At 36.3% G+C, this 72,089-nt stretch overlaps 1 non-coding gene and 1 pseudogene across 1 annotated transcript; both read right to left on the minus strand.

Annotated features, from left to right (window-relative positions):
- Positions 1 to 24,900: 24,900 nt before the first annotated feature.
- Positions 24,901 to 24,972, minus strand: TRNAQ-UUG (transfer RNA glutamine (anticodon UUG)). Its single transcript has one exon. It is a non-coding gene; the product is annotated as a tRNA-Gln (tRNA).
- Positions 24,973 to 28,596: 3,624 nt separating this feature from the next.
- LOC150109462 (serine-threonine kinase receptor-associated protein pseudogene) lies at positions 28,597 to 52,631 on the minus strand (annotated as a pseudogene).
- Positions 52,632 to 72,089: the final 19,458 nt, after the last annotated feature.

Raw genomic sequence — 72,089 nt, forward strand, 5'->3', positions numbered from 1 at the left:
GTAGTTTGATTATGAAAAGCAGGAGTAAAAGTCTCGGAGGTTTTCTCACTCGATGGAGTTCCAAAGGATATAAGGTTGGGAATGGCTAAGGAAAAGGGATTACACTAGGGACGAAACTTGAATGAGATTATGATCTCAATCGCTAAGAGGAGAGGTCACACCTCAGCTGTGTACTTGAAAGGGGAACCAGTTAGTTATAGTTCCAGAATATTGAGTTAATGGGGAGAATTTTTGGATATTCTGGCAAGTAGACGAACAATTTGCTTTACGTTATTACTTAATAATCAATAGTTTAGCATCTCTCTCTGAGCGTGGTTAGTGGAATTAGAAAAAGGAGAATCAATGGAATTAGATTTCACTGCTAGGGTAGTTGGAGTGCATGGAATCAAATTTAAAGGATAAGAATTCAAAGAAATCAGAATGGATTTCAGAATTTGGAGAAGCGTAGAGAAAAGAGATGAATCAATGATATTTAATGAAGCAAAGCACTCTTATATCAAAGAAGGTCAAAAGATATTGAAGGTTAGCTAACAGCGGCTGATTTGACAATAATTTAAGGTTTGGTCAAAAATGGGTGATCAGGTCTGGATGTCTGCAGGTGATGGGGCTCATCACCAAGTTGGAGTTTATGACTCGAATGTTGGTGAATTGAAGAGAAGAGATTTCTTTGTCTTTTTTGAATATGTTTTTTTGTTTGTTTATGTTTTTTTTTACTTTATTCTTTTATTTTTAGAGGATTTTGTAATTTTTATGTTAACTGTAATGACATATGCGTATTTGAGTTTGTTTTCACGAAGGTGTTTAAGAGGTGAAGAAGAGGGTATGCCATGCGAGGAAATAAACATATCCATCCAGAGAGCATCCGAATATTATTTAAATTTACGATGATAAATTTTTTTTTTATTATTTATTAATGAAGATATTTATAATTTTAGTACAAACTCAAAATTTAAACCAATTTTATGAGATTTGAGTGATTTTTTGTGAAGCACACCCACAAAAAGATGTAAACCTATAGAACATTAGGATAAAAGTTTTTTTAAATATTTTTACACAAGCCGGAAACCTTTCTATAGACACCAAACATGAAACTTTTCAATCCACTTCAGGCCTCCAATAAGCAGGGCGATGAAATCCATCCCCATTGAAGGATGGGGGAAATTTTCACAGTCAGTTTGTTGAATAGAGAATTAACTATTCTGTTAAGCAGGAAGGTATGGTAATTATTGTTATTTAAAATGTTACATTTAAATGCTTTTCAACAGTAGATTTCCATTTTATTAAGAGGATGAAAACGCACATTGAGTTATGACTAGTTGAAATTAGTAGGTGAGTTTTCAACATACAGTTGAACCATTCAAGACCAAAAACATCTGAAATATGCAATTCTAAACACTTTCTTTAACTGACCAAAAATTGTTTTAAAACTGTTAAGTACTAACAGCTCATAATTAGTTTTAAAAGTTTCGACATCAGATTCAGTCGGAAGCGAAATTTCCGAAAGAAGAAAATGTAACCTAAATAAAAACAAACTAAAGTTTGTTGATGCTCTTATTACTTCTTCATGTATTCACCATCGTAAGAGTAAACTTTGTTATGTTTCTTCAATTATCTGTCGAAATGAGTTACCTAAAGGCTTCCACTTCATAAATATAAATTGTGCTATTTAGGTCAACATGACTGAGGAGCTCCGATCGCTTTTTTTTTTTAAGTCCTGCGGTTGCCACTAGGTGTCCGAAAGAAATCTGTGTGAAGGAATGGAAAACGAAAATAGCCTCCACCATTCCCGTTATTTCCTTAGGTTACTCCCACTGGAGGGTTCGATGGATAAGTTAATTGCAAAATGGCTTCAGAGACTCGAAGAATTTCAGAGAGTTTGCAACTTTGAACTTTAAAAAAGACAAAAAAACAATTTCCTGTTCACCTCGGTTTCACCTTTGCGCTTACCTTTTCCTCTCGAGGATTCCTTCGTGTCCAGGCTGTGCAATCCCATCATTCCCCAGAAAAAGAGAGTTTCCGCCCATACGTGCTAAGTTAGCCTGTAATGTTGCTCGAGTTTCTCTCTCTCTCTCTCTTTCTTCAATCCATACAGTCAAATGGTAGGGTGTAATGGGTTCTAGCTAGCTGCAAGAGGGGGACACCAAAACACCGGAGGGGGAAGAGAGCCCGAGGAGTGGGGGGGAAGGAAATAGAAGTGAGCCAAATGTACCGTAGATGACGAAAAAGCAGGCAATCTGCCTCCAGGAGTGTATGGAAGAGCGCCCAGGAGAACTCACGATCGATTCTGATTGCCTGCTAGCGAGTCATTTGCTTCTTTTTGCTCGTTTCTTTCCCTGTTTCTTGCCCAACAGTGTCGACTGTGCGAGAGAGAGCCCCGAGAAAGGTCAGAATCTTATTTCCGGCCCCACACCAACAGTGAGATGAAAGGAAGATGGAATGTGTATGTGTAGCAAAGGCAGTAGCCTCTCAGACCGTAGCGACGATGCGAAAAATGGAGCCGGAGAGAGAGAGAGTGAGAGAGTGTGTGTGTATTGAGGGGGGGGGGGTGAGGATACATTTAGGGACGCTGCGTAAACCCTAGCGATGATATGAGAACACCGGTTGGCGGCAGGAAATACCATCAGGGGCAGAATGCCAGTTCAATCTTCGACGAGTCCTGCAAGTCTGAATATTTGCATCGGAAATTGCCTCTTGACAGCACTTGGATCAGAAGGCGTGACGTCACTGAGCACAACATCCTAAGGTTAAGAGAGTAGTGAGGCTTGCCTGAAGTTATCGTGTGTGATATCCTAGGAAACGTGGCATACACGTGCGAAACAATGAACCCGTCACTGATATTTTAATTCTGTGCAGTCGAATTATTAGTTTACCTTTTTTAAAAAATGCTTCCTTGTTTAATTTTTTTTACATTTTATTTTTTAAAGGTCACTTTATTTCTATCATAAATTTAAAAGTTGAAGTTTTAAAATGTTTAAATTTATTTTTTTCAAATAAAAATAAAATCTTACTTTTTTTCCTTGAATTTGTAAAAACTTGAAAGATGCTCATTAAAAAATGAGAATTTGGGTAAATGCCTCTGTGGCTCACATGGCGCAGTATGAGAGAGGAATATTTCTGAGTTTTCTTCAACTAAAGGTGAGTTGGTTGGTCTCATGTGAAAGATAGCCGAGATTTTCAACCAGCAAGACAGACAAACCAGCCAAAGAACACACAGAATTTGAAACATAGTACACTGTCTTCCTTATCACCCCAGCGGAAGCCTCATTATTGGTAATGAAGCATCCCGCGCAACTTAGGAAACAAATCGCAGTCTAGAGGGTTCACGTCGCAATCAGGGAAGGTTAAGGAAGCACCCGCCATCCGTAGTTCTCCATGAGATCAGATAACTGACGTGAAACATCGTGGCCTCTCGAGCACACGAAGTTTTTCAGTGTTGCTTGCAACCGATGTGAGGAAGTCAATTATTACGTCATCCCAATTACCACGCATGTGCGTATGTGCACACAGATTTCGTAATTACCTTCGTATAAACTTAAAAAGTTGTCTGCACCCTCAATACCATGCAACTTTAATGTCAGAAATGTCTAAGAGCAGTATAATAATGGCAGGATGTTTTACACTGTGAAACTTAAAAAAAAAAAAAAAATTGTAGCTAGGAATTTACTTCGGACGTCAAAGAACTAAACTACGCTACTCAATGAAAATACTTCTGGTTACGGTTCAAAACTACTGGATAACAAAAACTCACCTTAAAAATATGGAAATTTGAATTTAGAAGCAACTGTGTGGTGTATTTAAAATTTCCTAACTATAAAAATATTTTTTAAATGTTTTAAATCTTCCTGAAAAAAAAAATAAATAAATAAAACTATTAATAGAATTATTGTTTCATAATTCCGAAATCTGATGTGCAAATTAAAAAGAATAAAATAATTTCAGATTGAAATTTATTGAAAACATGCTAAAAGGAATCCATCGTTTATACAACTGTTTAAAGACAGCTTAAGTCGTTTCAAAGAATGCGAGTAATTAAATCCCAATTGGGAATGGAGCCCACTCATCATAACCTTGAAGTGTTATTCATTCAACTGCGCTCAGACATTTACACAAGAGATCCTCCTTCTACAAGATTCCGATAATTACTACAAAAGACGAAATAATTTGCATTACGTGTCATTAGGGTACAAATTCTCTAGTAATACATTCCTGCATCGCATCGTTTTGATTCCTCATTATATCCGAGGAATATTTCTAATACATCATTGTATTGATTTATTTTAATTAAAATTTGAATCCCTCTCTTGGTTTAATAACTTACACCATCTTCCCAACTACAATGTTTAAGTCTATCTGTAGCGGATACCCTTAAAGCAGTGTGTCGAATGCGAACTTTTCGAGGTTGACTGGCTAAAGAAAAACTAAATAAATCCAATTCCCTGGATACGTATCAAAAGGACACAAATTTACGTAGTGGAGTGTATCTCGCAAACCCACCTCCACTCTTCGCCAAGATGGGACACAATAGTCGAGAACAGAGAAATTTATTGCCCTTCCTTGTACTCATGAAACGGCCCACTACAGCTGTCTTTGTAAGATGTTATGATGTACAAAAACGTGACTCTATGAGACCCCTCAGTCCATTGCATCAACGAGAATCTGTGCTCTCTTCACCCCCAGTGACAAATGCGCCCCATTTCTTTCCCTATCTGGGAACATATTTCTACTTTAAGATGGCCTTTTTCTTATTTTCGCGACAGGTCAAGAGAATACCGTCCATTGATCTGGGATCTATAAAAGAAAACGAACCAAATCCCTCTTTGGAACAAATATATCATACGATTGTTGTAGAACACATAAAAAAAAAAATGTCTGTCTATCCTTGGAAACTTTATCTTTAAAAGCAAACCCAAGTTTTGAAAGAGCCGTAGAATTCATATCTGTAAAAATTCCGGATAAAATGTACGGTCGCTCCTTGGAGACCAACCTCTTTTTTTTTTTTCTTCTTCTTTTTCTTTCGTGTGTGTGTGTGTGTGTTTTATACCGTAAAGGGTGTGCTATTTCTATTCCACTTGCGCGTTACTGTCGACCAACATCAATGTGATCCACAAGCTGTCGTTCGTTGGTTAAATTCCTTTTCCAATCGGACTGTTGGGGGAGAGGACATCTATCTTTCTTAGGGCCGTTTCCTATTTGTTTGTTGTTCTCTTTTTTGCTAGCAGAATCGTTTTATTTAAAAAGAAACACTTACCTCCGGAAATGTTTTTTTCATGTCTCCATGAGAATCGGATACAAAACTTGAGCTTTAGATTTTTTTTTCTCTTTTTTTTTTTTTTTTGGTTATTTTGCGATCGAAATATTTTGTTGTATTTGAAACTGAAGGAAGAAAAAGAAAAGACAAAAAAAAAAAAAAGCGAATAGGATAATGGTTTATCAATTGTAGGCAAAAAGTCTGCCAGACGATTAGTACACTTTGATTAACTTCGAACTGTAAGTAAATATAAAATGTTTTATTTATTGCTCATAATTTATTCTCTTTCATTTAAAAAAACGGATATTAAATTATGTACGCTATTTCTTTGACGCATTACCTGTTGGTTGTAAAGTACGGGATTCGGAGTGGATTAGCCAACATTCGGATGACGATAAGCAAAGATGAATTTCTTCTAATGAAGGAATATTAAATGAATGCTTCGTAAGAACATTTTTTTTCTCTCGAAAATAACAATAATACGAGATAATCTAATCATGATGGCAATTATTTCTGTCATTCTTTTCGATATTCTATTTTTTTTTTCCTTCCAAGGACCGTTTTTAGTGCAGCATTCTTATAAATACACAAAAATTCTGTGGAAAATAAATGAAATTACATTTTTTAGCAAAAAAATAATAATAAAAACTTTTTTTGTACTTACAATTCAATCTCTATTAATACAATGAAGTTTCTACCAAAGACTTTGCTGCCACTAGAGAACGCCACTTAACATAGTCGCGCCCTCTAGCGACAAAAAATAATTTAATCAAATAACCTTTGAGTAGCGTATTGTTGTAAATTTTTTATTAGTTTTTTTTTTTTTTTTTAATTATATTGATTCAGGGTAATTTTAAAACACTGGTTTACGAGCTGTTTTTTCAGTATTTCGAGTTCAAACGTTTGCGAGTTCTGTTAGAACTACTACTACTAACCAATAATAGGGTAGGCAATTAAATAATGGTCAGCGTTTCCTAAAGTACGCTTACCACACTTATATATATATATACTAGGGGGGATTCGCCCCCCCCCCTGACGCCTACGGCGTCCAACTCCCCGAGTTCCGGACTGGTAAGCTGGTTCTCTTTGAATTCTGATGATTCGAATTTTGAAGACTCGAAAGGGGTCCCCCCCCGCCCTGGAGCCTACGGCGCCCAACCAACCGAGTTCCGGACTAGTAAGTCGGTTCTCCTTGAATTCTGATGACTCGTAAGCTGGACTCTGACCCCACTGGCGCCTACGGCGACCAACCCTCCGAGTTCCGGACTGGTAGACCGGTTCTCCTTCAATTCTGATGACTCGAATTTTGAAGACTCGACACTCAGGGTAGCCCCTGTGTTTCAAAACTTTCAAATAGCTTCACAAAAAACGTGACACAAAAACGTTACAAAAAAGGGCTTATCCTTTTATATTATAGAGTAGATATAGTCACCGATAAGTGCATTGAAATAAATTTCATGAATTTTGTTTCTACTGTATGTACACGGTAAATATAATTACAGTTCACATTCCCAAAGGCTGTAACTGGGTAACTACTCAGCGGAGTTACGATTCATTATTTAAAACGATGTGTGGTGTGCAGCAATGGAATTTTATTCTGCGCAAAAATCAACGTTAGTTCTAAAAGTTGCCACCAGAGTGATAAGTGGCGCTGAAATACATGGAAATCACGTATGATATTCCTGGTATGCATTGAAACGCTGCGACCGTGCCGTTTATACAAATAGAAATGCGCCCAATGACGAATTCTTCTAAAGAAGCGTCTATAAAAGTAGGGTGGCTGCAGACTAAGTCAGTTCATTGCCTGTGAAGAGATGTGTTCAATCACCTCAACATTACTGAAGGATCGCGCACTTCTCATGAAGTTGTTTTACCAAAATAACAGCATTCAGAAAGTTCAGAACATTAAAAGGTATTAAAAATGGGTCGTCCTATGACTGCAAATGGTTTACGCAAAATGATCCATAAAATTTGAAGGGAAAAAGGTTCCTTAGATGCCCAACCTGGCAGCAGAGGACGGAAGTCCATCGAACAGCATACAGTGGAGGAAGTAGCCACAGCGATAGAGGAAGAAAGGATAGCAATGTCACGGACAGCATACAACACACGCCGTATTGATACACCCGTAAGCAAAGTTCACAAAGTCGTAATGCAAATTCTGCTCTGTTATCCTTACAAGATTTCCCGCGTTCAGCAATTGCTTAATCCTGACCGAAGTGCACGAGAAACATTTGCCCTGCAGTTTCTTGCTCGGACTGAACTGGATAATGACTGGCCGTGGAACATTTTCTGGACTGAAGAAGCCCACTTTCACCTGGATAGTACATGATTGAATACGCACAACTGCAGACAACCGCAAACCCACACGTCGTGCGACAGATTCCGCTTCAAATCTCGAAGGTCACCGTTTGGTGTGGCTTGACAGCGGAATTCATTATCGGACCTTTCTCTTTCGATAAGCTCAGTCCTGCTGGTCTCGTTCCCTGCACTGTTAATGGCCAGCGACATGCATCTCTCTCTCTCTCTCTCTCTCTTAGCCAATCAGGTGATTCAACACTTCAACAGCGTCAATGCCTGGATTCAACAGTTTTATGCAGGATGGTGCTCCTCCTCGCATCATTCCTGTCAAGGGGTTGCTTCGGAACACATTTTACCAAGGACAGAATTGTCAGCCGTCATTTTCGTAGAACGTGGCCAGCGAGCTCGTCGGATCTGAAACCCCCTGCGACTTATGGCTCCGGGGACATTTCCAAGACATTGTCTATCGTGGACACATAGCCAACTTAGTGGACCTCAACACAGCATTACATGCCATATCCATAACATCTCGAGTGAAACTCGATGTTCTGTAGTTGAGCATACGATTTCGTGATTTCAGCCGATGCCGACAATGGAGGACAGCATATCGAACATGTGTACCCACACCACACGCCGTGTGTACCCTACGTGTGACGTTTTGAATTTTTGAATTTTAAATCGTCCCACTGAATAGTTAAAGTGAACTTTAATGATAATCACCCTCAATATTGATTGGATTCGTATAACTAAAAAAAAATGATTTAATAAATCATAAAAAGCTTCGCTTGTTTGTCATTTATTGTAATCCAAATATTAAGAAAATAAATCATTCACTTGTTTGGAATATTATTATAACTTATCCTAAATTGCCTTTGCCTGAGAGGGTGACGGGGGGGGGTAGGCTGGTGTTACTAAAAAATTGGAAAGCACTGATTGCGGTATCCATTTGTGGCATGATTATTTCTTCTAAAGACCTTTAAGGGTTTATATTTGAAAACTGGGAAATGGCTAGTGTTTAAAGAAAATGCACCTCCTATTAGGTTGCTGAAAACTTTTATGTGAAGTTTAGGTTTTGGTTATTGCTGAAGATGTTTATAGCAGAGAGCAGCCTTGTTTTTAAAAGTAGCTCGTGGCATCCAAGCCAGGCTGGTGCATCTGTCATCTATCATCATGGCTGGCTGCAGTTTTCAGTGGGTTGTCTAATTTGTTAGATCGCATGTCGTTAAGCCAAAGTAAGTGATAAGACGATGTCCAGATCGCCATTACGAATTTATGTTACTTCTCATTACTAGCCTGTTAGATCTTAATCTCCCTGGAGTAGGCCCACTTCTATTTGGTAATAGCGCACGGAGAACAGCCACGCCTGCTTCTTGGGTTTGTTGTGAGTCTTAATAGCGAATGTATGTCAAGAAGCAAATTAAAAGCATCAATGGCGGCCTGCACTTCCTCATTAGTGGGTGGTGAAACCAGGTGTTAAAAGGAGAAGGTTAACCCCCCCACCCCACCCCTCCTCTACAGCTCATCACATTGAGAACTTGTTCAGAAGATTGCAAGCGAAATCATTATATCTCTTTATACATCAGTTCTTCTCTCTCTCTCTCTCTCTCTGTCTGCCTGTCTGTCTATCTTGCACACTCATACCCTCTTTCTCACTTTTTTTTCCTGTCTTTCCTTTGATGTATTTCACTTTCTTTCTTTCTTCATGTTTTTGTCTCTCTCTCTCTCTCTCTCATTTTAATGCTCGTTATGTTTTGTGTATTAAACAGTAAATACTAAAACAACGAGAAATAACCAGCAATCTGGTTGTCACATTTTATTGGAAGTTGAAGCTAAATCGGATTATTTCACGAAAGAAAGAAAGAAGAACGTGCAATACGATATTGTTATTTCTACTGAAGCCATTCAACTCTGTGCTTGCTTATTTTACCGAATTAATGTTCTCTACATGTGCACACGGGTAGAAATAAAATCTTCATTTGTCTCTATTCGGTATGTTTTATCCTTCATTAATTAAGCCAGCCAGATTATATTTCTAATCTGGAGTAACATGTTAGAGAAAATGCGCAACTAATCATAATTCATTTGGTGTATCGTATATGCAAGGGAATGCAGGTGTCCTTCAAAAACAGACTGCAACAGAAAATGTCAACTTTTTACTGAATTAGATGCAAGGATTATATATATTTATATATATTCTAGAACCCCGCTCTCATCAAAGGCATATTCTGAGGATCAGGAAGCAACAAACCCTTTTTCATTCCCTAAAGAGCAACAAAAGCAATTATTTTTTTTTTAAGTAGGAAACAACAACAATAAATAAAAAAGGTAGGTAAGTATCGAGTCTTCCTTCCCTAGTATATATATATATATATATATATATATATATATAAAATAGATTAGCCCGGTTCTCCAACTAACATAGTGCGGGTCCGAATCTTGCTTGTGACATGAATATTTGTGTTGGCCTTTAGGCGAGAGATCACTGCCCACTATTGGAAGATCGAAGTGGCTTGAAAAAATCCTATATTTGTTTTCTAGAGCAACATTTCCGAGTATGTCAAGTTATAAATAAATAAAAACAATAAAATGAGGAAATCCCTTAGCCTACTCACGGTACTGATGTTCTGTAGCATCGGTTCCCAACCGGTGGTACGCATACCCCCAGGGGTACGTGCTGGGCCGTTCAGGGATACTCGAAAAATAATCAGTAATGGCGGACAAACAAGTAAAGTAAATTATTTTACATTAAGATGGGAACTGAACAAAAGTGTCAGTATTTAAAAACAGCTATTTTAAAAACAAGGGGTACAATTTATAGAAATGGATTTAAAAGGGGTACACAAGTGGAAAAACGTTGGGAACCACTGGTCTATACGTTTATAGTTTCTTTTGGGTGGAGTCACATAACAAAATAAATAAAACTGCTTCAACCTCCCCTTAAAACAAATCAGTACAAACCACTATCTCGTAATAAGTTTTTTCAGTATTAAATAATGTACTTTATATTCCATTTATTACAGACACCCTTCTGATATATTTTACTTGAATTGCAGCGCTAGTAGAGCATCCTATCTTAATGTAAAGATATGAATAGAAATAAAATTGCAGTTTGGTATTGGCTCCTGCTGGACTAAACAAGGTGAATGATTGGCGATGAATCACCACATTTCGTTACTTTTCTCTTGCAAGCGTCTCTCTCTCTCTCTCTCTCTCTCTCTCTCTCTCTCTCTCTCTCTTTCTCTCTCCCTCCCTCCCCTTACACTCCTGTTTCTAGACGTCTGTACTGCTAATTTCATCGCCCACATGATTCACAGATTTCCGGAAACTAAAGACACTTTCCGATTTGAGAGGTCGCGTCGATATTGGCGTATCTCGTTGTCGTAATAAAGATCAAAGTTGGGAGGAGGAGGAGGAGTGGGGACTTGTTCACAGGAAATTCATAATGATTTTCATTAAGGATAATGAATGCTTCGTTATATAGCAGATGTTATTCGGAGGGAGAGAAATGGAATTATTCCATTAGTTGACTTCCTATTTTTGATTCTTATTAAGACTTTAATCTTTGTTTATCCGGTCTTTGTTCAGTGTGGACTTTTTTTGAAGTTGCCTAATTGGCATTCATAAATAACAGGTAAAAGTAAAAAATAACTGTAGAAATTACAATTTACTTAATAATAGCTTGCACTTTAAAAGCAATCTGCAAGAGTAAAAAACCAAGAAACGAAAAATGCAGTTTAAGTGCTGTATATATTCAATTTAATTTGTAATCTAATGTTTGTTTGTTTTTAGAATGAAATGCAATTGACTTTTCTTTTTTCTTTTTTTTTTCTTTGAAATCAATTCTCGCACAGTGCGCCACTTGAAGAACTGTACATGTATATTTCATTTTATAAGCATTGTGGCTAAAAACCAACTGAAAAATTGTACATTTCATTTTATAAGCGTTGTTGCTAGAACCAACTGCAAAATGTACATTTCATTTTATAAGCATTGTTGCTAGAACCAACTGAAAAATGTACATTTCATTTTATAAGTATTGTTGCTAGAACCAACTGCAAAATGTACATTTCATTTTATAAGCATTGTTGCTAGAACCAACTGCAAAATGTACATTTCATGTTATAAGCATTGTTGCTAGAACCAACTGAAAAATGTACATTTCATTTTATAAGCATTGTTGCTAGAACCAACTGAAAAATGTACATTTCATTTTATAAGCATTGTTGCATGAAGTATAAACTGCGTCACAATATAAAAAATACTCATTATGACGTATACAATAGTAATGCTTAGTTCTACAGCATATATCGTTAATGTACTCAGAAATAAAGTTTGCTACAGAAGACGCTCCACAAAGTAAGGTGCTATAGGATCAAGTTTAGTGTAGCTTTACTTCTTTCTTCAGTTCAATACCGAAATGGTCATTAACGATCTGAAGACTTCCAGGCTTCCCCACAAATGAGGTTCAAATTATCCGTTAAGCCCTTAGAGTTGATGGTGGGGTAATTTGGGACGGGATCAAATGAGAAATTACCAACAATAGCCATTACTCACCGATAAAACGTAACAATTCCTTGACCCAATAAGCTATAAAAAATGGTCATTAATAATAATTAAATTTAATCGATATAACTATGAAAAAGAACTCTTTAAAAACATTTTAATGTATCGTTGTTTTCTTATAATAACAATACGATTGATTGCATTCTGTGTGTGTGTGTGCTAAGGCGTGTTTATCTCAAGAACTTTTCATAAACAAACCAAATTATCTATCTGTTTAAAAATAAAAATCCAATTTGAACGATTCTTTCTGCTCATTCTAAAAACGTCTGCCGCCTATCATTCATTCTTTCCTACTTCGTTCTGGATTTGTATTCAATATAAATGTAGTGCATTATAAAAGGCACAAATTTGCATAGGAAACCAAGCAAAGGATCTTAGAAGTCCGTTTTTAAACTCGCTACGCATCTATTACATGTGAACAGACACAGTCGGGAAGGTGCACTTATTAAATATTTTATGCCGGCACGAGCATTGCTAAAAAATACATCTATACGGTGAGAAAGGTTCGCTCGTATATTATTGAAAGAGAAAGCGGCCATGTGCCATTTATTATTTACTGATCTTATCCAGCGTCTTGGCATTAGATGTCGCTTAGCCAGTAAGCTTTTAAAGCTATATTCGTGATAAGGTTTTGGTGTACTTCAATAGGGATGGAAGAAGGTAAGTGGCCAATGGATTATTTTTATTTTTTATTTTTTTCTATCTTTGGGTGGTTTAATTTAAGATGAAATCTTTGGGTGGATAGTCGACAGTTTTATACAACACTCAGATGACAGGATGGCTAGGAAAATGTAATTTAACTAAGGAGACCCAGCCTCCTACTCATTGGCTATTACGTCTTTATTATTTTTTTTTTTTTCACTTTACAATTGTGTAGAGAAAATGCATGATAATTCGATAGTTGACTCCGTAATGTCATTCTTATTTCTCGTCCAGAGAGATTTATATTTTTTATACATTATGACAGTTTGCTGTTTGATACATAAATGGAGCTGAGATTTTTCGGAGGGAGTTTATTCTTTATCACAGAGAGATGGGTGTTAGTTCGTTACTTGACCAACACATGACATTCTTATTTCGGTTCAAATATATGAAAAAGCCAACTGATCGGTAGATAGGGCTAGGATTTTGTTCAGGGCGATTTTCTTTTTTTTTTTAGAGAGACATATTCGTGTCTCCGTATTGTTCTATCAATACTAAAATGATTATGGCGATATCAACGTTGTTCGAAATTCACTATGGTCAGGCCCCTTCCTTTCATATTTTCCACTAAACGCACAAATCCGCAAGTGCTCAGAAGACTTTTAGACACCATCTTTGCACGAAGAAAATCAATTTTAATGCGGACTCAGTATGTAAAATATTTCAAACAATTTTATCGTTCGCGTGTGTGCTTGCTATTCAACATGCAGGTAGGGATAAGGCGACGCTACACATTTGCTTAATTATAGCCAGCATTTACTAAGTAAGCGCCTTAGAATAATCCACCGTACTCGGCCTAAATAGTTCACGCTGCCAACTATTTTAGGCCGTGGAGTTGTGAGAAATTGTTGATGGCATTAACGACTGCACTGGAGCAAACTTTTAACCTCTACATCCCTAGCATTCCAGAGAAGGAGAGTTTTACAATGATTTAGCATCTAAAGGTAACAGATTAAAGGTTTGGTATGAGGGCGGGGATAGCGCATGCGCAGTTCTGATTCGCTTTCTATCTTCGCATCCTTTTGCTAGATTAGAAACACCATCAAATAGATTTATTTTCGCAAATAAATCCTTCATTTGAAAGATAATAGTCATGTCTAATAGGGAAATTTTACTAACTTACGGATAGATAATATTAACTGTCTCCTTTCAATTGTATCTTAATGATGGAATATTATTGAAGGCATTTAGAATGTCTTTCCACTTTTGGATATTCTAAATGATTTTTCTTTTGTATTTATTGTTAAGTAAGTCATTAGTCGTAAAACATAAATCAATGTTATATTTTATGTAAATCATTTTTTGATTTACAGCGGTTTAAAGCGTTTGTGGAGGCAGTATTTCAATTCAAAGAATTCCCATTTGTCATAACATCACTCTTGCCAGTACAAATAATGCCGATTTCTTTTGTTGTGATGAAATATTATGATTTGTTCAGTGTTCACATTTTTATCACTACGTGTCGCTACTCTCTACTTATATTGTTCATTTCTTCTCACTCGACTATCCAGTTTGTAATAATAATATTTTTCACCACTACATGTCGCTGCTTACAGTTCCGATTCTCCATTTTCTTTTCAACTTCATTGTTGGAAATATACTTACGTAGCAAAAAAAAAAAAAAAAAAAAGTAATGTATACACTACCTGAAAAAAAGTAAAGGACATTTGAAATTTCTGTAATAGTCTGTAAATGCACTATTTTACAACATTATTCAGTCGTTTTTATTTTCTCATGAATAAACGTGTCATTAGCAGTACAGATTGCAGAAGATTTAATGGCGATCATTCAAGAAATGAAGAAACCTCTTCTGGTGTGACAAAGGCAGCCTTTAAATTGTGTAAATGGCTTGCATCGACCTCCCGAAGCACATTTACTGATATATGTGCGGTAGATTCGGTGTCACTCGTGCTGTGGCTACTCCATCCTACCGACCATACTAAATGTACGGAAGCGAGAAAGGTCACTTAATGACATTCCTCATCGCTGCTCTCCAGGGACATAGACAGGCGAGAGATATTAGACTGATTGATCCAAAACTCTCCACAGTAGCCTTTGGAACTGCAGTTTGTTAGGCTACTAGGAAACTGGGGATGGAGGGGGGGGCACTCAATTTGATCGTTAGATCCTTTACGATTTGAACAGTCCCCCCCCCCTTTTACTTTCAGCAACTGTCTCTTGGGGATGATGGAGGGAATGTCTAAAATTAAAGGAAGTAGCTGGAAATTACAGCGCTATTGAGAATTTGGATGGATTGACAGCAGAGATAATTATGAACAAGGACAGATTTAGCTGTATGTGTGTGTTAAAACGATCATGTCTGTTGAATAAAACACATCATGCAAACTAATATTATCGTAATATTTCAGTCAAGTACACCAAGGGAGACAAGAGAGGGGAAACTAAAAAAAGTAAACAAAAAAAAGAGATAAAAACAGGTGTTCTCATGTTTTATGGATTTTAAAAGCATCGGCGAGTGAGAAAGAGAACGTTACAGCCATCTTGTGATCCTAAACCCTAAACCTTGTTTGGCTTTCTAAAAGTGTATGAGTTTTACTGATTTTTCTTGTTAGTTACCGAATTAAAAACTCGAGTTTTCGGGAAAGGGGAGTTTTTTTGCCTGTGCCAAAGATCGACTAATTAGGGAACGCTGAAAAAATACGCAGCAATGGTTGTTCAAATCTGTGATTAAAATCAAATCTACAATGGTCTTTAGTCGACTGATCTAGCATCTGAAATAATTTTTCCAGTATATATACTTAATTGTATTTATATTTATATATATTTAATAAGTAAGAATGATGTTTCATACTTCTGATGAACTGTTTTTTCATTTTATGATTAAACCCTTCTCTGAAAAGTAGAATAGAAAGCGATATTCAAATACAAAAGTTCTTAAAAGAACTGGGCGATGGACTGAGTCCTTGACTCTTTATCCCGTCATCTGAATGAAGAAAATCTGTGTGAATGGAGAGTGTTATTGAGCTAAAAAGCTCTAGTCATGGCTGGGTAACGGCAATAGCCGGGCCTCAGTTAAAACTTCATTGGCTACAGCATTGCCATTTGTTACCCTGGAACTCTCAAATACAAAACATTTCATTCGTTAGAGAAAGATCAAACCCATATTAATAAATAAAAGGTGTTTTCTTTATATCTTATTACGTAATTTATAAATTCATTAATAAAATAATTATTTTTAAAATTAAATAAAACATATAAGTTCCCTTCATATTATATATAAAATTATAAATATTTTATGTTACATGCTTTGTTTCCTTTTTCTAAATGTGCAGAAATGCATAAAGTAACTGCATCAAAAATATACTAAAAAGACTAAAATAAACTATTGCTAATTCGGATTCTTGCCACTGCTAGAGCCACTGTCGCTTGTAATTGTGTTTATTTTTTTAAAAGCAAGCCTACATCTCACAAAGAAGTAATTTTACAATGAAAAGTTTGCAGTATCAGTTATTGGAGAAAGTTAAGGAAGTTTATTATCAATAAGTTAAGAAATATTTTGATTAAATTAAAAAAAAAATCAGCAACGCAGTCATTCCCTCTCCATAAAGTTAAAAATGCCAGTTTTTTTAATATATCGTCTTCCTGTCACCGACAATAGGCATGTTTTAATTGACAGCCACCTTCATATCTGACATTGCGATGAATTAATTGAGACAGCTTTTTGAAAGGCGAGATTTCATCTGCATATCAAGTCATGTTTTATATCGAAGCCTTCATCTTCCTGACCAAAGGAAGCCACATCCAATGGGACTTTTTATCATCAATATGGAAATTTCTTGGTGTGAAGATAATACTCAGTTTTTGACGTTCTCTGCAATAAGGACTTTGATTATCATATGAAGAGACTTTTTAAAGCTCTGGGTAAAAAGAGAATGCAAAGAATTTCCCTTTTTTCTTCTTCTTTTTATTATTTTTTTTTTAACTCAAGGGAGGTATTATTGGTTTGCCTCTGACAAAGTGAATAGATGGGGGAACGTACAGTCTGGATGACTTTAAATAATGGGGATAGGATATCTGTAATTAATGATCAGCGAATTTCATTTGTCATGGTTAAGGGCGATGGGAGCCAATTTTAGAGGAGGGAAAAGTTGGGTCTAACTTTTCTCTGAGTTTTATCATATTAATAGCATTGGCATCTGTTCTCGTTTTTCAAATAATCATTTGTTTCCAGGGTTATGATGAGTCAAACCAACTTCGTTAAACCAGAAGAAACCTAACCACCTGTTGACTTGGTCCCTTGCGACTCCTCTACCCCCCCCCACCCCCCCACACACGCATTTTCCTAGTGCCACGCACTCAATCTTGACCCGTGAACGAAACAGGAGACCTGCGAGAAGGGGAAAGGGATGTTGACAGTTGAATATGACGGATGGAGTTACCTCTACTAGCTTTCAAGCTGTGTAGGGCATACACGCACGCAAAGGGGTAACTTAGCACTGCTGGGAAAGCAAACAAGAATAGCTGATTCGTATTTCTGTTAGTAAGGGTGGATGTTGGTAGTGGGAGGGGGCCCCGGGGGAAATTGAAAATGATTTGCTAACAAGGGAAGTATACGAAAGGCCCCCTTTGCTTACATTCTAACAATAAATTGTTATTCTGCATCTTCTAAAATTTTCATGCAATCGCCAAAGAGAAAAAGAACGAATATACTGCCGTTGTCATAGTAACGTCTGTTCTTAAAGCAGGTGATCTTAATATAGAAGCAACTGCTTGTATCTATCAATTCATGTATGAAATACACCGGAAAAAAGATCGTTGTGTGACGTCATTAACAATGAATACACGTCACTATCAATTGTTACACGCTATGATAAATTATACATAGCTCTAGTAAATGGAGATAAACATACATCTACAAGCAAGGAACCTAGATATACATTGTAATTAGACAAATCCCTATTTCTGCATGCAACCATCACGCATCGGGGGGGGGATGGAAAGAGGGGAAACAAAGTGAGGAATGGTGATAAAGTTACGCGAACTTCCCCTAATGGCTGCTGAGTAAACATGAACAGGGGACATACGGAGGGATAAGGTTCCTACGGGGTTCTGATGTTGTAAAAGCATTGATCCTGACATTTCCGCTATGGATCAATGAGGTCGTACCACAGGGCGGTCACGGTGAGGAAAATTGTCCCTTCGCGCACGCCGAGGTGTTAGAATAGGCCCGACGCTCGTGGGAGGTGTGGTAGGTATGTAACAGATGTTGCTGAGGTGGAGGCTATGAGCTGTCAATGGGACCAACGCCATTATTAGAATCCTTGCGTAATACGGGGCACGCTTTGCTAGCCAATATCTGCTCGTTAGGGGCAACACAGTTGCACGCTCCAAGAATTTGTATACACATTCTTCCGACAAATAATGACACTGGCTAGAAAGTAAGTTTGAACTCGTGCGACTGAATCGAGTTGGATATTTATGGATGTTTAGGTGGTGCGATGTCACCGTAGGGGGGGAGGGGAGAGAAAGTAATTTGGTTCGTTTTCTTTCTACAGTTTCGCACACTGCGAACATTTCACAATGCGAAACGAGCGTAATTTGCTAAATACGGAAAGTTAGTCGCTTAAAATCAAATAAACATCGAAGGCCATCTCGAAAGACAAACGGAAGTAAATAAATTGGAACGCCGTATTAATAAACGTTATAGCGAAAGTCAAACCCTGACTTATAAGAGTAAATATTGAATCTCGCTTGGACCGCTGAAAATTCAAACATTGGATCGACGCCAGATAAACACAGCTGCAAAGGTCAAACACCGATCTCATCAAAGGTCAAATATAAGAGAAGGTTGTTCGCAACTACAGAAAAGAGCCACTAAGAATAAAAGGAGTATTATAGCACTTCGGATAAGAAATATATTGGGGGATTCTGAAGAAATCGAAAAATATTTAACAAAAATATTCTCAAGTAATATAGCAATGTTGGTGTTTTGGTTCGACTTTTCTATTGGGAGAGTATAAAATAATCTGATTTTGAACTTTCGACGATTTAAGGCGATGTTATGGCACGTTAAAATACCACAGTAAAGGCGCACGTGCAGGTCAGTTGACAACGGCTGCCTTCCCCTTTGGTTGAAAAGACCAGGATTCAATTCGTGATTGAGTAGGCCGGTCTCGTGCTGAGGTGGTAGATTTTCTTAGGAATCCCTTGTTTTTCATCCCGCTAAGCATGCAAACCAACCAGCGAACACACCTGTTTTCAAACATAAAACATGAACTTGTTAGTCTCGTTTGTTTTCGAGTGAACTAAGCAAATCAGGACTAATTTTTCGTTTGAATGAAAATAAAGGTTCTAGACGAGAGTCGAACCTATGATCAAGGCAGACTATTTGGCTTACTAATCTGGTGTCTCTAAGGCCAAAACTGCATCTACCACTGTTTAATGAGGATATGAAAAATACAATAATTAGTACACTAATATAATTTAGTGTATAATTATAATTATATATATATATATATATATATATATATATATATATATATATATATATATATATATATATATATTTGCCTTTAGTTGTCCTTTTTAGTTATTTTAGCTATCATCAAAACATGTAGCAACTTTAAAAATGAATGGAAGTGCCGTCTGGACATGTTGGAACACGTCCGAACTTGTCTTAAAATCAAGGAATATTTTAACACAAAAATTCAGTTATGTTAAAGTCTTTCCTTGCGTTCTTTGAATCATTTGGTCCTTTTATTTAAAAATGACATTAAAAGAGTCGAGACTATAAGACAAGCAAGGATTCCTTTTGTTATGTGTTTGCTTTATTTACACTTCATGGGAAGAGACGCAACATCATTTGCATAATAAGCTCTGATTACTTTCATTACCTTGGGCGAGAAATATGGAACAACGTCAATAAATAAAGTCTACTCGTCATTGTGGAACTGTTTGTCAAGTTAATTCAAAGAAAAGAAAAAAAAAAAAAAGTCCAGTCTATGACGTCTTCCGATGCTAATGATTTGAAGACAGAGAGAGAGAGAGAGAGAGAGAGAAAACACAAGAACTGAAATATTTATTAGTCGAATTTTCATAATACATAGCTCACTACCACGCCATATAGTTATAGTCTTTGCGCGCGCATATCGTGCTAAAATATCCTTCAGCGCCCCCCCCCCACACACACACTCTTAATTTCCGTTGAAAAGATTGTCATTTATCGACACCATCTTTTGGAGAATAGCCAAAACAATAACTGCAAATTACGGATCGCGAGCAATCTACTGTTGCCACAGAAACATGACGTCACACTTATCTAAGCAATAACAAAGAAAAATTAATTTGGCTTATAAAAATAACCTTTAAACGTACTCGCGAAATTATGAAAAAAAAAAAAATCTTATAAATGACCAACAGCAATCTGAACATTGAATAACCGCATCTGTAGCCAAAAGTAATTGAAATTCAACTGTTTACAATCAGAGAACGAATCAAATTGAGTTGCAAATACCAATGCAAAAAGCCATAATGTTGATATTACACGAAAAACATCGTTAGTGTGGATGAGTCATTGAACATGTTGATTACATATGACAGTGAAAGTGAAGAGCTCAATTGGGACCAGATAAATATTACCGTGGATGTCAATCACAGGGTGCACATGATCAAATATAGAAGTTAAACATTGGCGTTAACTAACTAAATAAATAAAACAAGGCGGCACATGGAAGTGGAGCGGCCAGTTGTGTGGCTGATATTCCTTTTTTTTTTTTAATACTTCGGGTATCTCGTTACCCAAACCCCCTGTGGTTATCACCCCTCTCTCTCACACACACGTATCCTTCTTGGTAGCAGCTGACAGGACCAGTTATTTTTAACCGATTCAGGGCGAAACGTCAAACTAAAAGTGACAATAAACATGCCGCTGGCCTCTTTTACCATCATTAGCAAATTCGGAGACGTCAGATATCCGTATCTGAAACACACATTCCTCAAACGCTGAGCAACATTCCTTTACTGCTATCGCTGACCTTCAACTTCCAATCCTCGATTTGCGATGGAGAACTAGAAAAAGAAGTAAAAAACAGTGGTGGTGGTGGGAGATAAAGAAGAAAAAAAAACGTAAATTATTAGAGTGAATCTCTAGCCCGATCCCAGAGAAGGATGGGAGAACTTCCAATGCAAAGAATTAATGAGAGAGAGAGAAGGAGAAAAAAAATTGGGAAGCAAATAATGGTTTCAGAGACTGAAGAAAAGGCTTTGCTGGAAGATGTTGTGGTCCGATGTTTTCTGGGACCACGTGGTTTGGTTCCCAGCGAGGATGTCCTTGAGGTGTCACCGAAATCGCATCCTTTCGTTGAGCCTCTGCCGGACTCTTTCTCAATGTCTGCTGACACTTAAGATGACAGCTTTTTGGGGGGGGGGGGGGAGAAAGAACACACCCCTGGTCTTTAGTTCACTTCTTTACACCTCGAGAGGGAGTCGGGGCGGGGGACTGAATTGTGATCGAGACGACAGCGGGTGAAACGAAATGCCAAACTCCCCATCAGCCATGAAAGGTCCATCGGAGAGACAGAAAGAGAGAGAGAAGCGGAGTTGGGTACGACAAACGGTTTTGTCACCTCCAGCACACGTCATCGTCTTTGAAGACGTGGAGCACTCTTATGAAGATAGGGAGGGAGGGAAGGCAAACGAACGCGAGTCCGATAACTTGCACACTCACGGCAGCCCAGATTAAACAACCCTCCGTCAGCGAGGCAGTGAAAGAAAAGAAAAAAAAAAAAAAGAAAAGAAAAAGTGTTTCCACACAAACCCAACCTCTTTGTTGGGATGGTCATGCGAGCGCGCGACAAGATTAAACGTTCCTTTCTGCTGTTCGCCTTTTTCTTAAACTTATTTCCCACAAGCCTTCCTGTAACTGCGATGTTCGGAAGCGTCCTCTATTCTACCAGCTGGTCTGAAGCGATGTGTGTGTGTGTGTGCGCGTGCTTGGAATTCTTTGCCTTTCATTGTTCTCACAGTCACAGTTTTAGGATTGTGAAAATATTCAAGAAATGAGAGTATTTATTGTTCGTCGGAATAGGACACATTTTAAGTCATCCCCCATTTTTTCATTAGATTTTACTGTTAGCACTGCTTAGGATATTAAAATATTATGAGAATATTTTTAAAAAAAATTACAAATAAAATATTTAAAAAAGCTTAAAATATTTTATTTATTTAAAATGATTTTATAATTCTTTTACACCATCTGGTAAATTGTATAATTCTTTTATATTTAGATACATACAAAGCATCGTGTTGTTTTGGTGTGAAAATTGCAATATCCTTGGAGGGTAACGGATGGCAATGCTGTAGCTAATGAAGTTCTCACTGAGGCTCGGCTATTGCTGTTACCCTCCTGCCATGATCAGAGCTTTAATTGCTCAATAACACCTTATATCTCTACAGATAACGGGGAAGATGAAAAGCATTATTGCTTCGCCCCTTTAAGCCAGTCCTTATAAGGATAAGTCGTGTTGTTTTGAACGAAGAGGGATGTGAATTAAGTCCTTTATAGGACTTCCAGGGTAACAATTAGCAATGCTGAACCGAGGAAGTAAACTGATGTTCGGCTGTTGCTGTTATCCTGGGTGTGAGTTTTTGAGTTCGCTCCCTTAGGGTTTTTGCCTTAAGGGAGCACCTTGAGTCTCCGGGGAAGGTGTTCTCCGGCACGGCCCGCTGAGGGGTTCTTGTCTGTGAATTATTTTCCTCGGAATTTGAGCGGTTCTGCTCAGTAGTCGGGGTGCTAGGACGGGGCGGCCGACACTGAGTGGAACCAACGCTGAGCGGTTCTGCTTAAACGGGGAGCCCGTCGGGGTGCTAGGACGGGGCGGCCGTCAATGAGTGGAACCAACGCTGATATATGGACGGTCTTTCGCCCACTATGGAGTGGCCTAGAGATCGTCCGATTTTTTGAGATTTTACCCTTTACTTACTAATCAGGACTTCCAGGGTAACAATTAGCAATGCTGAACCAAGGAAGTAAACTGATGTTCGGCTGTTGCTGTTATCCTGGGTGATGAGTTTTTGAGTTCGCTCCCTTAGGGTTTTTGCCTTAAGGGAGCACTTTGAGTCTCCGGGGAAGGTGTTCTCCGGCATGACCCGCTGAGGGGCTTTGTAGGTGAATTATTTTCCTCGGAATTTGGGCGGTTCTGCTCAGTCGGGGAGCCCGTCACTGAGTGGAACCAACGCTGAGATATGGACGGTCTTTCGCCCACTATGGAGTGGCCTAGAGATCGTCCGATTTTTTGAGATTTTACCCTTTACTTACTAATCAGGGTCACGAATGACAATGCTGTAGCCAATGAAGTTTTAACTGAGGCTCGGCTATTGCCGTTACCCAGCCATGACTAGAGCTTTTTAGCTCAATAACACCCCATCCACACAGATTTACTTCATTCAGATGACGGGATTAAGAGTCAAGGACTCAGTCCTTCGCCCAGTTCTTTTAAGAACTCGTGCTGTTTTCAGCAGTTTAAAAATTTCAGATGTTTGATGGATTAAAACCCTTGGAGGGTAATGGATGGCAATGCTGTAGCCAATGAAGTTCTAACTGAGGCTCGGCTATCGCTGTTACCCTCCTGCCATGATCAGAACTTTAATAGCTCAATAACACCTTATCCATACACTATCCTCTACAGATACGGGGAAGATGAAAATCATTCTTGCTTCGCCCCTTTAAGCCATTCCTTATAAGGACTATAAGTCGTGCTGTTTTCAGTGTTTTTCGAAAGCTCTGACTTTTTTTTTTTCATTATTCTGTTCTGGATTTTTCGATCCTGTGGAGCCAGTGTGTTGTGATATCTTTCCCAGGCTTTATTCTTTTCTCTGATTAACTGCATGGTATTATCCGTGAGTCTGATTGGGTTGTAGCCATGGCAGCTGCCAGGACGGTGTTGATTTCGTTTTTTAAGGTTGGTTATGACTTCAGCGATGCCTTCTTTTTTTCTCTATGGTAGGTACAGGACCAATATGTTTGGTGGATAACACTGGAGAAATTTCCCCATGGTATGAAGGATTGGAGTATGGTGGATTGATCCTGAGTGCCTAATTTGAGTAGGATTGAGTTATAGTCTGAGGAAAGTTCTAAAAATTATTCGCATCAACCACAGATCTCTTCCTCCAATGCAAAGCGAGCAGGGAATCGTATCTACATGCAGACAAAGCAGAAGTCCTTGTCAGCAACCTAGAAAGATAGTGTACGAATACATAAGCTCAACTTTGTTTACAAAATTCACCAGTATGTTCGACGCACGTTAAGCCGGTCCACAAAACGGGAAGTGATTTCCTACTAGGACATACGGTATAATATAAAGAATTTTCCGCACTCTGCAATAAGAGACAAGCCAATAAATCCATCCCGAAGATCCGGTAAGGTCTTTGATGTGACATCCGATTATACAATAGTGCCAAAAGAAAGTACCAAAGCACTAATCTGTTATCATAACATCCTCGCGGTAAAGGCTTTAACTGGCAGCTATGGAATAAAATATTTCATTTGTTGTTATTCCACATTGTTTGCTGTTTTTGGGATTTATGTGCGTTACATGTAAAGTGAAGACCGCTGTGTGTGTGAGAGAGACATCAGTGATTGTTGAATTCTTGCAAAACTTTTTACAATGGCCGAAAAGAGTTGATTAATAATGAGGATTATGAAAATATAACTGGCCTAAATCTTTTATTTACTTACATATTATAATTTAACATTTTAAATCATTTCAAATATTTTTAAAATCGCAAAAATGTACTATATATCTTTAAATGTTCTATAATAATGTTGCATTCAGCCTGTGAAACTGAGTAATCAGAACAGACTCAAGTATAAGATGCAACCTGAAGGATTTAGTCATAAAATATCTAACGAATAATAATATAAACAATAATATTATCCCCAGTATAAATCAAAAACAGTATCGCCATCTACTGGTCAGGGAGAAAACTATTGCTTTTTTTTTTCTTTATTTGGGAGGAAAAACAAAATTAAAAAAAAAGGAAATACGCTCCAGGGAATGCAGATAAGTAGGGGTGGAATTATTTCTTTTAAAAGAAAAGAAAAAAAAAACTGTCTGATACGAGAGACGCCTAGGTCCCACCGAGATTTGAACTCGGATCGCTGGATTCAAAGTCCAGTGTGCTAACCATTACACCATGGGACCACCCCAGACACTTCCCTATAAAACTTACTTCTGGTGGATTGTAAGAAAACGGATTTTTGCTTGCTTTGTTTTGTTACTACACTGTGCTTTGTTATTAATGCTAATTGAGAAATAACGTTTATGTACACTATACGCCGTAGTATATGTATGTACATTATACAGCATATATTTATATAATACACATGTATATATATATATATATATATATATATATGTGTGTACATTATACGCAGCAGTATCAAAAACATCTGCACAAGTGACAGTCACCTATGTATTGATAACATCCCTATAGAACTAGTTGACTCCTACAATTACTTAGGACAAACAATAAAAATGAATAATGATTTATCTGAAGAACCAGCAAAAAAGAAAGAAAGCTGCATGGCTATCATTCAATAGACTAAAAGAAACACTCACTGATCCAAATTTTGACATCTCTGCCAAGGCAAAACTATTTAATAGTGACATTCTTCCATCACTCACATGTGGATCAGAAACATGGAACACGACAAGAAAAGAAGAAGGGACTCTCAGAATAACTCAGCGTGCAATAGAACGCAAGCTTTGTAACATCAGCAAAATGGAACATGTTAGAAACACGGAACTAAGAAAGAGATCAGGCATAGAAGATGTGGTGACTGCAGTATATGGAAGCAAGATGAGATGGGCAGGTCACATAGCCAGACTCAGGGATAACAGATGGACATATAGAATACTCAACTGGCAACCAACAATAAAGATAAAACCAGGAAGACCACCTACAAGATGGGATGATCCATTAGTGAAATCTATGGGTACAACGTGGAAGAGAGAGAGGCTCACGATCGAGATTGTTGGAGGCATCTTTGTGACCTGCACTCATGGAGAAATCCTAAGTGAAACACAGGTCCATCAAGGTAAGACGCAGCACTTACATTATGTAGACTATTCTTATATTTCTATTTTATTTTGCTGTTGTTGTTGTTGTACTTGAGTGGTTGCATCTTCGAACGGAATCTCTGATGCACAAAGATAAACTTCAGCAAGTGGTTTTCGATTTTTGAATCCGTATTCGAAATAAAGTGCATCAGGCAGTGCTATCCTACTTCTCTCATATTGTTATTACATGTGGGAAAGCTTCCATCTGCATGTAACTTGGGATTTTCTTTTGTTTCTAAAAGGAGAAGGAAGAAACTTGAATATTCCTGCATCTTAGCAAGCGAGCATCTTTATATGTCTATAATTTTTAGACCTGTTTAGTGTTCTTGAAAAAATAAAAAAATGCGTTTGTTTGTTGATTTCACAGTCGTTTGACATGAAGATTTTTTCTCCTTAATTTCTAAACCTTATTTAGTCATTTGTATCAAGACAGAATTCAAACCATAAATGAATGGAAAATTTTAAATTTAAAATATAATTGAATTGAATTAGCAATTAATGGAGGTATATGAATAAAAAGATAGGCGATGTGGAAATTCGATCCTATAAATTCAATTCTATACTGCACACAGCTTTAAAAATTAAACAACCACAGAGCTCTATTCAATAGTTTATACAACAAATTATTTTTATTTTTAATGATTTTATTGTATTCGTTTATTTGTTTTATTGAGTTCTTTGTCCGTGCGGTTAACCTAGTGGCTGTGCGCTTCGCAACCATATGCGTGGGTAGGCGTGTCCTAGGTTCGATTCCCGTCGGTGACGTAAGGAGCTAAAGGATCTTCCTCAGCCATAGCCAAGTTAGCCGGACGTGGACAGCGGGGTTTTTTCAGCCAGTTTATCCTGGGATTTTTCATCCCGCAAGCAGGCAAACCAACCCCGTGAACGCACGCTGCTACAGTCATAAATACTTGGGGCCAGTTGATTCCCCCCCCCCTCCTGGGGGGGAGCTCAACTCCCCCGTCCCTATTGGGGGCTCTCCTCCAATAGGAACGGGGGAGAAAAGGGAGGAAACTCCATAAGAATAAATAAATTGAGTTCTTTATTCATTAGTTGTCTATTTGTCATCATCATTATTGTTGTTGTTGTTTATTTATTGTTTGTGTTTTAATTTTTGCGACGATACTGGCTGCTTCTCGTTTGATGCGATCTTTGGCCCATGGACTAACACTAAAAATTTGCTGTCGAGATATGATTCTTTACATTTTTCAAATTTCATCCAAATCTACTAAGCGGTTGCTCACTAAGACATTCTACAACTGTTAGCTCTGCTAGTAAAGAACGTCTAGAAAATCCAAAATTGGGCGATGAAGTAAGAACTTTTCAAGAAAGAAAAAGAAAAACTTATTTGTGGACATTGACACCGCTTGGAATTTCATGGCAACGAATGGTAGTGTGATTCGGCTCTTCCGTTTGACACCTTGCATCTTGAGGGACCTCAGCGTGGCACTGTTGAGGTACGATAAGCCCATAAGTGTCCTTTCTCCCTTATCAAAAGCGACCAGACAAAACTGCATCGTTTGGATGTGGTAAATGGCAAACTGTAATGCCCTGCATTTCCAAGTAGTTTACAGAGTGTGAAGAGAACTTCAGTTTTAGAAGTGAATTTTCTTTGCTTGGTGCAAGTAGTTTGGTTGTCATACGGAACTACAGAATTCAAATATATACTCGTAGAACCGCAGAAGTTTTAGATAGCAAAGAACGATGCATTATATAATATATTGTGATGTGAAGTTATATACAATAACTTATATCACGCTTCAAATGTAGTTTTAAATTAAAAAATAATAAAAGATGGCTATTACTTCTAAACAGCAACATTGAAATGAGAAAAAAACTAAAAAATATTGTAGTTCCTTTTTGATAAAAAAAAATAGTGGAATTTTTTATAATAATTTTTCTATTATTAGATGGATAAGAAGAATTAAATCAATTGTAAAAAAACTTTCAGAAATCGATAGGTCCTACCGAGATTTGAATTCAGATCGATTCAAAGTCCGGTATGCTAACCATTTTTCCCCCCACAAAACTTAGTTTATTTATAACTTTTCTACACAAATATAAAATACAGATAATAAAATTCTATTTTTTTTTTAAATTAACACAAAGCAAAATGTACCATATATTTTTACTATAAAGAGCGTTTACAAATTGGTCATCTGATAAAAAGTTCTTATTTACTCTCTTTATTACAGAAAAGTCTGCGCGGTTAGCCTAGTGGCTTTGCGCTTCGCAACCATATGCCTGGGGAAGGAGTGTCCTAGGTTCGATTCCCGTCGACAACATGAGGAGCTGAAGGATCTTCCTCAGCCATAGCCAAGTTAGCCGGGCGTGGGCAGCAGGGTTTTTTCCGCCAGTTTATCTGGGGTTTTTCATCCCGCAAGCAGGCAAACCGGCCCCGTGAACCCACAGGTTACAGTCATAAATACTTACGGCAAGGAAGGCAACGGGAAACCACCTTGCTCATAATCATCTCTCCCTAGAATGGTAGCATATAGCTACCCTCCCGCGGCCGTATGGCAGATGGGAACCAGAAGATTACAGAAAAATATTTCTCACTCTTTAACTTGCATTAATTATCAAGAAGGAACTTCAAATAAATCGACTACAATCAATCTCACTTAATGAATCTTCAGTCAACCCAACAAGAATGATCAAGTTTCAGCATTTATTGTAGGACCGTCCCCTCCTGCTCCATCAGGAGTCTCATTTCCAACAACCAGGCATAATGCACTTCCAAAGTCCATAAGTTTTGCCTACTGTAGTTTGCCATAAACGGAGGGTTCCATCTTCACTGCCACTTGTATAGAGTCCAAAGTGGTGCAAAATGTCCCTTGAATGATTCTATGTTTTCTCCTGTGTCATAATCATATTTATACATCTTAAAATCTTCACCACCACATAAAAACACAGTCTTATTGGGATGCAAGGACGCAGAATAGATTAAAGTAGGCATATCAAAATCTTTCATTTTCTCACAGCTGGATGTATTCCGAAAGCTAACAGTCTGTCCATAAGTTACAATTAGCCATCCGGAGACACTTCTAGGCTACTTGGAGGTGTATTGAACTCTAATTTTTTAATTTTTTGACAAGTATCTCGATCCCAAAACCTGACAGTTTTGTTATCATCTAAGGCACTGACAATTCTTTTATTAACATGAGGAAACAACGCATGTTTAACAGGTGATAAATGTTCCACTAAATACCTGAAGATCTGCATCTAATTTATTCAAATCATAAATACGAAGATTCTTTTCATTACTGCCAGTAAGTAATTTATCTGAAATGAGTGACTGAAGTCGACACTTTTTACAATATGAAGATGTTAGAAATTATGCAGTTGCTCTCCACTGACAGCATCCCATAACTTTGCTGTAAAATCTGCTGCTCCAGTGGCTGCTTTGCTGGCATGTTTATTTAAAGCCACACCCCAGACTGCACCCTTATGTTCAACAAAGGGTTCAATCTAATCCCCTGGATCACTTCGACGGAGCATAAGCTTCGCATCTTTACATGCTGATATTAAAAAATAACCAGATTGAGTAACCTGAGTAAATGCTAAATCAACAACTGGTCACGTGATAGCTAACCATTACACCATGGGACCAACTTTACTCTATTTTCCTACATAAAAGGGAAACCTGTAGTAGCAGTTTTCTTTTGATTTAAACTGATACAGTTCGTTAATGTCAGGAACTGTGCTTCTTAATTATGTTAACTTGAGTTTGTTGATTCACTGCGTACATTTTTGGGAAGGTTTCGCTGCCATAAAAAAAAAAATAAATAAAAATAAAATAATTGCCATGAAAAACCAGCACACTTTAATTTTTATTTTTATATTTCTTTCATCAGAAAATAACTTGCCAACATTATCCTTTGGATATGTTTTAGTCGGCAAACAACTGCAGTACCCGACAAAGAAAACTGCTGAACACTAATGTGCATGCGCAGAAGGAATGACATCAAAATTCGGCAGAATTCCTTTGTTTTTGTTAGTTTCCTTTCCCACCTGTTCAAGCTAGTTTTCCAAAACTTGAAAAATGGTAGATAGGTGTATCACAAGAAACATTACGCAGTATCTGAATGAACAACCTTGACTAAAGCAGGTCCATAGAATTTGCCTACAACATTCAAATGAAACGTCTATCATAACTCTAGAATTTTTGCGCCGTAGAAGTGCTCTTGATTCATCGGAGTTCAGGGAGTGATTGTGTGTGTGTGTATGAGTATTGTACGATTTTTGCGCCACCTATTGGACAATCCAGAATGTACTCCCTTATGAAAACATTACAGATATTGAAATAAATGATTTTCCTTAATAAATAAACAAATAATAAATTATTTGATATTTATTTTATTGTATAAAAATACGAAACTTCTACTGAATACTTTGCGGTTGCCTAGCAATCGAAGTATCGCAGTTCAACTAATGATATTCCATAGCTGCCCAAATCTCGACGTCTCTTGTGCAGGGCGAAATTACTAAATTATGAAAATAATGCATAATTAATGTTCCGATCAATCAGTACGGCAACATCATAGCGAAAACGTTCTTTTTCACTCACGACTTCATCAGTGAAATTCTTCCGACAAAGGAGGCAACATTAATAGGGAAGGTGATAATCACCTGCCGGGGGAAACCTCTTTGTTCTATTGTGCTTAAATTATAGCGAGTGGTCGACATGTCAGAGAACAATGATAAATTAATTTGGGTCCGATCCTAATCTTCTACAGACTCACGGGAAAAAGAGAAAGGAAATACAACTAGAGATAAATGTTGGGTGGATCGCACAAAATTGAACAAAGGTGAATTTCCAAGTACTGTTATTTAGTTTGTTAAATGACCGCCAGATGGCGTGATTTTTTTTTTTTTTTTTTTTTTTTTTTTTTTTTTTTTTTTTCCAACCTTCATATGAACTGTCAAAGAGTATTGTATGAATAGCTGTTGGTGAACAGTGTAGGACTGGGCTTCGGTGGTGAACAGATCCCCACAATACAATTTACCGGTCAGAAGACATCACAAGCTGTCACTTAGCAACAGAAATGTGTGTATTGAGCAGCTGCACGAGATAAAAGGAGACGGGGAGGTAGAGTGTAACAGCTTCGTTGCCTCTTGCGAAAGGGATGTCAGCAGGGAGAATGTAAGTGAAGAAAGAAGTAGGGAAGATGTTTGGAAATAGAGACCCCATCTAAGTAAATAGAAGGCTTGTGTTAGCTCTGCATATAAGACTCTTAAAGCATCCATTGATAATATTCAACTTTTTTTTTACGACTTCGCTTTTTTTTTTTTTTTTTTTTCCTGCGATGTCTCTGTTGGTCATCAGCTTCAATTTGTTCCTCTGATGATCTCTGCTGATACAGGAAACGTTTTTTTTTTCTTTTTTTTTTTTTCAGCAAAAAAAGGAACTGATGAACAAAGTGCCGTAGCAGCCACTATATGACACTATGTTGAGTCAACACTCTTCCACTTCATAAGCAGTCTTTATTGACTTTAGTCATCGACTCAAACCCTCATTTCGTCGAGTCCATGCCTTGCGAGGTTAAACAAACACTCATCTCTAAGAAAGCCTTTCAGAGCTTCTCTCTCTCTCTCTCTCTCTCTGGGTCTTTTAGTAGCACGCGTCCATGTGTATGCAAGGAGAGACTGTCGTTCGCCGCGCCCCCGTCCAAACTTATGAAAAACGACCCTGACAAGTAAATAGGAACAGACGGCAAGAAATCATCGCTCCATGTTTTCGTACGTCCCGTAAATTTACGACCGGTACGTTGTCATCATCGCAGATATATTTGAATAAAGTCTTGTTTCTCGGTGCAAAGCAATTTCTGCCGAATGTATGGCGCTGTGTGTGTGTGTGTTGACGGTGATTATAAATAGCAGCAACACACACACACATTCTTCTTTTCTTTTTTTTTTTTTTTTTTCATTTTATCTTCTTATTTTTGCTTCCATTTCATCAAAAGACGTTCCGTATGACGCACACAAGCATTCATATATTGTCGCCTGCTTCTCCTATGGGGCTTTTAACGACCTATACGGAGAGATGACGAACAAGCGCAAGTAATTCAAAAGGTAGTGACAGCTGCTGATTTTCCAAGATTTTCTCAGCCCGTGTTGGCGAAAGTCCACTTGACCTCAATTGGTAAAAAAAAAAAAAAAAAAAAAAAAGTTTGATTTCAAAGTATGACCCCACGTTTTTTGATACTTCTTTCTCACTGTTTGCTGATGTCATTTTTATTACCTCCCCCCCCTCCCCGAATTCTCTTTCCGACTGACTTTTTTTTTTTTTTTTTTTTTGAAAAGACATTTTATTTCTTTCTTGTTCCATCTATCCCCCCTTCCCCCAAGGATTAATTTTATTTGCTCTTTTCAATCTTTTTCTTTTAACTAATCTCTCTCTCTCTCTCTCTCTCTCTGACACGTGATTTTACACTGTTGATAATAACGAGACAAAGCAAACAAATGAACAATATTAAATACCACATTATTCGGTCAAGAGAAAGTCAGAGAATAAAAGAAAGAAAGAGAAAGAGAGAGAGAAAGAAAGAGAGAGAGATGGGGAAAGACACAAAAGCAAGAAAAGGGAAGAAGAAGAAAAAACAGGCAGCACGATGCATAATCGCTTACTCATTGACACACTGATAAAAGAGAGACAGAAAGAAAAAGAAAAGAGATAAAAAAAAAAATAACCGCCGATATGATTGCTTGGGTGGGTTTGTACTCCAACCAGCAATCACTCATGTTGACAGTAGGAAAAGAAAATCCGGAGTATCTTATCCTTAGCTTAACCCTAGAACTAATGTACGATACATTTCCAACCTTTTGTAGGTGTGATTCAAATGATAAAAATAATAAATAAATAAAATAAAGTCGTGAGTAGAAGATCAGACGGTATTTCATTGGCTAATCTGAGCAGTACGTTGTTATTTGGAAACTTTTTTCTATGTCACTCCCACCGACATAATGCTGCTAGCCTACCAGATAATCAAGCCCTTATCTCGTCCTTAGGTGGGCGAGCCTCCCCTGGGCAGGGGAGGCTCGTGCATAGGCACTGCAGAACTACAGCACACCCCCAATTTTTCTCGATACATAAATATGTTTATTGATTTATTTATATTTGCTCGTAATATTTAATTTTATCATCAACAATCCTATACAATTCTCTTATTTTGTATAAAAAAAAATTAAAAATCCATCTTGTAGCACTTAGGAGGGCGAAGGACGCTACCAGCACTGTGTTTACCACAGTGTCATATTGCTACGCGCGAAAGCATGTGCACGTCATAGTGAGATGCGAGCTATTAGCGTAATGCGGCACTGTCCGTCGCGCAGTTCCACTGTTGTTTATATGCAGTTTGCGCCAGTAGCAGAGTGTTCGCAGTGCTTATCGTGTTTACTCCGTCTCTTTAAATATTCGGACATTACAATTAAAGACAACATTTGGTATAGTTTTTAGTTTAGAACATTATTGGGGTTATGATAATGGATTTTATTTTTAAGTAATTTTGAATTATACCAAACTGTATAATTTTATGGATAATAAACAATATTTTTTCATGTTTAATTTTTTTTTTAATTTTTTACCATAATTTTGATATTTTATCCAAACACGTATACACTGTACTTACAGTGTGGATGTATATTTCGAAAGTTGCACCCACCCCACCCAAGATTTTAAGACACGAGCCGCCACTGGATAAGGGCTCGATGGATTAACGGATAAACTTTTCCAGTTGTTATTAGTGAAAAATTGAAGTAATTTATATTATTTAAATAAGAAACGGTAAAAAAAAATCAGCATTTATTTCTTCTTCGTTCCATCCTAATGTCCCAATAGCCTCTCTGAAATGTAAACTGGATCTGCCACTGCATTCGTTGACCAATGCTCTGCGTGTTTAAGCTATTCAGGAGAAATATGCTGATGTTTTGAATAGTTGAAGATCTCGATTTCTGAAAAAAAAAAAAAAAAAAAACTGGGATGTCAGCATCGTTAGAGGATAGTGAAGGAATTACGATGGCCTTTTTGATGGAATAGTCGAGGTGATCATTTGATAAGAGAAACATCTATGAGGTCATATGTCAGAAAGATCATTTGTTAACTTAACGCTGATTGCCTTTTTTGGATAGAATCAAATATTTTTTATGATCATTTTTGGTACATCATCCTAAATGTGAAAAAAAAAAAAAAAAAACTGCTATTCTAAGATTGGGTAGATTTGGGATGTACATAATGTCAGTAGCTGTACAGGTGAGACTACGCACGCACGCGCGCGCGTGTGTGTGTTGAGTGGAAAAGAACACTTCTCAGAGGCTGAATTGGTTACGATAGAATGTGTTTACATTTTCTCACTTTGATGACCAAGGTTTGGATAGTTGTCATTAGTTTTGGAGTACAACGGGAGATAAAACTCTCCATCCCAGAAGGAATTAGCTCGATTATTCTGTCAGTTGCTTGAAACAGTAAGCACACAATGGAAATGAAAAGTAGAAATCGCTTAGTTGATCCAGTTTTTAATTTCAGTATAAGATTCAAAAGGAGAGAAAATTCAAAATGGTTTGGGTGAAGGACGTTCCCTTGCACAAGGTCTACAAGTTATCGTCTGAATTACCGAGAGAACTGACATATATCTGGAGTATAGAGAAATTGTTATGAAAAAGCCAAGGATATTGGAAAGATGAAGGGGATTATCAGATATTCTCATGAATGAATGAGCAGCTTGCGAAAAGTTATGGCTGACAGCAAGACTTCGGCATCTCTGCAAAATAGATCAGTGGAATTGAAGAGGGAATCCAGTTTGAGTTGTCAACTTCGAAGGCCCAAAAGAAGAGACCTCACTGCTATTTGGATTGCAAATAAACATCAAACTCTTTGGGATAGATAACCAAAGAGCTTAAGAGTAAATATCACAATTAGGAGAGCGTTAAAAACAACAGAATTTGAAAAGGAAATTTTGAGTCAAAGAAGATGGGAAAATTGGAGGATTGTAGGTTTGATATTCTAGTTTGCGTCACATCGATGACGCTCCCCTACCATCGACTTTGCCGGTAGAATGGCATGCAAATGAAATGGCGAATAAAACAACCGGCTGTTATAAGCCAGTCACCGAATAAACAACAAATACATTTTATTCGCTTCCCAACGAGGAAATGAACAGAGGATTTAAAAATATTAACGAAATAATCAAAGTTATTTCATAATATTTATGAAGTCTTTAAATGTGTTTCATCTAAAAAATAAACAAATAAAAAGTCATCGGTTGTCAGTAATTTACCTTAAATCTAAGAGCTTGCGTAGCTCAGTAGATAAAGATGATACCTTTCAGGGGAAAGAGGTTGGTTCGAATCCCCCTCTGGAATGGGAACGAACTTTATACAGGATTTTCGTTTTCCTGATTCAAAACAGACAAATCGATCATAGAAGGAGAAAAAAAAAGTGCCCATCAGCTCATCAATTAAGTTTTTACAAAGCCGAGTTATACCTGACCGTTAAGCCTAACATATGGAGTTTAAAAAATATATAAAACATTTTAATTAAATTTAATTAGCAATTAAATTTCGCGTCAGGTAAGTCAAATTAGTTTACATTTGTTTAATTAAATTGACAGGAAGGCTTATTTTAATTCTACATCGAAAGAAAACTGTATTCATTTGAATAGTTGTTCTCTGACAACCATCACCAAACTAAAAAAGAATTTAAATCGCTATCGGGGGAGGACTGTTAAACTTAGCACTCAAATGACTTCCCCCCACCCACTCCATCTCTGCAAAACGGAAACCACCATCTTATTTGTTCCTTTTCGTCCCACGTATATTTGTGTTAGCTAAGATAAATAATTAACGAGACCAGCCTTGCACACGCTCTGTCTGTTGGTGGCTTTTCACTGTATCAATAGCTCCACTTTTTATGACTGGACCAATGCTTCTGTTGAGTGACGTTACATGAACGACCGAACGAAGATGAACTCAGCCAAAAATAGATGGAAACATTTTAATGTGGCATTCCTGAGAAAATAAAAATAATAAAAAAAAAAAACCTCTCTTCGTTTTAAACTGCTCCTCGAGAGCGCAGTTAAGAAGATTCTTAAAGAAACTGAAATCTCGTTACAGCCCACATAAACTATCGTGCTTAAGTCGACTAGTTTTTTTGTTTTTTTTTAAATGATTGATGCCTTTATTTTGTGCTTTAAATGTAGCCATTACACTAATCTTCCATGCGCTACGCGGACATTTCTATACAAGGAAAAAACTCTAATTGTTATTATCCTTTGTTTCTCTAATTCCTCACTAGGTGTAGACACAGGTAACATAATGGTTGCCATTTTGATAATAAATAAAACAGGAGAGAGATGTTGTTCTTATGTTCATGGCTGAAGCAGTTAGAGCTATGAGCACAGATATTTAATATACCTATAGATAGATAGATCGAGAGAGAGAGAGAGAGAGTTATAGTTTAAATTATGTCAATTTATTTTTTCCTTTATTTTAGAGACATGAAAAGTTCCCAAATCTTCTGGAATGTTATATCACCGGATGTTTATAAAATTAATTTTTTTTTGCATTTGTTTATTTATCTCCTATACATTCCTGTTGGCTTCTGGGTCACTGTTCCCTTACTGATGGGCCTGCTCTACCCCCACTTGGACCAATTTAGTGTTTGATTCATTTGTTTACACAGAGTTTTGACTGCAGCTCCTAAGTTACTATGGATACTGGGGTGGGTTGTGAGAGATGTGGATGTCAGCGCCAGCAGGATGTTTGCGTGATTAGCAGCTCAAGAAGAGACAGATCTGGAAAAGGGAGGGGTGGTATTCACTTGGCAGAGAAAGGGGGAAGGAAGAAACGCCGAAAACTCACTGTTGATATGAAGTTACCTGACAGGAATACAATTTGTTAATGGAAGACTGCAGAGCCGAGTCTTTTCAACTCCTGATTGTGTTCATTATATATAGGTCACCAGCTCGCTCTTGCTCACCACCCCTACTACTTTCTCCCCTTTATTTATGTCTGACATGAAGTAAAACGTATGTCACAATCCATCACGGTTGTGCAAGTCAGTTGAACACTATGGAACCGATCGATCTGCACTTCATCAGATGGGCCCCCAAACCCTGTGTTTCGCTAAAAGGTTTGAAGAGATGGACAGCTAAATAAATGGACAGGGTGGGAGAGAGAGAGAGAGAGAGAGAGAGAGAGAAATATTTAATGGACATAAATATGATTTCGGATATGTTGAAAAACAGAGGTAGTCAATGCCTGTTTCTTACCAAGTATTTTACTGTTTGAATTTATCTTTCTAGAGAAAGAAAGAAAGAGTGATAGCAGTGTGTCGACTGCAGCCATCTGGTTGGTTTTATTCAACTGTCGAAGCTATTTGATCTCTTTTATTCTCTAAACTTGAAACCTGGCAACTTCTATACGATACATTCAACGGATGTCAGATAAGTCGATGAATTCAAAGGAGAAATAAAAAAATTCAATTACCTAAAATCAATAATCGTATCAATCGAGATTGAGCCTTTGGATAGAATATCAAAGGAACAGAAACAGAGCGAATGATTAAACCCAACGAATCAACACACCCGATCTATTTATTTGACTAACGAAAATTCTACGTACACAGTGTATGATCATTGAAAAATCGAAACGCAACTATTGGCTTTCATTTTCGGGAATGACAGAAGGAATAAATGAAGAATGCACGAGTCCCTCTGCATATCCCGCATTGTCTTGTCTACTCCCCGAAAATCGATGTCCTTGCTTAGAACAAAGAGCCGAGATAATTAACCATTGCTTGGTGCTGAGCTGTTTCTGGGATTTGTAGAGCACTGTTGGCTCTACAGCATCGTATAACTGCCTGCGGTGAACACACGATAGTGCAAAAGGACGTTTACTGGGAACCAGGTGTTTATGTCATCTGTAATGTCCTAATATTCAGCCAAAAGAACCGCTTGTCCATAGAACACACAATCAAAGAGCCTTTAGGAGCTCCTTTCATTGGTCTATTTGGGCGTGTTCATCCCTAAGGGCTACGAAAGGCTATAAACAAGTAAGTGACATGAATTTGGAGATTAAAGAGACAGCTGAAGGAAGAACAATATCAATTCCGGAGATAATTTATAGGTAGCTATTTATTTTCTAAAAAATGCGTGTTTTTTCCCACACTACAAAGGTTTGCAAATGAATGGTTAGAATGGAGAGTATCAACAAACAGAATGGCTATTTAATGATCCATCTGATGGCTTATTAATTTTTTTTAATGCGAATCCCACTCACCAAAGATTGTAAGCCTCTCATTCATTAGTACTTGGTTGGATTAAGGGCTAGATAATCTGGAAATCCTACACTAGAAACCAGACGTCGGAACTTCTTCAAGAAGACACTTCAGGCTTCCAGGCAGCAGGATAGTGGAAGCACACCTGATGGTGAACATCATCTTGCACCTAAAATGTGAATTGTATCACAAAGAACTGATCAGTTGTTTGATAGTGATTCCCAATTTCAAAATGGTGTCGTAAGGTACGGATTAACTGTTCAAAGATGCCAAACAGCGATCTAAAATGTCATGAACTAATCCAAAATGCCGTGTGGAGTCACAACAAACTGATCTTTGGTTCAATGGTATTGTGAACGAGATTAAAAATCGAATCATGTAATAATGGGATTCATTGGTGGAAGGACATTAAAAGAATTGTCGATCTTCAATGGTGTCAAAGAATAAAAGAAGCTTATGACGTCACTAGAAACTTATTTAAATAATGAATCGCAAGAATCTTATCGAAATAATTGCATTACAAAGAGCTTATTTAAAAAATGACATCGCATTATAAAGAGCTGATCTAAATCATGTCCTCCAGAATCTTATCCAATGATGGCGTCAAAAAGTTTATCCACATAATGGCGTCCAATCGCTTACCATCACACCCTGTGCACGACACCATTATTATGAAACGAGTTTAATTACCATCCATTGACAAAAACGAAATTTTATACTTTGGGCTGTTGTTATAAAGCCTCATATTGGCCAGCAGTATTCGTTGGAGGTGTCTGACATCTGCGTGCAGATTCTAAATTCCAGTGACTAATTAGGAACCTTAAAGATCTTATAGAGCGACTAACATTGACTTTAGCGATAGTTTTTCCGATAGTTAGGAGAGACACGCGACGTATTTCACACACACACGCATGTGTTGCTTTCATCAGGGCACGTGCGTCTAATGTGTCCTAATTATAACACGTGTCCAACTTGTAAGATGTATCATTACCTCGCTCTGTCTCTCTGGAAACGTTATTAAGAGTGCCTTCCGTGGGCTGATCTACCTCGAATACATGTTTAACACTTCACTCGCTGACAGGGGAGGGGTGTTGTGGTGAGTGTCTGCTCGTCGCATTTTTTTATTCTTTTTTTTTTTTTGGTTGGGTTGCGAGTCACTTCGCTACGAGGAAAAGATAAATTTAGAAGTATTTCGGATGAATTGAACCCAACCATCTTTTCCACTCAGATTATGGAGGTTCGTTCACCTCCTGTCCATAATTGGAAATGTCCATGATAACCGCTAGAGGTCACTGAAAGATAAGCCGAAGAGTTCTTTGGTTTGTTGTTAAACAGGTGTAGATATTTTCGACCCAGAAATTTATAAATGACGTGATCGTAGTTGGATATAAACATAAGTGATAAGACAAAGAAAGAATTGACGTTTATAAAGTGCTTTGCATGTATGATACAATGAACGCCACCTAGCGACACTTTCGATGATTCTAATATTTCTCGTGGTCTATTTGTATTTCCTTTTCGTTATTCCACGCAGTTTTTATCCCCCCCCCTTTTAGTTTGTGAGAAGTAGATGCAGGCGTCTGCGCAGTGTTCCTATCAAGTGAGCAAAGGACATTCCTGAAATTTTGTTGAAAGAAAAAAACCAGTCAACCAAGTCATTCTTTAGCTTAATCTAGAAACTTTTTTTTCAGATAGAAAATTTGACGATTTGACGGACACAAGCGTTAATTTCTATTATTAGTTTAATTCTTTGAATTCGAAATCATTTGAGGTTTTGAAATCAAAGATTCAATTTCAGTTTCTGGTGCCGTCGTTAATCTCGAACAACTGTCCGGAAGATAATCGATCAGTAGACAGCATTTCATTTACTCTCACCGAAAGTGATGACAGGCAAAACTAATTCATTTTTTGCACAAATTCAACGGTAAATAAGAGAACTAAAATGTATTTTAATCCCAAATTTGACTTTAATAGCTCCTGGTTGGCCAAGTAGAGGCGAATTCACTCTTCAACCAACTGTGAACATTGGATGTTTTGTGAATGGCTTTAGGATGAGTTTCACCGCTCGGTGTCACACCTTCACCCTGCTTCCCGGAGGTCTGAATTGAAGATGGTACAATGTTTTGGTGTCTAGAGCAGGGTTACTGGATCATCGGACCGTTAATCCATCTACGGTACTAATATGCGATAGGTTTACAACAACATCAATCATTGTTGGGCAGCTGCATGACGTCACAAACGCGCTCGACACGTGCAAAAAAAAAAAAAAAAAAAAATCCGCAAAGAGGAAATCGATTTATTGAAGTAGATTATCTTAAAACAATTAAGTCGATTCAGTTATCAGAAAACGAATGAAATTTTACATCTAATTATTGGATAGATGTTATTCAAGGTTGAATTTAGTTGTTATGGTATTTAACTTGCTTTACTCTTTACTATTTGTTAATTCACTCATAAGCACTATAAGACATATAAATGACTGATTTTCTAGCAGTCTGTCTATTCTTAAATCATAAAGTCTGAAGGTAGAACAAGTCCGGATCGATTGTTTCGGCAAAGATGTTAAAAATATAAATAAATAAAATAATAAAATGTTTGTCTAACTTCATCGTTTGAGTTAGTTGTTTATCTCGGTTAGACCGGACTGTAAAAAAAAAAAAAAAAAAAAGAAAGAAAATGACTGAGAGAGATAGAGAGGAGAAAATAGAAAGAAGAAGCAAAATTAATCTTAACTGGCATAAATATAAATGGCAAACAATTACAGTTAAAAGACAAACACTGGAGTGAATAAAGGAAATGGAAGAAGATAACACACAGAGAAGCAAACTAAAGTGAAAAACATGAAGAAAGAAAGAAAAGCAAAGAGAGAAAACGAAAAAGGAAAATGATTGTTAAAGAAGTGCAATTTTCCTGATTTTGCTAACGTGTTCTGGAGAGAGAGAAAGTGTTAGAGGAGTTACCGAGAGCCTCGAGCACTTCCTAAGTGTGGAATTAAAGGCGCAGAATTTCGGCTAAATCGAATCTCGTGGTAAATGATTTTGTATCTGCGAAGAGAGCTGCTTTCACAGCCGAAACGGGTCGGTTTTTTTGCAGACGTCATTCGGAAATAAATCATTGAAAAGGAGTCCCAAAATTTGCTGTTCAGGTCATTAAACCCTCTCTGCCAAACTGAAAATGGCTTGTTTTTATTAAAATTTGCGCCTCCTCACTCAAATCGATTTCCTCTTTGCAGATTTTTATTTTTTATTTTTTTTTTATTGCACGTGTCAAGCGCGTTTGTGACGTCATGCAGCTGCACAACAATGATTGATGTTGTCCCGGTTATCAAGGCAAAGTGTCTCTTCGATCCAAAAGACAAATGATTTTTCATAGAGAATTGACAGAAGAGATGTGAGAGAAAATACTTCAAAGAATTCCATTAAGAGTGTTGTTAACTGTCATCCCACCCCCAACCTATTTTCAAGACGTTCCATCTCTTTTATTCGATACAAAAAAAAAAAAAAAAAAAAAAAAAAAAAAAAAAAAAACGATGGATGTGGAAGTTTAAAATGCGTTCGGCTATTTAAGATCTGTGCGAGGAAAAACAGAGGATTGAAGTCGTTGTCTGCTGTGACACGCAGTTCGACTACAACTATAAAGAATCGGGTCTGAGCCGTTCAATTGTCATAGTTAAGCACAGTGAACAGCTGTATAAGAGCTCGTCCATAAATAATACAATTATTTAAAATTTACACCTTCTTTTATCTCTGTTATAAAGTCATATAGACTAACTACAGCTTAAACTAGTGTAATTCATTTGAATTACAATTATCAGGATAAAAAATATTCATAACAATACGATAATGATGATATAAAGACGATGCTCGCTTCTGTAGCAGTCTCTATTATTACTATTATATTATTTTTTTTTATATTCTTTATGTATCTGATTTTTATTTCTCTCTCTCTCTCTCTCTCTCTCTCACACACACACACACCCTTTTGGAATATCGTTGAACATGTTTGTGGAATAAGACTCACCTGAACACAAAACATTTAGAAATAGTCGGGGGGGGGGGGGACAGACGCCTCGTTTTCTAACACACACACACTCAAGATTTGCATTTCACTAGCTCTTGCATGCCATCCAAATAACTTCCGTACAGCATTCATTTAATCACGTTTGAAAGCAGTTCCAACATCGATAGTCAGCTTATGTTACCACAATTAGTACGACGGGGTACGTCGTCAAGGTCGAAATAGGCGAACAATCTGCATATCCGTGGTTGCATAGCATTTTTGCTATTTGGAATGTATTATCTTCTGAATATCAATTTCAAAAATTGCTATTCAGACGATAATACATTGAAAATACAATGTTTTGATAAAATGTGAACAATTCATCTGATATAAATTAATTAAGGGAAAAAAAAACAGCCTGTTTTCTTTAAATACAGATTAATCCAACCTATCTTAATATTCAACAATAAACCGATTTATGACCAAAAAAAAAAAACGGTCTATTTCCTATGACGTCATCAGTAATGACACGCCCAGTGTATGACGTCGTTACTAGGCATATCGTTACCGAATGATATATCATATCTTTAATATCCTATCAAATCATATCATACATCTAGTGAGTGATGATATCACCCACAAAAAAAATAATATAAACATTGCCCATTTCACTATATTTTTGAATTTCATGAACACACTCATGAAATGAGTGTGTTCATGAAATTATTACGTCGGATGACAAACTGACCTACTGATTTAATTAAAAAGTTAAAATCTATGCATCCTCTAACTCCTAGAATGTACGACGTTCCAAAAATGCACAAGGATGGCTCCCCATTGTAGATGGAATTCTCCAACTTATTTACTGTCTAAACATCTAGCCAAAATTCTACAACAACACATCCATAACTCAGATAATTATATTAAAAACTCTCAACACTTTATTGAAAAATTAAAAAAACGCCCCTATCTCTGAAGATGATATACTTGCTAGCCTTCATGTTACTTCCCTGTTTACCAACATTTCAGTAGTTGAAGTCATCAACATCTTAGGAAATTTGTTCCCACAAGACATCACTTCGTTGTTTAGTCACCGTTTAACTTCTATTTCGTATGAAAGAAAACCATTTACAAACAATTAACCGGATTGGCCATGGGTAGTCCCCTCTCACCCTCTTGTGCTGACCTATTTATGGAAGATCTTGAAACTAGAATCTTATCTCAGATTAATCCAAAACCTACAGCATGGTTTAGATATGTAGATGACATCTTTATCATATGGAACCACAAAAAGGAAGAGCTATTGGATTACTTAAACAAAATCAATTCGTTCCACCATACTATCAAATTCACACTAGAACTTGAAAAGGACAAACAACTACCATTCCTGGACATCATAATAAAGAAACAAGAAAATAACAGTGTGAACTTATCAGTTTATAGAAAACCTACAAATACCTTTCTTCCCACTGATGACGAAGTGGACATTATCTACACTTCAGCTCATCACACCACATCTCCCAAAAACTTAGCATTATTCATATGCTAAAGAAAAGAGCTATACAGTTTACCACGGACCAAAATGATCTACAAGAAGAATTGACGACAATATCCAACGACCTATCCTTAAATGGCTACCCTAGAAGACTCGTCAACAAGATTCTCTTCTCTGACATACCACAAAGACAACGTGATGTCACCCAATATACCACCACTAAAACTATTCTATTCGTTGGTACCATCTCCAAAAAACTAGCTCGCCTCCTAAAACCACACAATATTAGAGTGACCTTCAAGCCAGTTGAAACTATCCAGAAATTTCTAAGGTCACCAAAAGATTTCAATCCTTTCTACAAACATGCAAGAGTTTATAACATCCCTTGTTCCTGTGGTCAGACGACTCGAAGCTTCGAAACGAGACAAAGGGAACACATCGGTTATGTAAGAAATAACAGACAAGATATATCTGGCCTTTCTCCCCACTTCTCTACAACCAACCACATTATTGAATGGAATAAAAGTCTTATGCCATATTATAGAAGAAAACTACCGTTCCAGAATCTTCAAAGAAGCTGCTACAGTCGCCCGTTCCACAAAAAACCTCGACAGGAACCAAGGTTTAATCCTACCAGATATATGGAAGACTTTAATTAGATCAATAAACACACAAGAAATGAAGTTTAGTGCAAACTACAAAATGTTTCTCAACAAGTAAATCATGTATCCGCGACACGCGTGCGCACTACTATTTTGTTATTGAATTAGAATTGTCAGTTAACGTATAGCTTGTAATTTGCTTTGCCTACCTTATTTGTACCCTGAAGATGCCGAAAGCAATAGCCGGCGAAACTAGTTGGTTATTAAATAGTTTATTAACACTTGACCAATACTTTTAAATATGAGTTAGTTGTTCATTACACTCATGAAATATTTGTTTTTCTGATAACGATTTAATGCATAAAATAATATTTACTTTCAAAATACAATATTTTTATACCTTAATGGGATTTTTTTTTCGCGCTGATTAACATTGGCTATGAAAATGAAGTTTCCAAATTTTATCCTCCTCTTCAACTTCTTGTATTAATAAAAGGGAAAAAAGGGCAACGAAAAGAAAAAAAAATAATAAAAAGATGAGGGAAAATAATTCACAGTCCTATCATAGAAGGGCAACCATCATTATTCAATGACTAGAATTAGCGCGATCTCTCACCTGAGGCGAAGGTTCATAATTCATATCGCAAGCACTACCACAAGATGGCATCCTGGTTATTATCATTAATGGTCTTCGCTGAATGATGAAACAGAGCCGTTCCCCTAGATTTATTGATCAAACATAAAAAAAAAGAAGTTAGAATGTAGGGAAAAAATCAATTTTTGTTTACGCCCATTTTTACACCGACTTTAACCAAGCTTATCGTTTAGTTTAGCACGTAAAAAGTGACCGCAAAAGATGCCCAGCTTCTTAACTCTAAGACACAATAAACAGGAGGCTGTCTTCGATCGAAATCGTAATCTTCATGGCCACCCCCAAGTCTCACAGGACCCATTTGTCAAACTCTCAGGTTCGTTCTCTTTATGTAATCTGCAAGCTGATTGGTCAAGAGCGTAGCGAAGGTGTATGCGACACTAAATTCTCTGTAGCATTTTATGTGATCTTCGTACGGGGTATGTACGACACACGTGAAGGATAAACGGGAAGGATGTTGGGAGGTCACTCCATCTTCCTGAAAGCGGATATACACATCGTTCTATCCCGCCTCTTCTCTTCGTTACTAATCCCCCTTGCGAAGCAGAAGATGGTTCAAGTAATACAAGTAGACATTTACAGTGTCCTAACAGAACACCGCCTAGCGGTGCCCAAGGGAAATATGTTTCCCTCCCTACTGTCTTCTGGTTCCTCTTGTTAAGACCTTAGTGCTGATTAAGAGGGATGTACAATCAGAATTTCCTTGGCTATCGAAAGATGTCCATTGGTATGGCATGATCCATTTGCCTCGTTGTCTCAGCTTTCATTTGTGTTTTCATTTTCATTCTGTCTTTTTCGTCTTTCTTCTATTTGTATGTGTGGATGTTGAACATCAAGTTCACTGACAAACTACTTCTTCTTGCCTGAGGGTGAAAAATGATTTTTTTTCCTAAAAAAAAAAATGATAGGGGTTAGGTATTGAGCATCAATATAGTTTATTTTATGCTGTAATATACTACTCAAAGAAAGAACAAATACTCACACTTCTGTTAATATACAGAATAACAAATTTACGGACCTTAATTGATCCTGATACACCATTTTATTTTTTGTATATCTTATAAATATAAAGTTAAAATGCAATGGAAATTGAATTACGTAATAAAAAATAATTAATGTAATAATAATAATATAATAAATACAATAATATATAATATAATACTGGTAACCCTCGTATAACGCGGATGTTAGGTTCCACAGAAATGCCGCGTTATATAAATCACGTTATGCGATCACACAGAAAAAGTATTTTTCTGTGTGATCTTAATTACTTAATTAAATGAAAATATTTTATTTAATTAAGTAATTCATGTAAGTTAAGAAAACATATAAACTATAAAATTATAAAAATTCAAATTGTACGTAAACTTCATTGCACATAATGCATAAATGTTTTAGCCAAAATAAAATAAAGTGCACATTTTTAATCGTCATCAGTCTTCAAAACGAACATTTCGTAGATGTTCTTTATTTACGAGGGCCAGACGTCGTCATCACTTGAAATCTCTTGGACATCATTAGTATAATTCTCGTTGCATACTTCGGCTGGTTTAGTTATCAAGAAGTCAGTAATAAGACCTTCCTTACCACTTTGCTGCAATTTTTTATTAAGTTCATAATACGGAGCTAAACAAATATCCAATTGTCTCGTGAATTTTCCGGAGAGCTCCATTGAGAGATCATTATCCATAAAATAACTTTCTTGCCAAGTCCAATCCGTCTGCTAATTTCTTTAAACTGAATTCTTTAACGGATTCATCACAATCAGAATCTTCGGCAGAACTATCCCCACCATTTGGTTCGACGTTATCTATTAATTGTACCAGTTCCTCCTCATTTAAATCTGTTTCCGCATCAATTAATTCACTAATTTCGTTTTCAACCATATCGTAAAAAGTGGTCATTACTATAAAATTAATTTTTTTTATATGAAAAAAGGCATTACATGTTGTATGTAACTCACCAGAAAATAAAGTGCTTAGCTTGAGATGAACACACTTAAGATTTTTAATGCACTTTCCTGGCAGAAAACGAAGACAATTTCCAACAATAAACGTTTTATACGGTAAACAATTGAGGTACATGCGTGCTAAAGGGTATTTCCCCCTAATCGCTACTTATAAGTACATGCGTGATATAGGCAGATGCAAATTTAACGAAGATAAAATTTGATTTTTAATTCGCACGGTTAAAAATATATGAAAAGATAAAGGGCTACTATAATTTGTAGACCGTGTTGTATAAGTACCGCGTTATACGAGGGCTACCTGTATACAAATAATAAATAAAATATATAATAACAATAATATTATCCATATTATCCAATAATATCCATTCAATTCTCCTCCTTTCAAGACTGGTCCCTTCCAATAGGACCGGCTAACTCACCTTTAGTTGAAAAGCCCTAATAATTCTTCTGTCCTAGACGGGATTCCAACGCAGATCTTTCCACCCGAAGGGCAATAATATTATATTCTAACGTATAATACAGTAGAATATAATTAGAATAAATTAATATAGTAAATATTATAGCATATGTAATGTAATAAAAAAAATTGTATAATGGACTGGGCGTTTTAAAATTAAAATGAAATAAAAGATGTCTCAAGGGTTGGGTGTGTTTTTGACACACCTTGATCGCTAATTCTCACCTGGGTGGTTTTGGACCAAGTATTTCTGTACATGATGACAATATGGCATCATGTAGAGAATCAAATTCGAATTAAAAATAAAAAATAATAAGAATCCGTCAAAATAAAAATAGTAACTATCAAAATGAAAGGAGGGGGGGGGGGGGGTAATCCTCTTTGTGTTTGAAAAAGTTTGAGGTTATTTATAACGTTTAACCATCATGTAAATACTATAAACACGAAAACATTTACTTAAAAGTAATATGAATGTAATGACGTCATTGCATAGCAGAAACCAAGCATGTGAAGTAGTAAAAAAACCACTTCGCTTTGTGTTTATACATCATTTATTTCAGTACAAATGTCAACCATTGAAAACCTGTATCTAAAAAAAGTACGTTTGTTTATTTATTTTTAATAATTCTTAGTTCGTTCTTTCAACAAAACTTTCCCCAAGAGTACAAAAAGATTTAAAAGTCGTCTGGTTCTCTGCGAAATATACGTGTGGTCTGTTACCTTGGTAACGGACCTCGCCTGGAATAAAAATAAGGTCAGCGTGCTTTGTAATAAAATCCAACAAGGGCACGTGCTTCAGATATGAAATGAAACAGACAGAAAAGCGTATCCATTTCCTGTAAGGAAATTACGTATTCGATAATCGCGTGATCTTTGGAGCATGCGTAATACTATTAATGAACACAATCTTCGATCACTGGTGAATAAATGTTGAATTTAATATCTTTTGTCGCTTATTTAAAACCGTATTTTAAATATATATATATATATAAATAAATAAATAAATAAATAAATAAATATATATATATATATATATATATATATATATATATATATATATATATATATATTTTCTGTCAACAGTTTCTATTTTGGTTATTTAAAGCTTGAGAAAAAGACTAAATCCTTCCTAGTAGATTATTTCTAGCTATTGTATAAACCATTACCTTTGACCTTTTAGCCACTGAATGCCACTTGGCTTAAGTAAAGGCATGGATTAGTGAGTCAAAGAAAATAAAGACGAAAAGCCAGTCCAACTGAGGCATTGATCATCGAAACAAAGAAAATCTAAAGAAATATGCTGCTGTTTAAATTCCTTTGGCCCAGAATGCGGAAGACAAGAGACAACAAAGAGAATCTATCTGGCTGCTTCTGCACTGACCTTATTTTAAACGAAATACTTGGAGGAAGGGATTTATAAAGATAACAAAAACAATGAGACAGAGTCCGGGGAAATAAAAGAGAAGGATAGAAGATGGGAGGGGAAAAAAAGGGAGAAATAAAAGAACTAAGCTATGTTACGCTACATTATCTCCGAGTTCTCGGTAGAAAAATTGTCTGTGTGTTGGATAGCTAATCGGTCTTCTGAGAATCTGTATTTATTTGTTTCAACCCCCTCCCCCTTTTATTTTTTGCACGGAGTCCACTTAAAAAAAATAGAGTGAGAATAAATTCAATGCATCTTCGAACTATGAAGTATTTTATTAAATACTATTTAAAATCCCAATTTTAATCTCATATAAACATAAATGATAAATGTAGTTATATATGCGAAGTCAGTAATACAGATTTCTTTCACTGGACTAGCACCACCAAATAAAAGAAAAGATTTTTTTTTTTTTTTTTTTTTCGTAACTCCTGACCGGTTTTGATCTCCCTGGAGGAGATCAAATCTTAGCTTAACTGAACAAACCTTGTTACAAAACTTAAACGCAGTCAAGCTTCTGAACTCCCCCTCCAATGATCTTTATTTATTTATTCTTTCTTTCTTTCTTTGACGATATTTTCAATCACTAAATGATAGCAAAGTGGAAAAAAATAAGTCATTTATTCTGTGGTAACATTTTTTTGTCTTTTTCAAAATCTTATTTCTAAAATTACAATCTTTTTTTTTTTTTTTCAGTAATAATAAATAAAAGCGTCTCTTGATACTTCTGAAAGAACAATGGCGCAATGCGTTCTTCGAGTGGAAACGGTCAGAGGTCAATTATCGTTCACGACTAGAAGAATCTTTATGCGGATTTAACATCTGAAAGTGATTACTTGAATAGGTGGCCACTAGAAAGAGCAAAGTTATTCTTCGGCAAGAAAGACAAACTGGCCACAGAAAACAGATTGTGCAATGTAGAAGGTGGATCGTATAGTGCAGAGTATGGCGACGAATCCTTCGACTCCATGGAAGTGTCATCAACTAAAAATGCCATCGAAGGATACATCAGAAACAATTACATACAGGATGGACTATAAGTCAGGACTGGGTTCAAAATAAGTGCTTTTTCATAGCTGAGAAAAAAAAATCTTCAAGTTCTGTATTTCATTATAACAAAAAAGAATAAAAATAATTAATATAATTAATAAATAAATAAAAATTAGATGATTAAGCCCTTGCGTGACTTATGGACCACCTGTATATTGTGACTTTCGATCTTGCCTTTCCGAAATTTATAACTTCTTCTGGCCACCGGTTTTTTGGCAAAATGCTATTTATGTATTATCTCATACAGATTGAGTAAAAAGAGGGAGGTTTGAGGGAAATATATATACAAACATACGGACAGACAGGCATGGTGATCTGTACAGCCAATACTACGTAATTTTTACTGCCGTCTGAATATCCTGAAATCAACATGAAGTTTGTAATAGGAGTAAACATCAGAAAGCAATGCTAGGCCTAGTATTCTATGTACGTGTACTTTTTCTTTTCTCGGAAGTGTCAATACAGAATTCTACACGTGAACTGTCTTCGTGTTTTCCCATTTCAGTAAATTGACTCTTACGGTTCCTTAAGTAGCCTCATTTGGAAAAGTCCACCTACATTGATCTGGTAGCAAAGATAACAAAAAGCCGTTTTTACTTGGTAGTTGAAATTTGGTGTGCGGAGGACAGTCGTTTGAGGTCAATATTACTTGATTAGGTGCTGTCATTGACTCAGACAAAACGAGACCTTGTCTCGCAAGGTAATCCCCCTCTAATTACGCCTCGCAAAAGATCGCGAAGCAACCTACCAAAAGACTTCTATTGTGTTCTTTGACCATCTGTAACAATTGTTAGCCGACTATTCTGGAAATCGAAGAGTAGCCATTATTTATTACTCAATTAGGACAAATTAAGACTTCCTGGCGAAGGAAAGAAAGAAAAAAGTTTTAGTACAGACGTGATTTTTCAATTAAAAAAAAAAAAACTTCGTTTGGAATAAAATATTGCAAAGTGCTCACAAAAACGTACTCCAACAGATATTAACATTTCTCCAAAAACTTCAATAATAATAATAATAATAATAATAATAATAATAATAATAATAATAATAATAATAATAATAAATAGGGGTGATTTTGAGTAAGTACAATTTTTTTTAAATAAATTCCCAGTGTTATATCGTATTTAATGTTAATCATTTTATACCAAATATAAAAAATTCCGCTAGAAGGCGCATCAATCGATCATGCAGTTGACCAGTTAATTGACTGTTTGTATTTAGGTGTACCATTTAACCATACTCCTCCATTACAACCTAGTTCGTTTTTTTTTTTAACACTTATTTTTCCTCTTTCTCTAGAGTGTTGTTAACAGAAGACATATTTTCCTAGTCATTACTGGTGACAATTATCCTAAAAGATAACTTTTTCTTCATCAATGAACCGCATTTGTGTTTCCCCCTTTTGCTGAATTAGCAACAGAAGCATAGCTTGGCACAAAATCTCATTAACAGGAGAGAATGGCACGTCACCAATTTTATCTTATAATCTGTGGCGAACAGCGTACTACTACAACAATTAATATTAGAAATGAAATATGTATGGCAGTTTCCATCATTAATGTCTTCCTGCTCGAATACATCAACTGCCAAGTGAGGCACGCTCGGGTCTCGAGCTAGACTCAATCAAGTGAAACCACATTGTTAATGAGAAAATTCGCGAGAAAACTTTATTGTGCAAAGAATAGTTAGAACACCGGGACAAATGAAGTTGGTTTGCAAAGAAAAGGGGGGTATAGAAATGTAGGAACGGGGGGGGTGACAGATTTAATTCTTTTAAATGATTGGACCAGTGAACAGAACGTAATTATAACTGTCCACACAGTTGCCAAGGTGATGTTCTAACTCTACTATCTTAATGGTTGATCTAAATTATCCACATTAATTTTATACGATGTTATAACAGGCCAGCAAACAAGCTCTTTTCCTACAGTGTCTATATGTAAGCGAAGCCTGGATGTTTCCGTTATCTTTTAGCCTGGTGGCGTTTTCCATAAATAGTCTCATTAATTAGGCTAACAGAGTTGTTGACAGCAAATTGTACAGGGATTTGTGAAGAGATGAATTCTTAAGTGTGGGAAAATCAGAATTGGGACTTGAAAATAGCAGAGTTACGAATGGCTAAATACAGCTTTCTTTTCAATTATTTTTGGAACATCCTGTGATCCAGTAAAACACAACAAAGCCGTGAGTTTATTATTATTAATAGTAGTAGTAATTACTAAGAAATGGTTTGTAATACTCGTTTTTTTAAATATGTTTCGCAAAATAGGAAAGCATCTATCAGGATCGCTTTGTAGGACAACAGGACACAGCTTCAATATGTCATAGGACATATGACGTCCTATCTAAACCATACTGATTCTATAAAAATGAAACATGGACCATAAGAAAGAAGAATGAAAAATTCATTGAAACAGTAAAGATTAATTTTCTCCGAAAAAGAGCTTTTTATACCAAGTGGGACCATAAAACAAATCAAGAAATTTTACAGTCCCTGAATGTAGAACCATTTAACTACCATAAAAGTAAATGTAAACAAGAAGAATATCTGGATTAAATGGACTATAGCAGACTATGTGGATATACAATAAATGGAAAAGAAAGAAGAATTGGAAGACTGATGGCATGAGACCAGAACAGACCATTTGGTCTAAAATCCATGATAGGATTTTACGCCAAGTGGGAGAAGAAGGTTTTACTTATTTGTTTTTAAGATCATCATCATTATGATCGTCATCAAATTCCGGATGTTTTCAGGTCCTCTTTTATTTTGTCTATCCATCTAATTCTGGGCCGCGCTTTGGATCCTTTACCTTCCATCGTAGTATACAGGGCTTTAGATGGTAGTCTTTCTGTTCTCATTCTGGTCACATGGCCAAACCATCGCAGTCTTCTTTCTTGGATTTTGTCTATTATTGTTATTTCTTGTTTTAGTCGTTTCCTTATGTCTTCGTTTCTTAGTCGACCCAGCAGAGATACTCCAAGTAATCTTCTTAGCGAACCCATTTCAGTAACTAATAATTTTTTCTCTTCAGCCTTTTTGAGATTCCAGCATTCACTTCCATAGAGGAGTATCGTCCTCCCAATCACATGATTAAGTTGCGTTATTACTGCTTTCTGTCAACAATTTCCATCCAATTTTTTTTTTTCAGGTAGATTACATTGTCAAATCTTATTTCAGTCTTCTGATGCATTTCTAACTGCATCAAACCCACCTAGATTGGACCTTTTCCCCAACCATCCTGGTTTCAAACCCTTGCTTTGCTAACTTTTCTTCACCTTTCTTTAGATTCTGTTTAAGACCATACCACCAGAGATTAGCTCTGCTAACGCATTCCTGGATGCGTTAGCAGAGGAAAGAACTTGACAATGCCAAGTTCTTTCCTAATATCCTCGTTTTTAATATGATATTGCCATTGATGCCATCTGTTCACGCCCCTAATCTTTCTCAGGACTCTCATATCTGCGGTCTCTAGTCTTTGGTCAAGTGTTTTACTTCTGACCCAGCTCTCAGATCCATAAGTTAAAACTGGTTTGAACACTGTCTTGTATACAGCTAAATTAGTGTTTTCAGTAATTTCTCTCTTATTTCATATAAATTTATTCAGTTGACTTCCTACCATACCAGCTTTGCCAATTCTGTTCTATATTTTCAAATCTGATTTCACCTTCACTAAGTATTGCCCCTAAAGCTGAAGATACTTGATTTGTTCTACGAAGTGTTGCATTGGGAATGTTGTGTAATATCCACATTCCTACTTGTTTTAATAGTTTTTGTTATTAATAATAATTATCATTACTATCGATTTTCATTACTAAACTTCATATTGTAGTTATCGAATTTTGAAGACTCGTACTAAGTAAACATAACATCTCCAATTTTGATATCAGGTTGAATACCACTTTTCTTCATAATGTGATCCATGTAGGGGATGAACAAATGTGGAGATAATGTGTACTCTTGTCACACGCCTGATTTAACATCAAACCATCTTGCTGTATCTTCTTAATTACAGCTTAAATGTAGACCGCATATTGTATAATGTTTCGTATATTCTTTTAGCTTTAGCGTTTTGAACAGCTTTTTTCTCCTTCTTACCTAATCATATACTGTTTTACAGATCCACTAAAGTAAAACACGGACCTCTTTTAAATTTCCACGACGTCCCATTTGTTTGCCTTAAAGGAAAAATGCGATCATAATAACACCTATTCAGCCTAAATCGAGCTTCTTTTCCATCCATGGCAATTCCTAGAATTCTTCACTACTTTTATAATTAGATTTACTGGTTTAACATGATGACATCATTGAGCTACATTATTTTAACAAAGGCTCATTACAAATAAGATTATTTCAGTCAAAAATTAACATTTCTCAAAGTACATTCTCCTAAACAAACATCATAAAAGTAAATGAAAGTTAAAATGCAAATAACGATCTGATGCAACATAAAAATAAAAAATTGTCCAAGAATTATTATTTATATTTAATCTAACAAAGATAAAAAATGGTGTATATAAGTTTTAAAAAAAATTCAAACCCTTCATTAAACATTATATCTTCAAATATAATTTATAAAAAATACTCAGATTAACTATAACTTAAACTTTTTACATCCAATTTAATTTTGATTTATATTTAACAATTTATTAGCAAAACACGCTCCAATCTCATAGCGTGGGATGAAATGTTCGATTACTGTTATGAGCAATTGTTAATTAAAAAGAGCGTTACGTCACTAAATTGCGCATGTGCAATAGCTTTTAGCCTATTGCGTATAGTAAAATTTAGCAAAATTGTCTTTAGAATGATTCTCGTTTTTTATAGGGGAAAAAAAATTAGTAGTAGTAGTATTCTTATTATACGTGACTACTTTCACATTATAACAAACTGTCCGCAATTTATAATGATTTATAATGGTTTTCAATATGGAGTAAAATACTTGCAAGCAATGCAATTAGTCAAAGGCCGTAATTCTAACCAATTGGTTACGATTACTTTATCTCTTTTGTGGTAGGAAATAAAAACTTATGTTTTTATTTATTTATTTATTTTCTCTCTTTATTAAAACTTTTTATTTTTAGATTTCCTGGACATACAAATGTCTTGTTTTCGACCAATTTTATGATGAGACAGCGTCTGTCGTATTCAATTCCTTTTACCGTAATGTATAAGTTGGTATGCCAAGTCACAATCTTTTTGGCATCTTCGCAATACATGACGAGAATAAAACCGTGTTTAATCAACGATTGAATGCATTTCGATTTGAGGAGTGACTTTCATGTGGATGCATTTAACTTCAGAACAATGGATCTCCTTTCCCTCCCACTCAAAAAATCTAAATGAATTAGAATTAGTGAAAGAAATGGCGCTGTTTCAGGTGAGACAACAAAGATATTATAGTTTTAAGCTGGTGAATTTTCTTGTGGAGGGATTTCATTTTCTTAATTTTATCGAGAAATCAAGTTTCGTCGTATCTTCGTCGACTAGTTCAAAATACTTATCTTCAAACCATCAGAAGATGGTTTGAAGTAACAGTAGTAACTCTAAAGTTACTACTGTTACTTCTCTGCTGTTGTAATTCCGGTGCTAATGTGAGCATTAGCACCGGAATTACATATTACGGGCACTTTTTACGTTGTAAACCTACAGTACTGATGTCCTATAGATTTACAATTTGTAGTTGTAAATCTGTCGTCCGTATGAGACCGGCTAACTCACCTTTAGTCAAAAGAGACCAAATAAAGGTTCCTCACGTCTATGACGTGAGGAACCCAGGTCTTTCCGACCCAATGGATTCGTCTATTATGAACGCCACGATCTCAACACGCTCCTGGTAAGTGTCCAACACTACTGTAGCTCGCTCTTGCTGGATTTAAAATTGTTAATTATCTGTTAATTTACTATACGATGACTTCCCCTCCTGATATTGTAAAGATTCCTGAATTTGTTATAGAATCAGAACATTTCAGCTGGAAAAACAAGATCTATAGACAAGTTGAAGGTAATCCTCTGTCTTTACCACCGGCAAACTATTTTTGAACCATCTGGAAGATACCTTGTTCTCATCTATTCATCCTCAACCCTCTCGTTGGTTTTGTTATGTTGATGATGTCTTTGCTGTTTGGCCTCATTCTGAAAATAAACTTACCACTTTCCTACAATGGATCAATATCCTTCATCCACGCAATGAATTCACCATGGAAAAAGACAATGTTGGTAGTTTACCATTCTTGGACATATTTCTTACTCGCACAGCCTCCGGTATTTTGTCAACAAGTGTTCATTAAAAATCTACCTTTACTGGCAGATTCATTCATCAAAAGTTTGCTCATCACACCTCTCAAAAAATTGGTGTTATCAAGTCTTTAATTAATACAGCACATAAAGTGTGCTCTTCTCCCCCAAGCTTGCAGAAAGAACGTCTCACTAACAGAACTTTAATGGAATTTAATGGTCACAATCCTAATCAAATCCAGCAGATAACTGACTCTTATACCAACACCTCAGGATTCTTCAAAAGAACGCAAGGTTCCGATCCCTTATATTTCTGGTATTGGTAGAATTTTGAAGAAGTATCATCTCATTCCTATCAACAAAATTTCTCATCTATTACCATCTACAAAAGACAAACTGTTACCTCTGTCTTTAGCCGGCGTTTACCAGATAACTTGTTAATGTAATTCTAACATACTTTGGGCAGAGAGGTCGTTCTATGGAAAAAAGAATTAATGAACATCAATACTACAGTGAATATGTGAGACCTGAAAAGTCTGGTCTGGCACAACAGACACTAAACACATTCGGTGGGATGAAGCTCATCTTCTCCATCGAAGCAGTTTTAAATATAAACCCCTTTTCAAAGAAAGAAGCTTTTTACATCGGCCAAATATGAATCGGAATGATTGCCTCTCTCTCCCCCAAAAGGTTTGGGAAATTCTCATTTTATGTAACCATCAAAAATAGTTTTGATATTATTTATTAATATTAATTTATAGCTTGTGGCAGTTTTTTAATCGGTAAACTGATTATTGTATGTACCTTGTATTCCTATTTCTGTGATTGGCTTGTTTTACGCATGATGGTGTACTCTAGTTATCGTGTAATTTATAATAATAATAATAATAATACCTGATTTCACAAGGGCTCTGACTAGCTGATGGTCTGCTCCTGAAAAAGTATGCACCTCGAAGGTGCTTTTCTCCCCGACCCGTTGAAGAACCAGGATGTAATCAATCCGATGCCTTGATCTATCGGTGCTAGATGTTCAGCAGATACATTCATCCAGACCAAACATTACATACTCAGGCCTCACTCTCATACCCTTTTTCGCTTTTGAATTAAAGTCCTCTACCATTAAAAGTGCATCCCTTCTTGGGAAGCAAGTTCAACGCAATCTGTAGGTGTTCGTAGAACTCCTCACTCTCATCAGGCTTATCTGTGTATGGTGCATAAACTACACAATCTGACATTCATAATGGTATTTCTTAGATAATCCAGAAAATATGTTCTAGTGATGAAACAGAACTTTTTCAAGCCTGCAAATATAAGAACTACATTGGTTTCAGATCACATCAGACGATAAAAATCATTTACTAAGTCTAAAAATATCTCACACTACACACTATCCAATGATCCCATTCTTTGAAAATTATGGATACACCTTCTCTCCTAAAGACCTTAACTTGTATAAAAAAATAAAATAAAATAAAAGGTGTATATCAAGAAAAGTAAAAATAAAAAAATAAAAATGTAATATATTGAAAAATTAAAATAATTTTCAAGTAAAATATTTCTATTTAAATTTTATTTTATATACTTTTTTTGGAATAAACAACATAAAATGGCGACTTAAAACTTGATCGATTTTTAGCGGGGACGCTATCTAAAGAAAGAACACTTCGTTACTGAACTCACATGTTTATGGATGGCTTTCACGTGCGATGGGGTGTTCCCTCAATAGAATCGCCGAGAGAGAGGCCAAGGTAGTGGAAATACACGCGGTTTTACTGGTAATTCTCGTTGTCAATCGCTGGTGGACCGGATACACTGAGTCTTAACTCGAAGGTCGGAGAAGACGCAGGGAAGATTGAAAATCGCGTAGCCTGGGGGAATCTTAACACTAGCGACTGTCCTAGACAATCAATGAGGCAACCCAGAAAGCTAAGAGGCAATGTAGAAATCTCTGGAAGACGGCGTTCGTTATATCAAGGAAGACCATCGGGAGACACCTGTGGAAAACCCAATGAGCTGCGCTTTGCTCTGAGACTTAAAATCCAAGTCGTTTGTCTAGGAATTCGTTTAAAAAGGTAACGCAAGTCGAAGACAGAAACAAAAGTTAAAAGAAATGGCTCGTCTAGTACTCCCTTGATGTCACAGTAGCTACCGAATTCTTTAGGAATCTGTTCATTTTTATTTCTCGCTCCAGAACTAAATACAATATTCATGTAGTCAAATACGACACAAAATATATGTAAAACTCTCACGAGAAATCGACGAAACTAAAAACTGTCAGTTGAAAGCGAAAATGTTGCATATAAAAATAAAACTAGTTGAATCTTGATTGTTTCAACTAGTTTTATTCGAAAAATGAAACGAAATAAAAGTAAAATGTGTCTATATATATTGCATATATGTATATTTTAAAAAATCAGGGATGGGAACGTATATTAATATTAGCCCTTACTACATGCAGAGAGGACTAAAATATCGCTAAAATAGAAAACATCTATTTTCAAAAGATGCTTGTAGATTGCTCAAAGTCAAAGCTATTGTTGTCATGGGAACATTACGTCATAACCGATGGACTTAACGTAATGTATTTTTTTTTTTTTTCAATACATTTATTTACCGCACTCAATGCAGGGGAAAAAAGTATAGTTGTCGATGTTCGAAGCAATCTTTTTTATCGAATCTACTCCTTGCAAATTTGAAGCACCGTTTGTTCTGAATAAAATAAAAATAAAAATAAAAAAAAAAAACTGCTAAGAATTGCAGGCGCTTAAAATTCAAATCAGTTATCTTTGAATATTAATGGAATCGGTGATCTTACATTGAGGAATCGCAAAGCTTCAAAGAAGAGATCTTAATTCTTATAATTTAACAATACATGACCATAATATGAAGTTTTCGAGTTTATTCGCAAACTTTCTGTTTCAAGAATAGATACTACTTATAGATCTTAGCCCTCAGGACGCTCGACTCTAGCGCCCTCTTTCAGCGTAATTCATTAATTGATATTCTTAGATAGCTGATAATTATAATAATAATAGCGTTTAATGCGAATGCAACTATGATCAAACGAAGTTGAACGCGAGTTTCAAGTGCTGTTTAGGAAGATAAACCGCCCCTTTCTTGATGTACGAATCCCATAAAGTACTAGCCATTAATGGCTTCAGATCATGCAGATGGTGTTTCGACTCTCTGTTTTTTCCCCCTTTTGATACGAACAGAGAAAAGCTGACAACTGTGACAACACACACATAGAGAGAGAGCTGGGAGGCCACTGATAAAGCCGAGCGAAGTAACTCGATAAGTACCTCCGACAAAACCACGAGATAGCATCCCCCTTATTGATCAGAAGACACGTTAAATGGTTGCAAGGCAAAACAGTCCCACCAGAAGTGAATGTATACGTAAATTCCTCTTTATTAGCTTCTCAAGTATCGAGATAAGGCAAACGCTTAATTTCTCACGTTAAAACACACTCCTGGTATGAACAGCTATGAAGTATGTTAACTAGTTCATAAAAAAAGGAATTCTTGGCATGAGTTGGTATTCTTGTTGACAAATGGGTACTCTTTTCTTTCTTAACTGCTCATATTGAAAAATAAAGTATAGTAAAAATTCGAAAATAAATTGCTATTTCCGCGCAGCTTTCAAATCATCAAAAAGTTATGGTTTTGAGAGTACCTTCCCACGTAAAAAACAGTAAGTGCCAAATACTATTATAATATTGTGATAAAAAATATTTAAAGGTATATAATATACTTTTTAAATATTTATAAAGTATTTTTAAATTTAAAAATAATTTTGAAAGAAAAACAATTTTAATAATACTTTCTATTTTAATGTTTATTCTTATTATTTTATTTATATATTTTACATCGCATTCTACAAAAGAAAAAAATCTAGGTTACGAATAAAGAAATAATATGCTTTTTTTACGTCAAAGAACTATTATTCGCTAGAATGCCAAGATTTCAGAGAAGCAAGCAGCAATACTCACATTGATAACAACCGAAACAAATAATGGATGTTTGCTGTATAAAATTTAAAATGAAGATTGAAATTAATAATTTTTACATATATTTACCATTCCTTTGGAGTTTTTATTCATTATTTTTATTTCAAGATTTTGAAATTCAAATAAAATTAGTGGAGGGAAGGTTCGATGGGTGGGAAAGGTGTTAGATTTTATATTTATCAAAACAGAGGGCATAGACTCGCACTAGTATATACGTTGTGTGTTGCTGCCTACTGAAACTTACCGTACAGCTAATTCTGTGCTATTTCTTCTCAATGAAATGTGATAGAATTTTTCATTAGTTAGTTCTGTTTTTGTTGTCTGAAATTGTAGATTTTTTTTTTTTTTGGTGCAATTGCCGGAAGCTATTGTTGCTATTTCCACATCAAGATATCGTCATATCCCATAGGCCACTGTTTTACAAATTGTTTTTTAGTTTCATCTGATTCTAAACTAACAGAATTTCTCGGGTGTAGGCAGGTGAAGATCTTTGTGTCAGCGGTCATTCAACAGGTTTCAATGGATACTTTCGCCTTATCCGATGTTCCGCTCGGATATTTTATTGTTATTACCTTAGTAGATACGCCCATTCCTGTACGAACAGGTCATTTAAATTAATATACACACCTCCGTCAAGGGAGATTAAGTGCATTTTTTATTGTTACTGCTGTTTCTTTCCCTCTTTTTCTCTATTTTTCCTCCCCTTTTTTGGTCCCTCCTGTCTTGTACTGGGTGAAAGGGAGAATAATGAACGCTTCGCTGCACTCTGTTAACCTGAAAAAGGTGGATAGAAAGCTCTGCACGAAAACTAGCGATAAAGGCATCACGCTAACTTGCGTGAGCTGCTACGTTTGGGTTATGTGTGTGTGTGTGTCCGTGATTGGAAAGAAGAAAGTCTTACATGGACAAGCGTGCGTTCAGATATACACAAACTTTCAACCAGACACTTGGTTGACATCTGGGGACTCTAGGGGATAGGAAAAGGGGGGGAAAGAGATTAAACTAGTAGGTATCTAAGTCTGCTACATAGTTTCCTCCCTTGCAAATATTTAACACACCGTTGACAGGTCCAAAAACGAATTTCTTTAATCTTGACAGATTTCAAACGTTGTTAGAATACAGAAAAAGAAGCCAAAAATGGAAAGAAAAATAGATGTTTTTTTTTAATCTTTTTTTTTTAAAAAAAACCTAGGTTTAGGTTTAATTTCTGCGCATAAGGGATAGGCCATTCCCCTCTCATCCCTAACTTTCATTTTCAAATGTCATTTGTAATTTACATATTTCAACCAAAAATCGAAACTACACAATTAAATATGTGACTAGTGGCGCCCTCTGAACTTTGTCAATTATTGATTAAATAGCAAAAAAAAATAAACATCAAATACAGGAACTGAGGTTGTTTTTTTTTAAATCTATTTTAAATTCAGTGTTGCAAATTATAAATTTGGTTGCATCTATTGGTTGGAAAATAAGCCTATTATTAAAGTAATCTTACATTCGTCAATAACTATTTCATTTTTTTAAAATAACCGCGTACTTCCTTTCACTTTTCGTTACAGTCAAAAGTTCGCCTCTAGTTCGTTTAATTCTGTAAAATTTTTCTTTATTTTCTGTCTATTAATTAGTTCTCTATGTATCATAAACACCTTTATAGCTGTTGAACTTAATCTCTCTTAATTAACATTTTTAATAGCATAAAAACAGAGAATTGCTTGCGTATCTGTTGGTAGGTTCTGGTAAGGTAGAACCACTTGAAGTGATTATAGAACTATCATAAAAACATGATTAATAGCATGCTAGTTGGATTGATGGAGAGAGGGGAAAAAAAATCTAAACCCGGTAACTGCAACACAGCGGAAAGAATTACCCAAATGTTCTCCTAACACATACACTGTAATAGAGTTTCTCACTTAGTTGCTAATTAAAGGGATTATATTTTTATAATTAAGTAATTGCATGAATAATTTTTACTTCTTCTACAGTATTGCAATATTCGGAAATTTCCCAGTTAGTTTTAGCACACCTGGTTTCTGTCTCACATTTGCGACATTATTCAAGAGAATGTCCTCGATATTTAGTCTTAAAAAACGCAGTCCATTAACGTATATTTAGATAAAAACTGAACATGGTTTGCATCGATGTCGAAATTGTATTGTAGTTCGAGCGAAGAGTACCTAATATTGATATTAGATACGTTTCGCTGGAACTTGACTAAAACCTGACATCTGCGTTGTCATCTACGTTTGCTGCTCGCATTTCAACATGTTGAGAAAAGTGCTGGAGTGAGTCGGCATACATTCACTGCTGGGTTGTTCTAAATTATGCCCAAGGCAACTTAAGATAAAGAGACCAAATGTATTGTGTCTGTAAATTCTCTATGGTCTTCTGGCCAGTTTATGTACTTTACTGGAAGAGAAAAAAAAACCGAGTTTCCGAAGGGGAACCCTCCACCTCCGTACGAGACCGATTAAATTGTCTTCAGTTCAAAAGCCTGGATAAAGACTCTTCGCCTGCAATACTAAATTCGAACCTAGGTCTATTCGACCAAACACCTTCTTTGTTACTGACTGAACTAAGGAATTTCCACGTCCACTGCATGCCCATTTGTACTGCTTGACTAACGCGATTTGTGCAGAGGAATCTGACTTTGACCTCGCACCTGCGAGTCTCCTTCAGGCGTTTATACAATTCCGACTCTTTACCAACTACACTAAACCTCTACATCGGCTTTGTTGGCTGGTGTTTTCCTATTTCGTTTTACAACGCGGCAATAATGCACCTGCATTCATTGGTAGAGGGCGCTTTTTCTGTAAAAACAGATCCCCCTGAAACGTTAACAGTTTTTATGGTCATGATCAATAAAACGTCAGCTAAAGGTCCTTCAAAAATGACGCCTAATTTAAACATGCCGAGGACTTCTTTGGCCACATTCGAGCGTTATATCAATGGAAGCACTGTCTTTCCGTGACGCACCCAGAGGGGGGACCAAGGGGCCCTTGTCCCCCCCCCACAAAAAAAAAAAACTAGAAAAATTTCCAAAAATCTTTTCCTAATTAAAATTCTTTTTTTTTTTATTTATGTTGTGTCGTGTCTTCTATTTCTATACTACTTATGAATTAGCGATTATTGCAGATGCTCAGTCAGAGGTCGTATGCGATGCGTAGTGTGTATTTTAAGATCGTCTACTCACGCCTCTCCCAGCCACAAGATTAAATCCTGAGTGCGCTACTGCTGTCTTTTATATGTTGAAAAGAAGAATTGTGCTTAAAAAATATTAATAATACTAATAAGACAGTAAAGTGTAATAATTATTTATTTTAATACTTCTGTTCATAATAATGTTTACAAATCCATGCGACTAGATTCGAATCTACGTTTCTGGGTTCGAATCTAGTGGCATGGTAAGGCCTACAGTTGAAAATTGTTTTATGAGCAAAACTCAACCCCCCCCCCCCCCACGCCCATCCCTCAAGAACATTACGTAATTGATAAACGAACCTTAATGGAAAGGCTCCCTATTTCGGAGTCATTTTGTGTGATTTTGTTTTTTTCCATTTCCAAAATTGATGCTCAATCATCCATAATATGGATATTTGCGCACCCATATTATGTACTTGGTGAGCGGCTCCATATTATGGATGCTAACAGTCGTAACATGGAGCTGCTCACAAAGCGCATATGAGTAGCAGTATATGCACTAGGACATAATTATAGATATGTGAAATATTTTTTTAGAGATTATTAATTTCACTCTCCAAGATATTTATGAGAATCTAATGCAGAAGGTTATAAAACGCAAGCTGCAATTCTTTGGACACATCTGCAGAATGAGTAAGGATCGGAAGATGAAGACATTCGTGTTTGGTATTATGGACGGTGTAAACAGAAGAGGTAGACCATACAGAGAACGGATAGACAACATTGATGACTGTTGTGGAAGGGGTGTACAGAAACTGCGACACTGTGCACTGGACAGAGGAAGGTGGAAGAAGCTATTGAAGGGGACATCGGACACCAACATCACGAGCCCATGATTCGTGATGATGATGAAAAAGATATTTACGAACAAGTGCAACAAAAACGTATGAAGATCACAGAATTATTGAGTTACCAAATGTGGATTAATGGGAAGAAAAAAAAATTTTTTTTATTATCCAATTTACTACAAGGGGAAATAGGAGGGGGGTATTCAGTCTCACTTCTTAAAAGGCCTTCGTTAGCCCAAAATTTAAAAACCTTTATTAAAATGTGAAGTCTCGACATAGTGTTTAACCTCATGAGACAAATGAACATCACCTAGTGGACAATGACGTCATGGGTCCTTACGAGGCCAGAGACAAAAGCACGTCTATAGAACAGAAACATGTGTTTCTATTAATCTGCATAATTAAATGCCCTCCATACCATCAATATGGCTACCAGCAAAGTCTAATGGAGAAAGAGAAGTGGCTGATAATGAGAGATGAAGGGTTTCATCTCTCCTTTTATGCGTGCGTTGTTCTCCCCCCCCCGACTTTCTCCCAGACATAAATGAAAGGGGGGGTGCGAAGAATGCATCGAACCATTCATCTATCTTTCTCACAAACGCCTCATAAGTCTCGCTCTTCTCTGCATTCGCTAAACAAAGAGGACAAATACAATTACTGTTGAAGCCAATTAACTTGCAACTCTCAAGAGCCCACAATAGCGGGGCTGCTTTGTTTGAAGGTCCGGAACGCGCGTGTGGTTTATAATGGAATGCAAAAGCAAGCATCACATCTCGAGAAACTTTGCATGACCCAAGTACGTTGATTCTGTTACCCGGGAGACAGACAGAGAGAGAGAGAGAGAGAGAGAGAGCATTTGCCTCGCACTCCAGTCAATTTCTGCCAATATGGCAATTGAGTACAATCTGTCTTCGCTCTCTTTAGTTCCTTATCTCTTTTGCCCGTAGCGATCTTCTTAAGCGTCAGCAGCTGCTCCACTCTACCTCCCCTTTTAGCCCCCTATCGGAATCTTAACGTCTTTCTCGATAAAGAAGTGTGCTTCTACTTATGAATGCACCGAGAGATAAATATTTAACGCCTATCTGAGCAGTCATTTTCTGTTTAGACGATTCCTTTAACTCTCTCTCTCTCTCTCTCTCCTCACCTCTTTGGTGCTTATTTAATTTACAGAAATATCGCAAATGAATCTTTCGAGACACAAGGAAAGAAACATGTTAATACAATCTAATTCGTTAACAGATTATCGATGTTAACTAACTCGCGAGAGGCATGGGGTGTCATATCGCCTTCTGCCACTTGCTTTTCCCCTTTATGCCTTTTAAGAGCAACATCTTATTGTGTTACCTACACGCACACACACTCTAAGTACCCTCGACCATAATGTAATGGAGAAGTATTCATCGATTTAATTGATTTCATTTATTATATTAGTTTCGATGTAATACATTTGGCGTAACAGACTGAGCGTAACTTTATCCTAATTAAAACAATTCTATAGAAATATTGACATGAAAAGTTTTTTTTTTCACATATGCACACATGTAAAGGATAGGAAGAAATGGTGATTGAGTTCAATGCTCAATCGAGAGCTTTGTAAGAAAATACGTTGACGTATTCATGCAAAAAAGAGCCTTTTAAATCCCACATCAGATGCTAGAGCTATTGTTGTAACAATATCAGGTGTTGTAACTCTTCTGTTAACATTTTCTTTTTCTCCCAGTGGTGTAACGAAATTGCATTGATCTTAAGATGTTCAGCTCAGCGAATTTGTGAATGAACTGTATTTCAAGGGGGTCATTTAAATACCCACAAACGGATAATTGTTTCTTGTTGTGCAGTCAAATGGCGTGTAGACAAAGTACGCCTTGTTAAATAGCAAATGCTCCGCTGCTGTTTAATTACATGCATTTCAGTGGCTTGTGGACTGCTTGTGAGAGTGGACACTCATCTCCTCTCTAAGAGCAGCCTACTCAGCACTATCGGTAGCAATCCTGGTCCATCACTTGGGGCTTGTCTTACCGATCAAATCGCAAGTGTGACGCTGTAATCCTGGCTTAGCGTCTTCCTTCCTGCTCGTTCTTTCCTAACTCAAGGTTCGTTTTAAGGAGCTTTTGGATATTCTCTCGCTCTGTTTGCCCTTTCCTTCTTTCTTTTATCTCTCCTCTGCTATTTATTCTTCAATTTTCATATTTCTCTCCCGTGTCCTTATTACCATCCTCGCCTTCTTTCTTCCGTTTTCTGTATTTTTTGTATATATTTTTTTCGTTCTAGTTTCTGTTCACGCTTTCTTTTCTATATGCAGTTTCTTTCTATCTATCTATCTTTCTTTACATGTATTTATATAGTTTTCTTTCCTTTCCTCGCTTATTCTATTCTTCCTATATTTTTCTTCTTTCATCCTCTCTCTCTCTGTCTGTCTCCATTAATTTATTTTTCTTTCTTTTTTCTTTGGTCTCCATTTTTCCCCTTATTTTTCTTCGTTCATCTTTCTCTTTATTCTTCTTTCTTCTTTTCTTTTGTTTCTTTCTCTCTTTTTCTTTATTTTATTATATTTATTCTCTCTCTCTCTCTCTCTCTCTCTCTCTCTCTCTGTCTGTCTTTCCAATTGTTTTTTCCCTCTTCTTTTATCATTTGTAATATTTCTTCATTCTTTCTTTGTTTTTTTCTGCTTCACAATATTTTTTTTTCTCTCTTTTCTGTTCGTTATCATTTATTCCCCTAGTATTATTATCGTAACGTTTTCTACACCATAAATAAATTTCCATGTTTGGTCGTATGCCGAGACTCGTAGCTTAGACCGCGTGACATCGCCTTGATAACAAACAGGGAAGAAAGAAAAAAAAAAAAAAAAAAAAAAAAAAAGCCGTCCGATTTCTTTCGAACTTGTTTCCTACTTCGCCATTGATAGAAGCCATACATTTCAATTTACAACTCCTCCGGGCGAATTGGTCAGGTTCGTTGCTCAAACAGAACCGTAGGAGGGGGGTTTGAAGCCAACCCTTAAAGATGTCGCCCACGACACAGATAACGTCCGCTGAAAACAGGAAAGAGAAATGTCCGACCTCCCAGGAAATCTTGGAAATTTATGCACGTCGATTTGGCACAGCGTTCCGAAATTCCCGCGAAACAAGACGTCGTGATGACCTGGCGTGATAAAATAGGCCGATAGAAGGGAGTCCTCTTTCTTCAGATCTCGAACAAGCCATAACAGTTGATGCAACAAAAATTTCCGAACGTACAACGGAAAGCGCATGCGTCATTGTTACAAAGTTTCTTTTGTAATATATCTTCACTTGGCTTTCACAGCAGGGACAGTAAATTTCTTTTACGATAAAATATTTTGAAAACATCCATGCTTATTCCAAACTCTATCTATCTTATGCTCAAATCGCATTTCAATTGGGCACGTGAATGTCTGTTGAGCTAACAATCCAAATATAATTGTCAGCAACTGACATGATAGAAAAAGCTCGCGCATGCTTGTTGTGAAAATAATGTACAAATATGATTGGTACAAGCCGAAATGATAGAACGAGCATGGGCAGATCGACTGAATTAAATAATCACGTCATTACTGAAGTACAGAGCCAAAAAGCTTCGATTTGGCATAAGTAAGATATTAAAATGAAAGATATTATGAATCCATCCATATTTTATACCCAAATTTATAAAGAAACTCAAATGCTTCGAAATTCGCCAAATAAAACGCGAACATACGGGCGCCTGGACGGAGTTCGTGTCTTTTAAGTAGCAAACTAAGGCAATTCTGATGTTGACGGTTATATTCTCATAAACTCTCTGATAAATTTCGAAACTTTAAGTTCTTTTTTTTCTAAATTTGGTTATAAAATATGGATGGACCATAATATCTTCTATTTTAATAGACATGTAATACTTACATCGAGCCTACTTTCTAGTGGAATATATAGTTTTCAAATGTGTGCCACGAATTAGTTAATAATAAACAAGTATTGCAATGGTTGTGGATAATCACAGAAACGGTACGTTTTGTAATTCTATTTTATACTACAGTTACAATTGATCCTTTAGCCCTGAAATCCGATTGAAATTACAGATGAAATGGCTCGATAAATGTTAATAAATTTAAAATACCAGATTTCATTGAATTCCATCAAATTCCTACAAAATGGGTTTATCAACCGTAAATATAAAAATGCTGGTGAACACGTCTGCTCAAGTTTCATTTACATTTCATTTTTACGATTTCAAATTATCAAACATGAAAATATTTTAATATTTTCTTATAAAAAACTTAATTAAAATATGCAGCAACTGCAATAATATCATCAAAAACTATTTTTATCAGAACCTATCAGATTCACGAGAAGAACAAGTAGTGGATAGTTTATAAAGTGTCACTGATTGCTTATTATTGTCTAATTATTATTGTCATGTGATCCACTATACGCCAATACATAAACACCAGTGCACTAATTGTATTTTTGTCTGTGAACTGCGTGTGTTCTCTGGCCGATTTGCCTGTTTGCGGAATGAAAAACTCGAAGTTCCGAAAAAAAAAAATTTCTTCAATCTTTTGGTTCTGTCCACTACTGGACGAAGGTCTCCCCGCATGGTTTTTCACACCACTCTGTTTTCTGTCAGTTCATTCCTCCAACTTCTCGGTCTACTTTGTCTTGCTCCATCCATTGGTCTCCACTCTGTTGTTTTTCTAGTCCATCTCCCGTCACTGCATCTGGCAATATGGCCAGCCCATCTCCACTTAGCCTGTTTAATGTATTTTACAATATCCATGACACCTGTTTCAGATCTTATCCAGGTATTTGTCATCCTATCTCTTAATGTTATTTTTAGCATACTTCTTTCCATGCGATGTTGTGTTGTTCGCAGCCTTTTTTTAGGGCTTCTGTTAAAGTTCATGTTTCTTCCCCGGATGTTAGGACACTGATCGAAGTATGCACTGATCGAAAGCTTTCCTTTTTAGACTCATAGGGATGCCACTTCTGAACATGTCTCTCATTTTCCCATAAGCCAACCATCCAAGGTGAATTCTTCGTTCAATCTCTTTTCTTTGGCAATCCTCAAAGGATAACAATTGGCCCAAATATACAAATGAATTAACTTGTTCTATTTCATGGTTTTCAACTTTGACAGTTCTTTGGTTTATGTATTTATTCTTCATTATTTTTGTTTTTTCTGTTTATTTTTAATCCAATTACTCTGGAGGCTCCATTTAGCTGATTTAGCCTTTCTTCCAGATGTTGAAGATTATCTGCTATTAGGACAATATCATCTGCAATTTCAGATGATGCAGACTTTCTCCATTTATGTTTATTCCTTATGTTTCCCAATCAAGGCTTCTAAAGACTTCCTCTAATGCAGCTGCAAAGAATTTGGGAGATATGGTATTGCCTTGTCGGATGCCTTTTTGCATTGGGAACTTTTCACTGTTTTTATATAATTTAATTACAGAAGTTGTAAATATGTTTTAATGTTTCAATATATGGTCTCTCAGTTTCCTACGTTTCAACAGCTTTTAGTATTGCAGACGTTTTAACTAAATTAAATAACTCAAATGCTTTTTTCTTAATCTGTATAGGCCAGACATGAGAGTTATTGGGTTCAATTGATTTTTCAATTAGTTGTCTTAATGTGTAAATATGGTCCAAGGTATTGTAATTCTTTCTAAATCCAGCTTGTTCACAGGATTGCATTCCCTCAAGTTTAGATTCTATTTTATTATTTATGTTGGTGAAGACTTTATATATGGTGGGGAGTAGTCTGTAGTTTTTAATTTCCTCCTTATTGCCCTTTTTAAAAATTATTTGTTCCAATTTTATGGAATTTTTCTTTGTTTTAGGCATTTATTAATCAGTACGGTCAGCTGTTTGATGACAGAACTTTCTTCCAATTTTAAGACGTCTACCAGAAGTCTTCCGCGTGCCATCAGCAGTCAGTAGAAGTCAAATTTTCTTTTAAATATAAAACAAATCCATAATCGCTACGAACTTGACTATTTCCACCCTTATCGTTAGTTAAGCTATTTTATCTATCGCTCTATTTTATATGAAAACGCTGACTCAAGTAATTTTATGTTGTTGTTTTTTTATTTACTATCTCATTTCCAGTTTGTATTGCGTAACGTTCTAATAATATTATTTATTTTAGTTAATAATTCAAAATGCTGTTATTCAAATTCGATAATTAAATCACAATTTAATTAAAAATAAATAATACATCGCACACGACTAAATTGCGGCTCGCGATGACCTCTTCAAAAAAAAAAAAAAAACTGATTGCGACTCTCGAGTTTTTAAGATTCTTGTATGCGGCTCGTGACATGAAGGTTGGCTACCCCTGCTTATATAACGTAAAATCATCGGCGGAAGTTGGATTAAAAAAAAAGGCCATTCTATTCGCTGCTTATTTTTGTCAGGAAATTAGGACAAATACTGAAAAGTTAGTTACTGGAGTAATGGGGACAAATTTCAAAATGAAAATTGGACAACGACACGATGAGCCTAAAGTCCCACTACTAAGGAGGAAATAGAGGAATTTTTGGGATCATTAGAGATGGCAGATAACACAAAGAAAAAAAAAAAAGGTCTTTGTTGGAGATCTTAATAGGAGAGTAAGAAATGATTAGTACACAAAGTCGTATATAAATGTCAAACATTGTTGTACATGAAGTAACAGATTTATTCGATGTCTGAGATGTCATATGACGTTCTGAAATGTTCGTGTTTTAATAGTGTCATCACTCCCTCTGTGGAAAGATTTTTAAAATATTCATTCTTTTTGAAACGTGAGGAAGTTGAACCCAGCCATTGAATAATTGATCTAAACGTTTCAACAATCTGTTACGGGAAAAGTCAATAATACTTGCAACACACGACCTCCACTTTTGCGAATCTTGAACGTTCCATACAGAAAGGGAATAAATGGATGAAGAGATCTGCGAGCAATGCCTTATTTCTCTGGTGAATTCCAATGTCGTCTTGAGTAGATTATTGGTGAATTCTGATGTAGAATCTCTTTTGAGTTTTGAACGTGAGTTGAGTTAAAGTAATTGCTTCATTTTATAGTCGTAGTCCTCTGTGTCTAGAATTACTGTCGCATGCCCTTTATCATCAGGGAGAAGAAGAAGGGATGTTCGTATTCCCTTTTAGACTTCTGTGTATAATTCTTTCCGCAGGGGTCATGTTGCGTTTCGGTAGCTTACCGTGCTTATTACAGAGGCAGATTGAAGCAGTACTAGCTAAGCCTCCTGAGGAGCAGGAGCGAAGGTGGCTTGTTCTGTTTCGTTAATAAGTATTCCATATATATATTACGTGCACAAATAGAGCAATTAAATCCTTTGCTATCATTTTCCTCTGTTTGTTAGATTATATTTTACTTTTTGATCTCGATTTTCTCAACGAGCTGAAGATTCTCAGGTCTATATGACTTTTAGGTCTACATACAGACCTGAACGTCAAATTTTATAATTAATTTGTTCTTGTCACCAAGTTTGTTCTATCAGCCTGGTTGCTAAATATATCTGAGGCTAGTTAAATGATCCAATTTCTTATTTTGTTTCATATTTATATACGTTTTCTTTAAGTAATTCTTTCTTAGCCCTGTGTGTGGGTGTGGGTTGGTGGGTATGGGTGTGTAATAATTTTCTAATAATATTGTTCAGAAAAACGTCAGAAAAAAAATCCTTTTTTTTCCCAAGTGGCTTGGAACAAAAACTCGACTATGATAAGACCCAGTCCACAAAGCTTTCGGCTCTAAAAGGGCAGTTGAGTCTTTGGATGCAATTGTTGTCGTTCCAACTCTTTCACATCCAGATAGTTCCACGATAACATCCTCCTAATATTGATATCAGAAAAATCATAAATAGATCTGATACTAGCAAGAATTTGGGGTATGATGGTAATCGACATCAAACCGGTCTTGTGCTCCACAATTACAGTCTTTCATACTCGTGCGATATCTACCCTACAGTACGAAATGAAGTCCATCCAGAAAAAGAAATAAAAGGAGACAACAGTCAGTTATCACACTATCATTTCGTTGCTCTT

The sequence above is a fragment of the Typopeltis vanoorti genome, chromosome 2, assembly GCF_054136105.1.
Source record: "Typopeltis vanoorti isolate ZY-2024b chromosome 2, IOZ_Tvanoo_1.0, whole genome shotgun sequence".
In the NCBI taxonomy this organism is placed as follows: domain Eukaryota; kingdom Metazoa; phylum Arthropoda; class Arachnida; order Uropygi; family Thelyphonidae; genus Typopeltis; species Typopeltis vanoorti.